Raw genomic sequence first — 72,089 nt, 5'->3', positions numbered from 1 at the left:
TGTGTGTGTGTGTGGGTTGCATCAGTAAGTGCTAGCTCAATCACCTTCACAGTGGTAAAACTCAGTGGGTTGGAATAAGTAGGATGTCCTCTGATCTGTCTAAAACACTTACATTCCAGGTCAGCAGTGAACTGTTAACTGTTTAATCAGCGCTCACCTCCTCCTGATTTGATGTCAAGTGACCAGTTACTCTGGAGTTTAAACACAACTTCCCAGGAGCTGAGCGAGAACACAGGCCTTGCACCAATAAAGACCATTAAAAAACACCACAATTTCACTTTCAACAAAATGACAAAACCTGCAAAGGTAAACCCATTTCCTTCCTCCCTCTTGTTTGTCTCTTTGTCTTTCCCTTCTCTCTCTCTCTCTCTCTCTCTCTCTCTCTCTCTCTCTCTCTCTCTCTCTCTCTCTCTCTCACACACACACACACACACACACACACACACACACGCACACACAAACACCCACATGTGCACGCACATAAACACACACACACACACACCAACACACACACAGTAGAGGATACTGTGGCTTGTTAGTGAACATGAGGAGGAAGTGTAGCAGCGTCCAAAGCTCTGGTGCTGTCTCTAGTGTCTTGGCACAGTTCTGCTCTGTCTCATTTGATAGCCCCATGGAGAAGAGCCAAGAAGAGCCTCCAACCAACCTGCCTCAGACGGAGGGGACGTGTTGTGACTGGTGCACGCAGGCAGGACCCAGGGGGAGCAACATGTCTGGCTGGCTGAAGGATCTTATCTAATAACCAACAGCAATCAGTGGCTTATTTTAGCATGTGAATATGTCACACGTCAAAACTAAAACCGATTCACCGGGGAAGTAGTTTGATCAAGGTCTGCACACCACGCCATGCAAAGGAACAGAGCTGTTCCCTACATAGAGCAGCAGAGAGCTGACTCCACCGCTACTAAAGTCAGCAGGAGGACATATTTACTTTATAATCACACTGATCAATACATTCACCGGATACATTTGTTTATTTGTTTATTCAACACCCAGCTTAGTGAAGCTGTTAGTGGAACAATTTGAATGCAGTGAGAATGTATGAAGTATGAAACTGTTTCTAAATGTACAAATGTATCTTAATTTACTCTTAATTTACTTGCTGGTTAGATATACAAACTTTAGAAAAAAAATTATGAGGCATCTTGTCCACACCTTGAAAACAAACATGTAGCAAGACTCCACAGAGATTTAAAATCATGGTATCACACAGTCTAGGACTTCTGATATAAAATCTCAACACACACTGATTTGGTTAGATTTTGATCTGACCACTAAGGTCAGCAGATGGAGATTAAAGCAGACATGGTTGTGGTTCCCTATTTAAAGTAGCAGGATAGTCATGTGACCAGCAACGGGCCAACACCTGGTTCTGGTATGTGTCAGAGTTTTAAATTGTTACTTTTAAACACATGATACATCTGGCCACAAAGTGAAGCAGATGAGATGTGGATTTGAGCCGCACTCTTTCTCCGTGGATCCAGCGCCAGTCGGGCATACGTTCAGGCTGAGGCTCTTCTGATGGTTCTGCCATTATCTGAAGCACTATGTGAAGTGCGCTTTGTACAAAAAAACACCGCCATTAATATATCCAACCACTTACAAAAACAAACCCTGATCTCAAACTGCACAGCATCAAGCAAAGTTTTCCTCACACGTGAAAAGGCCGTGACAGGCATGTTCGGAGAACAGTTATCTGCTCGTGAGTCCTTGACCTCTTCAAACTGTAAACACATTTCCCCCCCCTCTTTTACACCGGCACTCGGAGGCTGGGAGAGTTTTGTTGACAGTGGGGCCCTGAGATAAGCAGAGAATGAACCTGTTCCAGCCTGTGATGTCCTCAGTAGTCGCCTGCTTCCTCCTCCAGCGCCTTCCTCTCCTCCCCTGCGGCCCCTCACTGGCAGCGCAGAGATATCCGCGGACCCCCTTCGCCTGGCTATTGACAAAGACAGGCCTGGTATCAGTCCAACTCGCACTGGAACTTTTAAAGGCACACTCTGCGATTTTAGCACAACAAAGCAGAGACCTTAAACTTTTACGAATGGGATGGAAACCACCAGGGTTGTGAACGCGAGTGCCAGGAGCGATCTATTTGAAGGTAGATATGCTGCCTCCACAGTCCTGATTAAGAAATAAAATGCAAGCCTTTATATTGACGAACAGTAAAGGGCAGCATCTGCTCAAGACGTTATTTAAAAAAAAGTGATGTATACTTATGTTTAAATAAACACCAGGCTATATTAAAAAGCCATCATGGTCAATCTGCCCGTCTTCCTCCACGTCCCCAACAATGGGCTTCCCAGTGCAGCTGTGTTCTGAGCGCTGAGCGGGCCACGGGAGAGCAGAGACGCCCAGACTGAATGTGAGGAAGCGTGCGGCAGAGCGGTGCGTGGCCCACAAACACGCGCAGACGTGCGTCCACATCCCTTCTTTTTAAGTGCCCGTCCCAATATTTCAGCTTTGAACGAGTCTCCACATCCTCCTTTCCTGCTGCAGCGGTTACGAGCTGAAAAGCCCCGTAATGGCCGTGTGATGTTGCTGTGCGGAGGGGCATTAAGAAAGCAAACAAAAGCCAACGACACGACCACAGCAGCCTTTCCTAAGACACTTTGTTTTAAAGGAAGTGTCCGAAGGAGAAAAAAAAACAACACAGGGCTATTTGCTTTTAGCACGCTACTTTACTGTTATCAACATACCGCAGCTTCGACCGCTTTGAACTGATGCTGGTGAGATTTCCAGACGCTTCAGTTTTACATGGCTGTCCACAGATCTAAAAGACGTGGCAACAAGTGACTGCTGATCTTGCTTGAGTTATTGCAAACTTAAATACTGTATTATGCATGCATTTAAAACTGTTACAATATTGAAAACTAAGATTTAATTAGGACACGGTGGATATGTTTTAAAAGATTGCACAGGAAGTAGTAAAGACACAGATGTTTTCTTTGAGATTGAGACTAGAGATTCAAGAGCTTCAGGCTATGAAATCCAATAAACTGACAAACATCTATGGCATTACATCTGCTGCTCTACATCTCACAGTATAGTCCACAAATCAGCTTCAGACCAAAACTCTTACTTCCTCCTGATGTCTCCACCATGAATCGCACATACACACATCTCAACGATAGTGTGTTTGTTCCAGTTTATAAGGTCAGATCATTCAACGTCGGGCACAGGAAGTTCCTCGTGCAGGTGTATTCATTCCAAGCTATAAATTACAGGCCGTGTTTAAATACGTGTCTTAGAAATACCTTCATTTGGCATGACAAGGTATTGCAGGCTAGGGGAGCCCAGGGTGGAGAACGGTGACACTTCTACACGCATTAGACACAAAAGGAACCAGGCCAGCAGGCTCCACTGGGACAGACGCACCCTTACGGGCCTCCTGGGCTCTTTGATCCTTGCTGTGTGGTGAGGCAAGAACCCAATCATTCTTAATCACATAAAGTTAACAGAGCGTGGCCTGGTATTTAACTTTAGATTTTTTATTTTTTTTGCCACTCCAAACACCAGTGAGGAGAGTGTGGCGGTGGTGGTGGGGTCACACGGGCAGGTGCCACGCTGCTCCAAATCTCCGCCTTCGTTGCATCCACCCAGGTACCCAAAGAGCAAGACAGCCCATTTAACGCAGGTGAGTGCAACTCCGGTGGGAGGAGAGCTACCCAGACTGTCATCTTAACCAAAAAACAAACAAACAAGAAAGAGAGAGAGAGAAAGAAAGCAAGGAAGAAAGTGTGAAAAGATATAGAACTAATTTATCTGTGGTTAATATTGTACTTTGTGCACAAGTTTTCATTATGTCAATAATGAAGACTAAACACCACTTAGGCAGCGTATGAAGCATAATCAGTGTGGTGAGCTTTTAAAAGAAGGTCTTTGATTTGGAGAGCACAGCATGGCTTTTGGGGCAACGATAGCATCTGTGGGTTTGCAGTGAAGGACAGATAAAGTAATGTGAGTGGAGGCCTGTGTTGGGAGGGGGGTGTGGGATGGTGTGGGGGGGTTTGAGCCTCTCCGGCCGCTGGCAGGATGTGGTTAGGATGACACTGGTTTTCAGTGATTACGCGCCGAATGAGTGTAAGTGGACAAATGTCGTCATTGTTACGCAAAGTCAGACTTTGATCATGACCGTGTTGGTCCAGAAGGTTCTGCCACAAGTGCTCATTTTAGTTATCACCACTGGCTATCAGATTGGTACATCAATGTTACAGATTCCAACATGACCCGAAACGCCGTTTGTCTTTTTTACATTTACATTGTTGAGATAATCACTGTATGAGAAACCCTTTGGGGCCTCGGGATTCTCAGATGTTATACATGCTTCACTGTTCACTTTACCATGGATTACATTTTACATTTACATTTACATTTATGGCATTTAGCAGACGCTCTTATCCAGAGCGACTTACAAAAGTGCAAAAAATTTTACGTTCAGTGATGCACAGTGCACAATGCACTGATTCTTGAAGCAGGTTAGGAGTATCAGATCTGTGCTTATAATCAATTAAAGCTATGTTTAAAGTCAGTGTCCCTTTAAGACAAAGTCAATGCAGTGCACATATGTGTTTACATTTATCCATCTTTGATCTCTGAAAGTGAGTTCAGTAAAAGTCTGAAGCTGTGTGTGGTTCCCACCAGCTGCACGCGCCTATATCAAGGACCCTAAAACAGGAATATCTATTTGGAATCAGGTCCCCTTGTCCTCACTATTGTAGTCATTAGGATGTGAAATTCAAAAAAGCTGCATTGGTGCTCTGAGAAGTTTGATGCATATAGGCCACGGACACTAATCTATGGAAATGAAGCTGTACCACGATCCCTCATTGTCTTAAATAGCAGTGAGCTGCGATGGTGGAGTGAGAGTCCCGTTAAGCAGTGCGGCTGCAGCCTACATTCAGCCTCCAACGGGCCTGTGCCATATGCAGCAACCCCCCATGAATATGCAAAGGAGCCAATACGCTGCAGCCTGTGCCATTAATAATCTTGTCATCAGATTTGAGCACTCGCAGTTCCTCTCCTCCCTCCTCATCCTCCTCCTAAACCCCCCCCCCCCCCCACAACCAACATGCCAAACGGCACCCATACATACTCTCCGTTCCTCCACCCGGGCCAGGGTGGGACTGGTGGAGTCTTTAGATGCCCCAGCGGTGGTCAACCCTCAGCCCCAGTGGGAAAACAGCAGAGCAAAGGGGGAATCAGAGGCCCCGCTTTCTTCGTCCTCTCTCACCCCCCCATCACCACCTCACAACCATGGGATTAAACGGGGTGAAATGTGGCAGGGGAACGGTGCGGTAACACCCGCGGAATAAAGACTCCACTCTGCCTCTCTGTCCAGAGGCCTGCTGAGATGCCAATGAGCTTTGGGTGCCAACCTATGTAGACTGACCTTGAATAGGCGAGAAACCATCAGCTGTGGCGGGGGGGGGGGGGGGGGGGGGGTTTGCCTGGACGGCTGACGCAAGGTAGCGTTTGTGATCGGGGGTTTGGGTTTCGGGCCCTCCAGTCATCAATCATGCTGGGCCTATTCTGCTCTCTGACAGCTCACTACAAGGCCTGACATTTAACACTCAGGACCCTGGACCAGACTCAGCCCTCAGCCCAGAGACTTCAAGACCGGCAGAAAATTGAAAAGAATGACACTTTTTTTCCCTCTCTTTCTTTCTCTTTCTCAAAGTGGTACAGCTGAAGCTAAACAGATACAAATTAATAATTCCCATCTGTAATAGTTCAATTTTAGCTAAATAGCTCTCCTTATTCGGGGCTCCCCCTTACAAGTGCGCACACACACACACACACACACACACACACACACACACACACACACACACACACACACACACACACACAAAAGAACCAAAGAAGAAGTCAAGAGGCCTGAAGGCCTATTAAAATACATGAAAGTGTGTTGGCTGGATGCGTGTGTACGGGTGGGTGGCAGACTGCTTCAGTGAGCCCAAAGAAAGAGGCCCAAAGTCACTCTGAAGTCTGAAAAGATCATTTCACAACATCTTAGTCTTCTTGCTTGACAGTTGACTTAATATTATCCAAATACTGGTGATTTCTAGATTTTCAGGTGCTTTTAACTAGCGGGACATCACCTCTCTCACGGCTGAAGGAGCACGAGAGAGGGGCCGGGAACAAACGGGCCTCGTCTAGCCTACAGGATCCGATTTGTCTGAGGGTGACCAAGCAACAGAGTCTTGCCGTATCCCTTGGCGATAATGTGCAGAGCAAATAAAGTCTGTGTTTAGGGTGATATTGTAGCAGCGCAGTGGAATCCTTTGGAAGAGTCCTGAGACTTTGTCAGCCTGTCAGTGCAAAGTTTACTAATCTAATATAGCAAGAGCCTTCATTTAAACCAGTTCTGCCCACCATTATTGAACTGCACCTCTGGTAAACCAAAATATGAAATTCAGAGTGTTTAAGTGTTTTCATAACAATCAACTACAATTAAATTCTGAGATTATCTTTGTTTTTTGTGTTTTTTTTTTACTACATTTATTGTGATTACAGTGTTAAGCTGGTTTTACCCACTCACCAACAAATGGGCTTATGGCCCTGCAGTTTGGCTTTAGTGTTTTATAGGTCACTAGGTCACTCCAAATGGATTACAATCCTGAAAGAAAAAGAAAACAGCATAAAGCCAGACAGACAGCAGGACGCAGACAGTCTGATGCACTGGGAGGACAGGTGTGAAGCGCAGGCGTTCCAACACTTAGCACTCCGCTGGTTTACGGCAGCCTGATAAAGGAAACGTCACCCCTCATCTACTGAGTTAATTGCATTAAATTCTCTCCAGTTGCTGCATATGCCCTATAGTCTTCATAATAAGAGGGTGTTTGTGTTTGTGTGTGTTTGCGGGGGAGGTGTGCTGTATGAGTGTGTGTTTAGCCCCTCCCTACACGGCTCTGAAAACTAGGTCAGAGACACATGACCTATGCTTACGGTGTCACTGCACTGGACAGAGGACTGGCTGTCTAGCGCCGCTGCTGCGAACACGCACGGTCACGCACACACAGGAGCGGGGACATGTATGTCCGCATCACATGCACCAGGCCTGTGGCTAATACATTCTTGCCTTCTTGCTGTTTGGTTATCTGAGGGGGTGGAATTTGCTTGTGGAGGCTGACAGCATCTCGCTCCTGCCAGCGCAGACCATTCAACCCCGTGTGTTCGACGCTTGATGGCTTCTTTTGGGCTGCTCCGAGATCGACGTTTCCTCTTTAATCCGCCCATGCTCCCCCAGCCGAATACTAAACATGCCCGAAGACAAACCCAACGTCTTAGCCAGAGAGCCGGCCGGCAGTGATCATGCACGCCATTGTACAGGCTCGTCAAGATTCTGGGGGCAACCTCACGGCATCTAAAATGCTTCCTGGCCGCACCAGGCCCAGCCGTGACGTGTCTGGACGGCGTCTGTCTCTGTGCCTTCAGTGAGAGGTGATGTGGGAAATCAGAACGGTGCCTTGCTGAAGCCCACAGTGATTGGGCCTAAGGAGCCACAGGTCTATCTCTGCTCTTATCTGTATATCTGTATTCTTCTTTTATGCTGATTCTTATATATTTTCCTTTTATAGCAATATAAGGATGTCTAAAAATTATATACTATATATATATATATATATATATATATATATATATATATATATATATATATATATATATATATATATAATTTGTTCATTCGTTTTGATGTGTGATATCTGTATAAAATAAGAGGAAAAATTTTTTTAGGTCCCCTAGGTGGTGCCACAGAGAGACATCAATGAATCTTTGTCTTGGGGGCATATAACGCCTTGCACACACACACACACACACACACACACACACACACACACACACACACACACACACACACACACACACACACACACTCTCTCTCTCTCTCTCTCTCTCTCTCTCTCTCTCTCGCTCTGAGGTTGGCCTGCTTCAGCAGTGAGGCAAAGTCTCCTTTTCTTTTTTCTGAGAAGGGATCATCAGATCATGGCCGTCCTTGAGTCTCCCTATCCACAGTGTACAAGCACCACCATATGGTAGCGTCTCAAAGCCCTGTGTGTGGACGGTTAACAACCGGCCGGGCGGAGTCAGAGGGCCAGGGGACAGCGTGGGAGGAGGGACAAAAAGGGTAAGAGAGAGAAAAGCCCTCTTCGAGCCTGCGACCAGGGCAGGCACCATTCGGGGTGTTGGGATGTCACCTCGTTACAATGAACCATGGCATTTTAGTTCTTGTGCCCAGATTCCTCCGATTCACAACAAGGGGGCGCTGCACTGAACTGTGCTCACCATAGGACCACGTAGAGGTTTCATTTTCATTAATGAGAAAGCGAATAGCACTGAAACCACAAACTTTCAGACGAGCAGGGAAAAAAAAAGGCACGCGGGGGTTTGTCCGGGATCAGGCGATGCGTTCCTAAGCAAGCGGAGCAGCGGAGACGCACACCTACCCAAGATGCTCCCCCAGTACCCATTCCCCTCAGCAAATACACACAGCTGGCTGCAGGGGATCTGCGGCTGTGTCTACACAGTCGGCCCCACGACCTAATGAATGTTTACACAGGCTGATTCCAAACTGAATGACATTTTCTTGATTTCAACTCTCCCGTAGGCCATCCAGAGGGCCCTTAACAGTGCTGTGCCACTGGTTAACAACTGTTCTTGACGCAATGACCTTTCAGTCTCGAACAAGTTAATCTGGCTACTGTGCTGTGCGTGGATACGAGGGACCCCACTGATGTCCTAGTTTGCATTCTAGCACTAAAATTCTAGCTAGTAACCATGGAATTGCAGTATATCGCGCAATGTACTCTGAGACTACCTAAATGACTTAATCAGACAAAGCTGCTCTAACATGGCTGGAAATTGTCAGTGTGTGTCGGAGTGATTCTTAAGATTTACACCCAAGGGAATAGTGCAACCACAAAGCTAACACTGCTAATAATGAGCCGCGCTAACTGGAGGCTATTCATTTTCATCCACTGTTAACAGCATTAGCATCTTAAGTCAATACGATCATTTCCACGCTGCGTGTGCATGTTTTTATGACAGATGTAGCTGGTACAGTGGGAGGGAATGAACATGAAGGGAGTGAGGTGGTGTTGCTACTTCCTCTCCGGTTTCTCCAGGACTGTACTGTGCCCCGGTGGCTGGGCCGGTGGAGATGAGGGGGACCTGGGGCAGGTGGAGGGCCAGGGAAGCCGGGCTGTGATTGATGGAGTAGGGCTCGGTCCATAAAGGCTTGCAGAGAGTACAGGGAGATAATCAAAGAAAGGGCATACGAACACACGCACGCACGCACACACACACACACACACACACACACACACACACACACACACACACACACACACACACACACACACACAAACAACGGCGCCCCAGAGATGAGTTTGCTGCTGCCTCCGAATCACAACGCAATCGGGAGCCCTTGATGATGAAATTCTGAAGGTCGGCTGTAACAGGAGGCACCTTACGGGGGTCACGACCCCTCCTGTTTTGTGTTTTGTTTCTCGGAGTCCCCACCACCACCCCAGAATTCACTTCCCCACTGTGTTATCAGTGGGTGGAGCATGTGTATTTGTGTGTGTGCGTGGGGGGCGGGGAGGTGGGTGTTACACCACTGTTTATCTGCTCCTGACCTCTAGCCGGCAATTCTGCACTTGATAAGCGAGGGGCCGGTCTCATGATGTGCGCGGAGGCTGATATCAGCCCTGTATCCTTGTGAAATTGATTACTCTGCCCCGGGAAGCGTGTGGAATATAATAAATAGAGAGGAGCTGAGAGCACACATGGTGGTGGCGTCTGATGGGCCACAACGCCTCACCAATTACCTGCTGCCCACTTAAAGCAGGGGTCAGAGAGGGCGCCGAGGGGAGGAAGGAGTTATGGTTACTCCTCGTTTGCTCCTGAGGAGAGACGATGTACGGGCCCTGCAATTCCTGCTGGGCACATGCGCGCGTGTGTGTGTATGTGTGTGGGCGCGTGCATGTACACTCAAACATATGCTGCATAGAAGCGGGAAGCCTCAAATGTCGGACTTCTGTTGCGATCCTGCCGTTGGTAGTATAGAGGGGGTTGATCTATAGGTTTGGGGATAGCTATAGGTGTCTGCTCACAGCTGTGTGGGTGATGTGCCAGTGTGGTGTGTTTTTGATGTAAGTGTATAAACATATACACACACACAAATTATTTGGGAACATTTTTATCAGATCTAATTGTATCTTACAGTTTTTATTTTATTAAATTTTTATTTTTAATGTAAAAAAAAAACAAAATGAGGCTTTTAATTTTGCAATTAATTATTTATTTAATGATTAGTTAATGTTAAATGATTTGATAAAATGACAAATATGATCTGTGGGTCCATACACATTTTTTTTCACAGTTTATGTATTCAAAATTTTCACAAAATTTTCACTTTCACAAGAAAGCCAGTTCAAAATCAAACAATCTTAATTATTATTCCACTGAAGAGCACACACTGAATTTGGCATCAGAGGGTGTTTCCAGGATATTTGCACCTCACTCCCTTTTGGTGAAGGGATTTAACTAGCTAGATTTAATTAGTGTCATTTTATAGAAAATAGAGATATTCTAAATTAAACGTCCATACAAGCAAATGGAACAAAGAATGCACTCTTATTCCAGTAAAATACACTCCTAATTCCAATAAAACACACTCCTTATTCCAATAAAACACACTCTTTATTCCAATGCAGATATCCCCCACAAGAATGAGGTGGTTTTGCTGGCACAGGATCCCTACTTCAGCTCCCCATACATATAGCGAATTTCTGCAGTGCAGTGATCTCTAACACAATGTGACATTAATACCTGACACTCTGGCAATAGCTAGGACAGGCTGTTTATGGATTTGTATCAAAGTACAAAATTAGCTTCTGAAAAATTACAGAGCAACACACCAGCATACATGACATCTGCAATAACTTGCAGATCGATACGTTTTTCCTAGCGGTTAATAGATCTGTTTACTCATATACAAATCAGTGTCACACCTTTAGCCTATAGTGTTTTGCACTGCTGAAAAATCACAGCTCGCACTGTAGTGAGCCTGGGTAATCCCCCTATGACGCACAACACCCAACGTTCAGCCCTGTCTGCTTCCTGTTGTCCTAACCACCAAATGTCAGTGGATTTTCGATCAAGGACGCCACCAGGACACTGACAACGCTGCTGTTCACACACGTTAGCGCACCAGGCGATGGTACGTTGCGTTAGCCGCTCTCAACAGAGGGTTCGCTCTGTGAGAACAAACGCCATCATGGATGCTTCTGTTAGCAAGCAATGCCCAAATGTGTCATTTTCTTCACACTTAAAGTCAGTCTGCAGTTGGTCGCTGGATACATAACCGCGACTTAAGCAGTAGCATGTTAGCTGGCAGCTAATTGTTTTGGCAGCTTTCCAGAGTTTACACGAGACTGTGTGTGTAGCAATTTTACTTCAAGTGCTTAAAAGTGTTGAGTTTTGTCACTTATTCTTTGTCATGATGAGAGATAACTTAGCAGGAGCACACGCAGCTGAAGACTGGATGCTGACCATGGAACTGCAGATCTCCAACTGCTTAAATGCAATTTTACCAGCATTTAAATTTCAGCAGGAGCTGATGAGGTTCATTAAGGGAGGTGTATTTTGTCTAATTTACTTCTAATGGGGTTGTGAAAGTGTCCGACGGCAGCTTTGCACAGGGCTTCTCCCTCAGACGGATTTCTGGAGACGTTCAGTAATTGAGACGATGTCCTCCTCAACTGGCAGCAGGGTCACGACTGTGGCCCACCTCTTGTCTGACCTCAGCATGTCGCCGTGCCGCCTCTCCCGCTCTATCTCACTCTCTCTCTCTCTCTCTCTCTCTCTCTCTCTCTCTCTCTCTCTCTCTCTCTCTCTCTCTCTCTCTCTCCATCTCCCTCTCTTGCTCTCTCTCCCCAGCCCTCTCTCTCTCTCTCTCTCTCTCCCCCCTCCCTCTCTCTCCCCACCTCCCTTTCTCTCTCCCTCCCTCTATCTCTCTCTCCCGGTATGTCTCTCTCTGGCTGCCAAATATCAGACCCACATTCGTCCAGTGTATTATTAAGCAATAATGAATCCAAGTGAAATACAGTATAATACCTTACACTAGTCTGTAAAATGTCCATGTTGATTATAAACCTTACTTTATAATGATTTACCCAATCCAATTACAATTATTAGGATATAATTACTGAACAATATTCATCTGCTAAAGTATATCTAGAGAAACATTTATTTTAATGGTGCTGGGATTTTTAGGGAAGACGTCCTTGCTAATTAACCACACTGGCGCTACGGGTGCGGGCCGTCTCTGTGCAGCGGTACAGTTAAGTGAGCGCAGGACTCTCCTGCAGGACTGTCCTGCAGGGTAATGTTGGTACAGACAGGGCCTTGGAGATCTGGTCCTGGCACTTTCAATGAAGAAACCTGTATTGCTGTTGGCTGGCAGACTGAGCTTTGTATCCATTTGTTCCACTCGTCTGCCTCTCAATGAGTTTAATCAGCTGAGAAAAAATTGTGAAAGGGGTGTCGCCCAACCCGCCCATACCTAAGAACCCTTACATACACACACACACACACACACACACACACACACACACACACACACACACACACACACACACACACACACACACACACAACCCGCCCATACCTAAGAACCCTTACATGCACACACACCATACACGCAAACAGACACACACACACACACACCCACCCACACACACACACACACACACACGTACACACACAGACAATGCAGACAAGCGCACGCACGCGCACATACACATGCACGCATATGCACACACACGCACATACACACATGCATACCCACCATACAAGCATGCACATACACATGCACACAACACACACACGCACGCACACACACACACACACACACACACACACACACACACACACACACACACACACACACACACACACACCATCTCCTGTGCTTCATTGAGGGAGCAGAGGGTCTCCCTCTCCCCTGTTGCCTCTCGGATTATCAAGTACACTTCAATTACAGCGGATCGATACTCTTCTGCCTGCAAAAGGGAGGGCGAGGGAAATTAGACTTTGGGTATGGCTGTGACTACAAAGCAATGGATTAGAGCTGATATGCATCTCTTCATTTACATCAGGAGTGGGCCCCCCACCCCCCAGCTCACACCCCTGTCTCCCTTATAGGACGCACACGTGCAAGCACACTCATGTAGGCTCTAATTGAAAGGTGACTTTTTGAGAGATTGCTTCTTTAAGTGCTTGGCAAGGTGAGGGTAGCCCTGTCATATACTGTATGGGGATTAAGACTGACCGCAGCCCTTCGTGGCGAAAGTGGAGCTTGAGCTCTACACGAATACGTTAAGGACGCATGACTATTCGTTCAGGAACGGCCATGTTTGGCAGGTATAGAACTTGCATTAAAAAGGCTGACCAGAGGCTTAATGCACTTGGCTGGGCAAAATGCATAATGTGAGTGGAATGTCTTTTATGTCGGTTAATGGTTATGTAAACATGCTACTTTTGTTCAAGTACACATGCTAAAGTGAGAGAAGCATGCATTACTATTGCAGGCAGGACAGAAGGAAGGAAAGAGCTCGAGAGACAGAGAGAAAGAAACAGAGAGAGAGAGAGAGAGAGAGAGTAGAGGAAGAGATAAACAGAGTCTGGGTCCCCTGGTGTAGTGTTAAAGTCTCTGGTGCCCAGCCCAAGGTCATGGGGTTCTGCCCTCCGTCTCTTTCTGTCTATCTCCCTCCCTCTTCTTTCCCTCCATCCCTCCATCCAAACACCCTTCCTCTCCACAGAGGCCATGCAAACAGAGCAGCACCTGGGTCTTTTGCTGTCTGCACATCCGGGCTTCTTCCATGGCTTCTTACACACACACACACACACACACACCACACACACACACACACAAACTCACCATGCGGAAACACAATTCTGTCTTATTAGACAAGCATTCAAACATTTTGAATTTGTGCCACAGTCATAGTGGATAATTGATAGAAATGCACAACACACAGTGTACATCTGTTCCTCATGTGAACACCACATAGGACACGTAGGACACAGGACACACAGGCCCACAGCACAAGAGAGCTGAGGTTGTCCTTTTAACACACGTCAGATACTACTGTATTCACTACCCACACTACTGTATTCACTACCCACACTACTGTATTCACTTCCCACATTACCATATTCACTACCCACACTACTGTATTCACTACCCACAGAACTGTATTCACTACCCATTCTACCGTATTCACTACCCACACTACTGTATTCACTACCCACACTACTGTATTCACTACCCATTCTACCGTATTCAAAACCCACACTACTGTATTCACTACCCATTCTACCGTATTCACTACCCACTGCTACTGTAGATTCACTACCCCAGTCTACTGTATTCACTAGCCCACTCTACTGTAGTCAGACTACCCCATTCTACCGGTATTCACTACCCACACTACTGTAGTTCACTACCCACTCGACCGTATTCACTACCACTCTACTGTATTCACTACCCATTCTACTGTTTCACTACCGACTCTACTGTATTCACTACCCACCACTACTATATTCACTACCCATTCTACTGTATTCACTACCCACTCTACTGTATTCACTACCCATTCTACCGTATTCACTACCCACACTACTGTATTCACTACCCACACTACCGTATTCACTACCCACACTACTGTATTCACTACCCACTCTACCGTATTCACTACCCACACTACTGTATTCACTACCCATTCTACCGTATTCACTACCCACACTACTGTATTCACTACCCATTCTACCGTATTCACTACCCACTCTACCATATTCACTACCCACTCTACTGTATTCACTACCCATTCTACCGTATTCACTACCCATACTACTGTATTCACTACCCACACTACCGTATTCACTACCCACTCTACTGTATTCACTACCCATTCTACCGTATTCACTACCCACACTACTGTATTCACTACCCATTCTACCGTATTCACTACCCACACTACTGTATTCACTACCCACACTACCGTATTCACTACCCACTCTACTGTATTCACTACCCACTCTACTGTATTCACTACCCACTCTACCATATTCACTACCCACTCTACTGTATTCACTACCCATTCTACCGTATTCACTACCCACACTAGTGTATTTACTACCCACACTACCGTATTCACTACCCACTCTACTGTATTCACTACCCACACTACTGTATTCACTACCCATTATACCGTATTCACTACCCACACTACTGTATTCACTACCCACTCTACCATATTCACTACCCACTCTACCGTATTCACTACCCACACTACTGTATTCACTACCCACTCTACTGTATTCACTACCCATTCTACCGTATTCACTACCCACACTACTGTATTCACTACCCACTCTACCGTATTCACTACCCACACTACTGTATTTACTACCCACACTGCTGTATTAACTACCCACTCTACTGTATTCACTACCCACATTACCGTATTCACTACCCACACTACTATATGCATTACCCACAGTACTGTATTCACTACCCACTCTACCGTATTCACTACCCACACTACTGTATTCACTACCCACTCTACTGTATTCACTACCCCCATTACCGTATTCACTACCCACACTACTGTATTCACTACCCACAGTACTGTATTCACTACCCACTCTACCGTATTCACTACCCACACTACTGTATTCACTACCCACTCTACCGTATTCACTACCCACTCTACCGTATTCACTACCCACACTACTGTATTCACTACCCACACTACCGTATTCACTACCCACATTACCGTATTTACTACCCACACTACTGTATTCACTACCCACAGTACTGTATTCACTACCCACTCTACCGTATTCACTACCCACACTACTATATGCATTACCCACAGTACTGTATTCACTACCCACATTACCGTATTTACTACCCACACTACTGTATTCACTACCCACAGTACTGTATTCACTACCCACATTACCGTATTCACTACCCACACTACTATATGCATTACCCACAGTACTGTATTCACTACCCACTCTACCGTATTCACTACCCACTCTACTGAATTCACTACCCCCATTACCGTATTCACTACCCACACTACTGTATTCACTACCCACAGTACTGTATTCACTACCCACTCTACCGTATTCACTACCCACACTACTGTATTCACTACCCACTCTACCGTATTCACTACCCACTCTACCGTATTCACTACCCACACTACTGTATTCACTACCCACACTACCGTATTCACTACCCACATTACCGTATTTACTACCCACACTACTGTATTCACTACCCACTCTTCTGTATTCACTACCCACATTACCGTATTCACTACCCACTCTACTGTATTCACTACCCACACTACTGTATTCACTACCCACTCTACCATATTCACTACCCACAGTACTGTATTCACTACCTACTCTACCATATTCACTACCCACAGTACTGTATTCACTACCCATTCTACCGTATTCACTACCCACACTACCATATTCACTACCCACTTTACCGTATTCACTACCCACTCTACTGTATTCACTACCCACACTACTGTATTCACTACCCACTCTACTGTATTCACTACCCACTCTACCGTATTCACTACCCACTCTACTGTATTCACTACCCACTCTACCGTATTCACAACTGCTGTAATTTTCAATTGACTCCCTAATTGTCACTGCACAGTTTAATGTTTATAAGGCCTTGTTAATGCAGCTATAACAAACTTTATTAAAGGTCTAGATGATCAAGTTCTGATGAAGACATCATGCAAATTGCTCTCGTCCTGTCTTATCTAAAATAAAAACCTGACACACTGCTAAAAAGGCCAAGTGGAGGAGGTAATCCCCTGTAGTTTGTGAGAGCTTGTTATGATGGTTTTAATTTCGCCGCCTGGGCTGTGAGAGGCCTGTTCAACCATGTGGCCTCTGTCCTGGTGGGTCAGCGCCGCGTCCGGCCGCCCTACCCTTCTGCTGCGGGAGACGCTTCACAGCCTCGCAAACGCCCCTCTGCCTTTCGAAAATAGAAATGCCTCTCTGAAAGCCTTTCTCTAGACACTCCACCCTCCCCTCCCCTCTCCACATCACCCCAACAGCGTACCCCCCTCCCACACACACACACACACACACACACACACACACACACACACACACACACACACCCTTTCCTGCTGCAATCTGTCCTGCCAGCTCCCACGGTTTGTCTTTGGAAGTGATCCGTCCCCGAGTGTTGGGCAGAGCCACTCCACGTTCACATCCCCCGAGGGGCCTTCCCAGCCTGCTCACTACCCCGCGCCTTCCTTTGTCAGCCAAATGGATACCAATTAAATCAACTGTTCTCCAATTAGGATTTGGAGAGAATCTATCTTGTTCAGTGTTTCGAAAAAATCCCAGGGCCTGGCTCCCCCCGCTCTGTTTTCCCCTCCCTCCTTAGCCCCCTCCCTCCCTATTCTCTGACTAGCCCTTTTCCTGGAATCAGTTCCTGAGAAAGGGAGAGTGCTTATTTCCTGCAATACGACACTCCTTTGCATCTTATTTGTCTCTCTCTGTTTGTACAATGTTAATGGAGTGTTTCGCAAAATAGCAGTAGGATTGTGTCCTCAAGAATGTATTGGTTTTCTGGATGGAACTACTTTTTAGGACACTGTGTATAAGTTAATAATGCATTTAGCCCAGATAGCTGGTTTGTGCTTGCGATCTGACAGTGAGATACCATGAGTGATGGTTTCCACATACAGGCTAAAAGGCTAATATGAATATGAGGAATATTTGTTATGAGATTCCACAACGTTTTCTCACTGAGCGAAGGTCAAACAATATGCGCTGGATAATAAAAACAGAGCATTCAGGGAACGCCAATGACTCTACAGAAAATTAACTCTCGTTACGCATCCATAAATTCTCCCACAACTGCAAGAAAGCGAGACCCTCTGTGATTAATAAAAGCGGGAGTGTGTGTTTCTGTGCATGTCTGTGTGTGTGTGTGTGTGTGTGTGTGTGTGTGTGTGTGTGTGTGTGTGTGTGTGTGTGTGTTCGGGGGTATCTTAATCTGGAACCATGGCCGTGGAGGTGCTTGGATGCCAGCCACATCATTATTGCCTATTAGTCGTGTTGAGAAGTATGCCCCATTGTGTTCCTTCTGATTGGGCAACACCCCCTCCTGCCACTCGAAATCACATCCAGCTAAACAAACCACCCAGCGGAGCTTCCTGCCGTGCTCGGAGACCCAGAGTCCTGCTCTCGGACATCCACTCTCCCGCCCTCCACACCTCTCTCCCACTCCCACGTACACTCCACCAGGCATCTCCAGTTTGCTGAAGATATTATTTTGTATTTGAGCTAAAGCGGAGCATGAGCTGAGCCCCCCGGATTATCCAGCACACACCTTGGTGTGGTTGTTTTTGGCTACTGTGCCACGGTGCAGTGACCTCTCGGTCTTACCAAAGCACCACTGGTGAACATGTACAATGTGCATTAACCAACCTAATAAAAACATTTAAGCAGGAGATGTGTTTGTGAAATATATCCATAAAAATATGCAGTACACAGCCTACAAGAATTATATTAAATATTAAATTTACTAGGCCTATATACTAAATATAGTAAAATAACTCAGCCAAGAGGAATCACAAGGTGACACCGGCAAAGAAAAGACCTTCTGTAACATCCGAGCCTAATCAGTCTACTCTAAAGAGAAGCTTAAATAAAATTCAATATGACTATCATTTTAAGGGGAGCATATCCATTGTATGGCTTCAGTAATTTGGTTGCATGGTTTCTTGACCTTCTCAGCTCACACGCAGACATTAAAGGAAAATTAAAAAAGGGCAGAATAACGGGTCGCTAGCCAAAGACGATACCATTATTTCCCAATCTTGGAGTCTTTGTCGTTACATAATGCTAATTTGCTCAGCTTGGACACTGCCGTGTAACGTCACCTCTAACGTCAGCAACCATTCCTGCTGCGTAGGCCAATTTGAGAACAATCAAAGGAAGATCAATTAAAGCTCCAAAAAAAGTCATTCAGCATTACACTGACTCCAACGTGGTCTCACCACGCCGTCGGGGAGACAGAGTCGTGCACGCCGGCGAGATCTCAATCCCGCTCCGTCCTGGATTAGAAGCGACAGCTGAAAACTGGCAGCCTCTCCGTCTCATTCACAGGACAATGTGTTAATACAGTTGCTTAGGCACTGATCTCCCCTCAGTGTTCCTCGTGGCCCCCCACCTTTGATGAGTCATGTGCCTTTATTATAAGAAAGAAGCGTGATTGTGCGGCCGTAATAAAGGGCCTTTTAAGTCCACTACGGAACAAAGATGGTAAGTGACATTATGCAACAAGAGACTGACCTCTGGTGATCCCTTCTAGGGTTTTGGACTACAGAGACTGTGTGTAGGGTAGTAGAGAGAGGGAAAAAGGAGTGTGTGTGTGTGTGTGTGTGTGTGTGTGTGTGTGTGTGTGACTTGGAGTCTGGCTGAGTGTCTATCTTTCTTCTGGGAACATGGGAAGTCTCTGTACTCCTCTGCCCATAACAGCTGTTATCTCTTTTTCTCTCTTTCTTCTTTTAGCACTACTGTGACAAGGGAGACATATATATCAAATAGCAGGCCATGTGGAATGTCGTCCTATCAAAACTTGAAAACGTGCATAAAGTTCTAATTTGATGTACGACTGAGTAAATAAATACAGTGCATTCTTGTTGAAAGGATTTTCCATGTTTAAGGGTCTGGATGAAACTTTGAATGTTACCGTTAACATTACTAATGAGGGTAATATGCAGAGGTCAAAGAGAAAGCATGAAATGATCCCGATATATGTGATGTCTAGTTACATTACACTCATTCCCTCATTATAAATGTCACTGAGCTGCCCACCAATTCTGTCTATCCATACAGTATATAAATCAATCATAAGATTTCAGCTTGTGGTCTCTTTCAGGACTGTAAACTGGGAAGGATGTCTGGGATATAATCATTACAGATCAGGAGACTCCAGGGCCAACAAAAATAACATCTGTCTCCAGACATCCATGAACTTTCAGAGGCCTCTACCTCATAGCTGAACCCCAAAACTCACCAGTCAGGAAACCATCTGATTGTGCATTTAATGAACCCAAAAGTACAGCCGGTGTTATTCCAGCTGTGTTTGGAGGCAGGTTCTAAAGTGTATAAACACAAAGCGTAAATACTCGCCTGGGCAGTAAATGCGCACTGATTGATCCATGGTGCTATAGTGGGTGGTTATCGGGCTGGCTTATACGTTACCTTTATTTTTAGACTCATTTACACTACCTGGTAGAGTCAGGGACTTGCCCAGCAGCCAACAGCTTATGCGGCTAGAAAAGAAAAGATTCACTTTCACATGTTATATATGAACAAAGAAGAGCAACTAAAATCTCGTGCTATTCTTTCACTGTACTACAGAGATTCTCAGTTTCAACCTTTGCCACCCACAGCTTTGGCCCCTGATTTCTTGGAAGATAAATAAATGAACAATCAGTGCATTTTTCCACTGACTAATTCCAGCAGGGAGAGAGAGAAAAAAGAGAAAAAAACAATTAAAAAGCCGTCTTCCCATCCAGGCGATTCCCACGCGCTTCTTGGCAAGAGGATCTCCTGACAATCTCCAGAGGCCTTGCTTCTTTTCCAGTCTGTGAGGAACTTGTCAGGAAAAGATCTACATTTCCCAGAGAGGAGTGTGGGCGAAAGTGAGAGGAACGCAACGAGAACATGGGGAGCGGGTGAGGGACCGCAGGAGGAATTGTGAGAAAGGCACAAAGAAAGGAAGAGAGAGAGAGAGAGAGAGAGAGAGAGAGAGAGAGAGAGAGAAAACAAAATCGAGGCAGCGCCTTTCTTGGAGAGAGAGAGATGCTGAGAGGCGGCATGAGGAGGTTTTGCAGCTCCTCGGCAATCCAGTGGGGAGCAATAGCCACAGGAAGTGGGAGAGGAGGGGAGGAAGGAGAGACAGTCATAGCCATGGAGGACGAGAGGCGGAAGGGTAGGGCTGAGGAGAACCAGAACATTCATAGGGAAACTCCGCCAAGACCACCTGACTTCCGTCAAGGCGTCCGACCGTCGCACTGCAGGAGGTGAGACAGGAGCAGGAGGTGAGACAGGAGCAGGAGTCAGATTGAGAGGAGGCGCGTTAAGAGCGAGTGAAAGAGACCTAGATTTTATAATCAAACTATTGTTCTTGCAAGCCTGACCCAGGGAGCGCAAGTGCATGGCTAATCAGTTTAACCTTCCGATACCCGACTTGACTTTTGGCAGTTTCACATGATCCGAGGCTGACAGCAGTGCCAGGCCCCCACTCAAGAAAAGCACCATAGCCTGCGGTACAGGAGGGCCAAAGAGCCTCGACCCCAGAGCCATGCTGACCTGGCAGGGCACACCTCTGCCCGAGGGCCTACCACGAAGCCTGCACACAAAGGCCATCTCCTAGACAGCTGCTCCCAACCTCTCCAACTGGCACTTCTCTTTGGGAGATGACATTATCCTTATTCTAATGAGGGGGTTTACAGCCTTTGTTTTTGGATCGGGCCCGAGTGGTTGCTGTTTGACCCTACTAGGATGGCCCAGGTCAGTGGCACACTCTGCAGGGTCAGGGAAACTGACAGAAGTGTCAGGACTGATTTGAAGTGATGGCTGAGCCAACAGGTTGGACTGATTGGCCTATATTTCATTCCCATATCTTTAACAAGGAGGGCAAAACAGGCTTTCGGCCTATTCGATGCTTGGTGACAGCTATCTGAAAAGTGTCACGATTGATTGACATGGAAAAAGAACAGTGATTTTTAGACATGTATGAGACCAACAGTGGGTTTTTTCTTTTTTTGTTTTGGAGTGGGGGTGTTTCAGGCATGTGACTGTGTCTGTCAGAATATAGTACAATGCCATCTTTTCATTATATATATATATATATATATATATATATATATATATATATATATATATATATATATATATATATATATATATATAAAGCTAAAAGCATAATAAACATGTGCTATAACACAAGCTCAGCCCTCCTATATTCCTACTGAAGTACACATTTTCATAGTTTTCATAGACCCGCTGACATTTCAAACACACACACACACACACACACACACACACACATATTTAAATATATATATATATATATATATATATATATATATATATATATATATATATATATATATATATATATATATATATATACACACACACACACACACAAAACACACACCACAACCATTCGTCACGTCAATAAATAGACATTCGTGAAAGTGATAGAGTACAAACGTATATGAGTGAACACCAGACCTTTACCTTGTGTGCTAGCCAGCTGTGACACACGTGCACTCCTCAACCTCTCTAAAGAGCTTCAACCCGATTAGCCCCGATCAACGCTCCCAGACGCCAATCCATGGGCCGCCTGCCTCCCGCCCGTGTCTCCAGCTGCCGGCGGACCAGAGCGCTTCAGTTTGTCTTTATTAAGCAACAAGCAGGTTTAATCAACGCCGAGGGAGAGACCCATGCATTCCAACCTCTAATGTGCCATTAGGCTGCGCTCACAGAGACTGCAGCAGTTGTCACCCAAAGTGGAGAAGCCCAAGGTAATCAATGGTAGTTAAGAACTGTAATTTATCACCGTGCCACGAGGAGTGCTGAGGGGGAGGGGAGGCCGGGATGGGACGTGTGTGTGATGCCGTCACAGCGATGCCGTCCGACGGGTCAGCGCACAATTACTCTTCATCTGCCTCTCGCCTTGACCGCTGCCAAAGGGACGCCTCAACAGTGCCATTATTGGGCTTTACCAATAGCATGGAATTAAAACTCATTGATTTCTGCATAGGTGGGGTTTTTTTGTCTCTATAGGTCTTTGTTAAAAACTAGGAAGAAGTTAAGATGGATCCCCATTGGCTGGAGACTCTGGAGTGGTCTGCTGTGGCCAGGGTTTGTTCTCTGGTGACGGATGAGAGGGAGTGAGGCTGGAATTCTTTCATAGATGCTGTGCTAAACATTTTGGTACAAGGCAGCTTTGTGGTGTCTCGGAGTTCTGAACGGTTTCTGGGAGTAAAACCTCCCTGTTCTGTCACTGACACCAAGTTCTCACAGTGCTGTTTAAGAACAGCAGTCCTGAATGCACACTAGGCTGCCAAAACAGATCTTTTCAAAGTCACCCCTTTAAACACAATCATTGTAAGAGAGAGAGAGAGAGAGAGAGAGAGAGAGAGAGAAAGAAACATGTTTCAGGATATATTTGACTGCAATGCAGTGGCAACAATGATGAATAAAACTTCAACTGTACTGCAGTGGGTTTAATCAGCAATGCGGCTAACAACAAGCACAACGTAGTGATAAAAAGCAAATAATGACTTTTATTGGTATCTTAGGGATATAGGAAAAGTAAATAATAATCTCATTAAATAAATATTCACAAGAGAGCTCACCATTGGAAGCAGCATGACAGAAAGCATTGACTCATCAAAACTCCCTGAAAGGAAGCACGGGGCTGAGTGCCAGGCGTCCACACGGCTGAGGCCCAGGGCTCTGTGTGGTGCAGAACGGGACACAAGTGCGGTCCGAACCCTTTGTGCCAAGAACAAGCCCCGCTCAAGAGAAGAAACAAGAATAAACAGAACCCCTTTAGACAATTTCCATGACAACACCAAAACAGGATTTGAGGGGGAGGGAAAAAAATCTGATCAATCGCAATTCTCACATCTAAATGATTTCTTCATGAATAATAATTTTTAAAAAGTGTGATGAAACATTTTTTTTATAAGGTCTACATTTTTTTGGTATTATTTATTGGTAGAAGAACTACAATTCCTTTTCATTTTACCATAATGTTTGAAGACACAGAAACATGACAATTTATGATGACTCAGTAAATCACCTAGGCTGTTGTGTCTACACTCTGGTCCTAGATAAAGTGCAAAGATAAAGAGCAGAAAGCCAAAGTGTATTTGCACCAGATGTACCGTGTCATAGAGGTATCCCAGAATGCCAGAGATGGGCTGAGCAAGAGATACTTAAGATTGCTACAATGTATTATCAGCATTATCACGCATTATTAGCTATAATAAGAACCAAGAGTGATTTGTTGCGTCCAGCCCTTGATGCTCGTTTGCAGGCACCAAGGTGACCTTTTGTCTCTGTCCTGTGCACAGGCTGCTGGTGTGAAAATTGCTCAAAGTAAAGAGGGGTCACTTTTTGGAGCACACTAGCTAATGGACTTAATTTTAGTTTCATCACAACGTTTCCTGTCATATATGCTGCTTGTCCTGCTTAATTTGCACTGTATAGCAAGACAAGCGTGTCTAATGCGTGGAGGTATTGTGCAAAAATGCCCCTTGTACAGTCCGGCGCAAGAAAAAAGCTGCACCATAGAAAACAAATGATGACCAGCAATTACCCACAAATCACAGTGCACATGAGCGGTCAGAGCCAGAGGTGGAAGAGCAATGATGGGAATAAGGACCCCCCCCCCCCCCCCCCCCAAAAAAAAAAAGAAAAGAAAAAGAAAAATTTCAATTTCAAGACCATTATTATTTTCATTAATCATAAGGCCTACCATCAGGCCTTATCCTTATGCCTTAGCTGGAGATCTATTATACGCTCCATTTAGCCCCAGCCATATTACCTCATATGTTTTCCCGGCCGACCAAATAAGACTTAAGAGATAAAACAATTTACTGTTCATTATGAGCCATGTCATAGGAATCAATCTATTAACCTGCGTTAACTAGACCAGGGTGGTTAGGAACCCACTGCATGCTTGATGGGAGAGAGAAATGGATATTTATATATTGAACGTCCATGATCATAAAGAGATGTGGGCATTTAATAGCCCAAACCCCATCACCCCCACCACCAGTCATACACCCACACAGCCACACAGCCACACACCTCTGTCCCTCCACCACACCCGTCCCTGTCCCACACTCCCAACCTCACTGGATGGCTTTATTTTGCCAGTGGCCATGCCACCCTCCTCTTGCCTCCGTGCAGCCCCTGACCTGTGAAAGATTCTAACAAATTAGCTTCTATTGTGGAGCCAAAGGTGCCATCAATGAGGAGACGCCTGGCTGAGCCTAAAGTATGATGGGAGAGTGTGGGCGGCAGAGCAAAGACCCCTGACGTGATTGAATTAACCCTTTGTGGGAAACGAACTGGTATAAAAAGGAGAAAGGGTTTTTTTTTCTTGGTTAAGATTTAGAACAGGTGCCAGATCCAAGGTTTCGCTAGAGCACAGAAGGCTCGCTCACAAATATAATGCAGACAATTTTGCTGCATGGTTCATGATGGCCAAACTAGAGAAAAGGGAATGAAACAGACCACAATAATTATCTTTCATTCATTGATTCATTGATTGGTCATTCAGGGATTCTGAATGTGTGATTTTGATGGTTATTGACTTGCTGTATTTTGGTGCTAATGCCTCTCCATGGCCATCTCTGAATGCAACAGCAGGATCTTTTAAATTCTTCAATTAAGAATTTCCACTGGGCAACATCATATAATCTTCACATTTCGCTGAAATTTCGCTGAGTTATTCTCCACTCATCAAGTCAATTAGTTGCTGCTCCAGGGTTGAACTTATTGACATATCCATGTATTTATGAGCTTGATGTCAGATGTTTATAAGGAAGTGAATGGAAGAATTGTGCAGGTAAAGGGTCAGCTATCACCTGATACCCTCATTGGATGGGTGATTGTTTTTGTGTGCTGGGTGTTCATCTAACTGCTCACACACTTACATTATTCTCATCAGCTTACCCAGGCTACCCACACTGCCACTATCACTTATCTGCCCCTGTTCAACATTTGCATTAATACTTGCATTGATGCCTTAATACCATTCCAGGAGTCTGGTGGGTTGTTATGTACTTTGTCAATAATAGCGAGTGTTACAGACGAAGCTTCACAAATGCAGAGTATGATTAGACTAAGAAGGTGCAATCAGCTTCTTAAAAGGTGGAGGACAGGAATGAAAGGGGAAGAAATGGAGTCTGCAGCTCACAGCTCCAAGAACAAATGGTTCTTTCACAAATTCATGATTAGTGTAAAAAAAGAAAAAAAAAAACATCAAACTGCGGTTCATTAAAGTAATTTTACAATTGCACCAAGCGAGCTGTGTCAGTGAGCTTGCCTCGGGACATGTCAGCACAGCTCCGATCTGTGAGCCAACCTTGCCTCCCACGCACACACAAACACGCACACACATCAGCGTGGACCTCAGGAGCACATGCGTATCAGCTCTGAACCCAGGGTGCCTCAGGTGCTGGGGGCGTTGTCAGGAGAGAAGACCATCCTCACAAAGATCAATACCAGCTCACATTATTGTATGGATGCTGCTCTGTTCCAGTCTCTTTGGGCAAAATGTCACCCTTGATTAGTATTTAGTTTAGTATTTCTTTAATTTTAGGTATAATACAACAAAGGGGGTTTGACATTAAAACGGTTAGTCTGAAAATTTATCTTTTTTTATGTGTGTGTGTGTGTGTGTGTGTGTGTGTGTGTGTACACCAAGGTATACCTCCTCTCCTAATTCTGTTTTCATTGTTAAATTTTCCTACTACTACAATCTGCATGAAATAATCTGGGAGGTAAACGCAAAGCATCACAACAGCGTGGTCTGTAAATAACTACATGGCGACAAGATGTATTTTTATTGTTTTGGCTTTGAGCTATGGCATGCTGGAGCTGAAATTAAATAATGGCGATGAGGTCAAAGTGCAGATAGTCAGCGTGAGTGTGATGGTGTGTGGTTGCATCATTAGCTCATGCACAAGAGAGCAACTGGAGAACAGTCTAGAGTTTACATTTGCATCCTGGTGTTGTTGCTTCTCAAAATGGAGAGCTGAAGACATGTTGTAAATACTAAAGGTGGTGACCATGACGATCAGCACTTGATGATCTGGTTGATCATCTTGATCAATCAGATATTGCCAATGTAAGAAGCATGTCACAATTACCTGTTTTTGATACACTGTTAGAAAGCAAGATCAAAATGAAAAACTTGGTCAATTCAATGGAACTATGAAAGAGATTATGGTTATTTAGAACTCACAGAAGAGTTATCACAAGATGGAAACCATTACTAACCTCTGAAAGCAGAAAGTGAATATTTCTAAATAAAATAGCTTGCATGTCTTGTAAAATACTGCAGAAATAACTGTGGTGGTTTTGGGGACCAAAAAGTGGAAGATTATTTACTAGCTAAGTTACTCTCCTATCATGAACATGTATTCCACTTACTGAAGACAGGATTTAATAAAATGAAATCCAAAAAAGAACTGTTACGGTTACAATACAACCCTGTCAGAGGATGACCAGGTGCCCAGTGTAAACATACATTTTATGAAAGATCATACTATTCTGTGTCATTAATTAACTTCTGCTCACATGAAATACGGTTAAAATGTAAGAAAGTCTATGAGATCTATATGGTTCATTCAATATGTGAATATACTTAACAGACAGAAATTTAACTTCAAAGTCACTTTTCAATTTCAAATCCAATGTGCTATAATACAGGGCCAAGAACAATAAAACATGTGTCCATTTTCTTATGAACAGCACTGTAATGAAATGTGATATAAGTTAATAGTGACTCATTTCAGAACACTTGGCTTTTTACTATAAAGTCATAATAGGGCATGTGAAAGCACTGCACTTCATAGTTTGCAAAATCTTACATAAATTATTAGCAAATCAAGAAAGGAAAGACTGTAATTATTGTAGCAATCATTTGATTACTCAGTTGGTTAAAATTATGGACTTTTAATGAGCAGTTTATTATGCATTCAAATTTCCATTAAATATAATTAATCCAACACAGAGTTCAGTATGTGTCAATAATGAATGAGGAGTTTTTAATGATGACAAATTTGGTCAATGGTTTCTACATAAACACAACCTATCTTATATTTTCATGTCACGTTAACATGATCATGACCTACAAGACTCTGGTGAAAATAACGTACATAACTTCCATCTCTGGCTCAAGATTATGCACTTTTCCCATTTAATTTTTCAACGGGGTAAAACATTACCCAGTGTGCACTATCCAGGCCTTCATTTATTTTTCATCTTCTCTTCACCAAGAGATAAAACCAGGAGAAGCTAGTTGAAATAAATAATCTTGTTTACTCAAAAAGGTTAAATAAGCAGCCAAGTGCTAATCCAGTTTGCATGGAGGAATGTTGAAAGAAAATAGCAATATTTCTGATGTGACTTCTCACAGCTGAAGGACAGTGAGGCAGACATTTATTTTTGCATGGGGAAGGTCACTCCTTGTGATATTCTTATTTATTAATTTAATGCTGCAATAAATTTGTTCCTCTGGGTGTCTCATTCAGCTTGGGAGGTGAAAATGATCCACAACAGGACAAGAAACACTTTTTTTTTTTCTTAAGGATTCTATTTTCTTAACCTTGAGATATAGCACTTGGACACTTTCACATTTTGAAATGCTCCAATCTGTGTGCATTGCACAAACTTCACCTCTGAATGCAATAATCATGTCTGAAGTTACAATTTACTCTAAAGGAACTGTAGAACTGTATTGTTTAGAAGATTGTATGATGGCTTATTGTGTGCTGAGCACCACTGCTGCAGCAGGAGGTTCTCCACGCCAACTGTGTCAGGTCCTGATGTAAGCATGAGAAGGCAGGAGGTGAAACATCTTCCTGATTCCTCCGGTACTGGCTAAAATAAATTCTTGGTCCTGTTTGACTGTGCGGTTGAGCGACAGAGTGCAGATGTGGAAGAGAGACAGGACCAAATGCAAAGGCGAGCCATCAAACAGATTCAAAGGGCCGAGTGAAGTTGCGGCAACATGAAACGCCGTTTGACGGGGCACTTTCAAGGTGCAGATAAGGCTCCTCTTCCCGTCAAATGTATTCAAAACCATGCAGCCCTGCTTTCTTCTGCTGAAGAGTGACCAGAGGCAGACGGAAATGAGTATGAAATGACCTTTTTGTGTGTCTGTGAATGTGTGCATAGGTTTGAAGATGACACAAGGTGCTTCCCTAATCCCAATCTCCTCTTCTACTTCTTCCTTGCTTTTTTTTTTTTCGATTGCTGTTGCAAATGTCTCCGGCTGGGCTAATCTTCCCCCTTCTCTCAAGCCTCGTGACATTTCCAGAAAATTAGCCTTTCGAGTGACCTAAGTGGCTCTCTGTGCATTTAGAGATAGATAGATCTCCTTGTTTGTTTATTCAGGTTGCTCCTGGAGGACTGGAGGTTTGCTCTCGCCGCTATTACGAGAAAGCCCTCCATGGATTCAGCTAGAGGCCATCCACATCCTTTTGCATTTATGACTGAGAAGTTTTCACACCAAGCACCAAGGCAGAGGCACCGAGATGTGACTAATATTTTGCCAGCTTCAGATAGTATTGAGGTGTTAATTAAACATCACTGCATAGCAAACACAAATGTTACTGGTGATTTATTACACATCTTGCTGTTTTTATGTCTGACTATAAGCTGTGCTTAGACGCGAACATTTGGTGATGTGCCTTTAATGTCTGTAATGCATAAAATATTTGTTAGGCAATGTAAAAATCTCAACAATACCAAACCAGTTCGTTACTGATTTAACTTTTAGTTTGAGCTCTGCATTTAAATTTAAGTTTGAATGTGACATTTATGTGACATTTTTACATCAGTGTATTGCAAAACAGCCTTAATCATTGATTGTTTTGTTCAAGACATATGTATATGTCAGTGTACATGATACACCATGTACTGAACAAACCCTTAACTAAATATGCGAAAGCAATGCCGTGTCTTTCTCCATCCCAAGGAGAAGAACAGGTGACACCTTTGTCCCATAGTGTGAACCATACAGCCAGTAAACAGGCACCATTAGATTCGTAATGGTCATTTATTAATAGAATTTTAAACAGCAGTAATCAGTCTGAAGAAAAGAAAAAAAAAGCAATACACAAAACTCAGCCCAGCTCAAATCCACACTGTAAAAGTCCGAGTCAAGCCTTTCCCTTCGGACATTATTTTATACACCACAGACACTTATCAACATGAATCCAGGGAGAGGGGGTCAGGGAAGCAGCGCATGGAAATGGGTTTGGTTAGAAAATTAAGTTCAAAGGTCACAAGGCCCGGTCTGAAGGGTAACAGCAGATGAAATGTGGCTATTTGTTTTAAGCCAAGACTGATTTCATCTGGGCTGGAAAAGGTCAATGTGACATGAAAAAGAGATTTGGCTGTAGTGGGGGCAGGCGCTGCTGTGCAGATCTCCAGGCGCCTGGGTTTACTCGCGTGTTTACACACAGCATTACCAACCACCTCATTATTCACCCTGCAACAGCTTCTGCTGCCTGCAAGCTCCGCCCACCCATATTTACAAGTAAATAAGCGCTCATTTATTTATTTATTTTTTCAACAATATCTAAGCCCATTGGCCATCCAACCTGAGTGTAAAATTCTTTTTTTGTGTCCTCCTCTGAATAGGTGTACAAAATCATGCTATATAGACACAGATTCGATCTACAACAAACTACCACCGTGGAATTCAATCTCTAACTCAAATGCTCTTTGGCATGATTTCCAGCTATCATTACTGGCAAACACTATTTAAAATGAAGATCGTATTGGAGCCAGGCCCTGAACACGGGTTTAGTTTACCCAAGGAAATGTATGTACCTTCTGCCCTCAGCTGCAGCCACACAAAGGGAAAAATAAATAAGGTTTAGAAAGGATCCTTCACCAGAGTCTAGCCTTTAGGGGCCCGAGAGTGTGGAGAGGACATTGCGGTCAGAGCAGCTTGATTTGTATCTGAGGTCCTGTGGGATGGGAGAATACACCAGGCCAACGCGAGTGATCTGCCCTTTGGCTACCGCCGCCACACCCGGACAATAAGCTGGGACAGTGCTGGGTGTGCCAGACTCCGGATCGGCCCTCAGCTATAACGTGGGGTTGTTGAGGGAGTGCGAGAGTTTCCTTTTGAACGTGGGCACCAAACTGGTTTATGCTGGTTTAAAATCAAAGTTCTAGTTTCAATTGAATTCCCCACAGTTACTGTCTACACGGAATGCATCCCGGGAATTAGGCTGGTGTTTTGTGAACAGAACGGTAGGTTTTGTTTTACTGGCACCTTGTTATCCTCTGTATTATTGAGTTAGTACTCCATTACTGAAATGCAAGACCTTATTTCTCACTTCACCATATTAAATATCAAACTGCAGATAAGGTAGTGCTTAATTTGAGCAAAGATCCCGATGTGGGCAGTAAAAGGGCTGTAGGCCGTTACAGAGCCGTGGTACGAAGGAGTGTAGGCCAGGCTAGGGGAAGAGTAATTTGGCATATTAGACGCCTGGTGTGCTGCCCTCACTGAAATATGCAGCCCCACACCCCTACCCTTTCCTGGACCAGGCAGACATTAGCAAGTACAGTAATCAAAGGCTGTTTAGCATGTTCCAGATCATCCCCTTACCCCAAGCATCCCCCTCCTCAGTGCACACACACACACACACACACACACACACACACACACACACACACACACACACACACACACACACTCTAACCTGATGGCGATAAATTTATTGGACACCCATGTCGTGAAACAGGGGGAGTAATTAACAGCACAGACGGGCAACTTGGTGCAATCACCTTGTAGAGCTCGGCTGTCTGAGTATGTGGTCCCTTTCATTTTAATTAAAAGAACACTGTGAGAACACTTTCTCCAAAAGGAACAAAGAAAGGTCAGTGTCTTAACGTCCAAATATACAGTTTACAAACGTCCACCTGCTGCGATCGAACTCGCTTAGCTACTGTGCTTCCTCTCTAATAAATAACAAGCCATAACAAGCCGACAGGTAGTTAGCTGCAGAAAGCTCGTCGTCCACTGCCTGATACGATGTGGCAGCATTCGCCACAAACGCTCAAGAAACTCAGAAAATGACCACTTATTACAGCAGGAAATTTGTGAACAGAAAACACAAGTTCACGTCCATCATCCGTGAACATCGCCACCGTGGGCGAATGAAAAACGGCCACCGAAAAAGCAAGTGATCAGAGAGTGTGCTTTCACCGGAGCAATGTTTCACTTTAACAAACTGCGATGAAGCTGTGAATTTAGCACTGAGGTTCTGTCACATTATATTCCTTCACCTTACTCTTTGAACAAGGTCACCAGAATCCCAATATAATGGCCGCCGAGGTAATCAGAGAGTGTTGATGAAGGAGGCCACAGTAATGATATTTTATGTTACTCTTTGCTTTAGCGTGCGAGTCATTAGCTTCATGTTGACATCATTTCATCAGGACCTATTGAAGGCCGGCTGGGAAATCAATAGGAATAAGATTAGCTAGTTCGGATGAGGTTGGAAGGTTAGTGGGCAATGTGCAAGGTTCACAGAGCAACACCTTATACCCCCCGGTGAACACCAGGGGAAGACGGAACATTGTAAACAATGATGAGTGGTTGTCGCACATGGTGGATTACACCAGGGAGGTAATGCTACAGTCTGATGGGTATAATACTGGCTGTGCATTAAAGCCTGATCGGTAGAGAGGGGAATGGAGATATTATTTCAATCAAATCTGATTCTGCTTCTGTTACGCTGGTACTTTTTGAGAATTATGTGTCAATGTAAGAAGAATAAGGTTGGGGTCATGATCTTTGGGAGAACACACCAAGATCTTACACTGATTTACCAGTAATTAGAAACTCTAACATATTAGATTTAATATGTAACTGAATCCTACCACCTGTGTACTCCTACCACCTGTGCCCATTATTTTTTAAGTTTACTGAAAGTAAATTTGCAAATGAAGTTATGATAGTAATGACCCAATTAGTTCCATTCTAAATTCAGTTATTATACTGTATAAGCACAAATGTATGCATTACATTCACATACATGTTGACGCATTCACACACACACACATACACACACACCCAGTGGACAAAGCAATCATTTTAAGGGAAGAGATGAGCTTATTCCCCCATCTCTTGGAGTGGCACTTCAAGTTTCTGTTGGCCATAACTGAATTAAGAGCTGGAAGAGGAATGGCTAATGGTGACCTCCTCATCACTTCATCCCATAGCCCAGGGTCTTTTCATTAAGTGTTTTTGGTGGTTAGTAATGACTTTGGAGCAGCAGATAAAATTACTGCGAGAGGTAGAGGGCCATTCCCATGTTCCCCCTCTTGTTTGTTTGGATAACAGTAAATGGATCTTTTCCATCAGATGAGATAAACGTAGAAGAGCTTTGTGGAGTTGAGCAGTGCCACGGTGCAGCTGTGGTGTCAGAAATAACTTACTGCATTTACAGCACATGGCATTCTGCCATTCCTACGATGCAAAAATATTGCATGGATTTTCGATGTTAAGGCATTGTGTTTTCTTCAGACTGAGATCTGATATAAAAAAGAAAACTGACTTGGAACTTGAAACTTGGTGTTCAAATTGTAAAGATATTTCAGATTCATAGACAAAATTTGTTTGGAATGTTTGTCTGGTGTTTTATTTATTTGTCTCAAAACATTTATATACTGCATATATTTGCTATGTCAGGGAAAAGATAAAAATGTTGGATCTGAAACAATGGCAAGCTTACCTATTTTTGTGTTTAATTGGCCATATTGTCTCTGGAGTTAATTGGTTTCTCTGAGTCCAGGTAGTTACTAAATGCTTTGGCTGCATTAGAACCTCAGCACTTTTCCATTAATGGCGCGTGAAATGAAATGTTTGATACTGCAAATAAAATCAGTGATATTCAAGGATGTTATGGTAGGTAATGCGTCGAAGCAGCCATTTAATGGGTCCTGGAAGATTGGGGTAGTGTCAGCCGGAACCGCCCGGGCCGTCTCCTGACATTGCCACTCGCCTCTTCATTCTCTTAACGACTGTCGGTGCTGATTACACAGCCATCGGCAGGCTTAAAAACTACAGAGACATGCTCTATTAGTAGTCCAATTAGAGTCATTAGCATATTCAGCCTCCATTCGGCCCTGATGATTGGGTGACACGAAGTAGAGATTGGTGAGGGACCACTGCAGATGCCTGCGGTAATGGCAAGCTTAAAAGACCGTGGTCACTCCATTATCAAATGCTTGTTTTTATGTCATGGAGTTTTATGGTCAAAGGTTAATGTATTAATCTGCTTAGTCATTGCCATGATGTCACACGGTCATGTTGTTCCTGAATCTGTACCAGTGGCAATGGTTGGCCATTACTGTGTGATCCTTACAGACACTAGTTTTAGATGTCTGATATGTACCTTGCAACAATACAGTTAAACAGCCTTAATCGCTGTGATCCAGTGTGTGATCCTAGCAGGGGCAGAAATATCTGTCATCGTGGACGTCTTCGCATGCATGTCACAAACACAAAGCATTCTGGTCCCTTTTGCTTCTGTACTGAAAAGTGCAGTGTGTAATTTGTCCAATCATGAAACTTTAGACCATATTAGCTTTTGACAGTTTTGACATTGATAAATTGCATTTGGGGGCACTTGTGTGTGTGTGTGTGTGTGTGTGTGTGTGTGGGGGGGGGGGGGGGGGGGGTTGGGGTGACTGACAGGCTTTAATGAGAGCAGCTGTGTGACAGTGTCAGGTGCTGATGGAAATGAGGCCCTCTTTCTACCTTTGCAAAGGTTACGTCCCTTTTTCTTATCAACTCAGTTAACTGTTGATGAGAAAGGCCTGCCTGACAATCATATCAGTCTAATAGATTTTTCTCACTTTCAAATGTGATTTGATTTATATGCCGCATATTTACCGTTCAAGCAAGATTACCACCTCCACTCTGATTGGAACAAGTCTGATCAGTTGATCAGGAAAGTGCTTTTTAAATGTTTTCTACTCAATTGTGCTAACAGAAAAGATAAATAACTACAGGTAACTTCTAAAAGGTAAAAGCAAGCTAATATGTTGATAAATACACATATGTGTAATTATAGATATAAAACAATACCAGTCATGCATCATCACAGCACAAAAAGGCTAAGCTTTTAGCTTGCAGCTTTTCTCAATGATGGTTGTGACTGGACATAAGTATTACCCTTCCCTCAAACGATAATCTAATTATATCAAAGACAAGCACTCAATCAAATTATTGTGTTCTGTGCCTACATAAAGCAGCAACATTAATGTAATTTGTAGGGAGCTTGGATGACTAAAGCAGTATGTGTTAACAATACCTAATGGGGCTCCCGTAGGTAAATGAATATGCTAACAAGCAGTGGGGTTGCTGCTAAATCGAATATCTCTGAGACATTTAATTCCAAACTGTCCTATATATATATATATATATATATATATATATATATATATATATATATATATATATATATATATATATATATATATATACCCAGGTAAAAATTAAGTATACTTTAATGTACTACCAATGTATTTTAATTTCAGCTAATACATTTCAAGTACATTACTTTTTTGTGTGCTTAATATAAGTACAAATAAAATATAATGGAAATGCATTAATTTCAAGTACATTTTTACTTTAGAAGTACTTCAGTGTACTTCATATAAGTACACTAATTCGAACTAATATTTTAATTGATCTTTAGTGTATTCAGAGAAAGTATACTACTTAAAAAATAATGCTGAATTATTTTAAGTGCAAATTCCAATGCAATAATTGCAAGTACATTTTATCTCAGCAGTACTTCAGTGTACTTCATATAAGTACACTAATTTGAATTCATATTTAAATTGATCTTTGGTGTATTCAGATAAATATACTACCCTAGTGCACGTTTGGTACATTATTTTAAAGTGTGCTTTGATGTGTTTACAAATATACAATAAAAGTACATTTCCTTAACTGACCTTTTCTGTTTAATGTTTTGAAATACTCCACCAGTTTATCAGTAAAATAGTAAAGTGCTAAAAGATATAAATGCATTATCCATTTTTATTTTTAAATGTAAATAATCTTTAGTTAGCTACTTTTATTCAAATATACCTTAGGGTTATTTTTTTAAATTGAAGTCACCTATTTTTTTATGTGATACAAAAATGAATTTGGAATAAACAGGATCAATAACAACAACAGCAACATACAGCACTTTTTAATACACTAAAAGCCTGTGTGGTCACCAGCATTTCTAATAATACATAATAATAATAAATAATAAATAATGCATATAACAGGACAATCTTGAAATTTATTTTTTGTAAGGTTTTTCTTATAGTTCTTCAGTTACTATTTAATCTCTCTCTACATTGTTTGGGAGAGGAATAACATACTCGTTGCCTCTTGATTGGACCAAAACAGCTTTCCTGTAGAACAGTTCAGTGGGCACTGCATACACATTCTTGGATTCCAACACTTCAGATACAAAAGTGGAAGCAATGTTCAACTGACCATCCCTGCAGAGCTGTCTACTAGTCTTCATGAGCTCTTTTACCAGTACACAGTGCATTGATAAATGCTGTCTTTTGAATACTACCATGCTAAGAATTCTACATAATCTTCCATCCTGTAATTCCACTGTTGAGTTAATTCTTTTTTTTAGACCTCTGTTACTGCTTGAATGATAGAGTATGCCTTTTATAATGAAACGGTGATAACATTCACAGTGTCTGACGGTAACACCCAGCAAGTTTTTGATAGCAATTGTTTGTAACGCAGACAGTTTGCCATGACAGGGTGTGCCAAAAACCCTGACATTTTCATTTAGGCTAGATGAATTAGAGGTTGATAATTTGTTGTTTATGAGATCAGAAAAAACGTTTTTAACCCCATCATTAGCATCTGCCATTATCTTTCCTGCTTTTTGTGTTAGACTCCTCCAGCAAAGAAATCTTTTAACTATTTGCTCAGGAACATGTGTGGTTCCACTGAAGTAATGTAACAGAGTGCCATTAAACGATTCAAAGGAAAAGGTTGATGTGGCCCACAAAGGCCCCCAATTCCTCACACTTGCTGCAATGTGTGTCAGTAGATGAACATTAAATGTCATATTTGCTGCTCCATATAACTTTTCAAACAGCATAGTGAACTTTTTGAGAGCTCTTTCCGCTAATTCAATGTCACTGTGTTTCACTTTTTGTCCCAAAAGAATGTGCATAGCAAACACTAACAGAAAAAGGTGGTTCCAGAATTTCTTCACTAAAACCCCATTCAATGTTGGCAGAGCATAGAATAAGAGGAATGACCTCCACTCTGATGCTTTCCAATATTTTCTGTCTGCCACAGATCGTGGTACTCTAGTTATTTCAACTGGGGGTTTAATTGCAATGAGCTCTTTGTCAATGTTGTCTGCTTTTGTTCCTATGTACCACTCTTTGTCATGATGTTTTGAGTCAAACCACAGTTTGGCTAGTTGTCTGGTCACACCAAGGCAGACACAGTGCTGATACTCTGGAACAAATCCATTTATCATTTGAAATGTCTTGAGTTTCATTAATAATGAAGGTCCTTTTACTCCCATTACAGGATTCTCGGGTGTTGCAGCCATTGCATCATGAAAGTGCTCAGCTTCATTTCTGAGATGTGGCTTTGGGGCTTTGTTTATGTAAGGACCACCTCCAACATGATAACAGAAATCACATCCATAAAACCCATTAAACTGTTTGGTGTTTCTTAGAAGTGGGCGAGCAACTGAATCTGAACTACATATGAGAGCATACACTTTGGAGACATGCTCTATGTTTGCTGAGTCTTTCCACTTAATGCCATCTCTTTCTAGAACTAACAGCTCATCTACAAATGGCTTCAGAAATGTTAACATGTTGGGCTTCTTCTCCCCAAACCAGAGGCACGGAAGACAGATATTTGCCTTACGTTCTTTAGGTTCAAGTTCTATGACTTGGCATTGAATGGGCCAGATTTGATACTTTGAGCTCTTGAACACTGGTATCCCATCACAGTTCCAAATTAAAGATATGTCATCCTCACCCAATTCACCAGAATCTTTTAGCTTACGGTATTCTTCTCCAAATTGTATATCTGATATCTCATCTGCAGACAGCTGATCTTTGTTTAAACTTGTCTGTTTTTGTTCAAGCAATGTTTTGAGCTGTGAAGCCAATTTAAGCACTAGAAAGAAACACCCACTTTTAAGACAGCTCTCGGAATCAGTTATTGCATGACAAGCACTACATTGTAGTTCACTTGTATTATCCCCTAAGTAGTTTCCACATGCTGGACAATAAAAATGTGGTTGATAATTTCCATACTGTCCATAAGCTTTGTGAAAAAGATATGTGGTCACTGGTGCCATGCCTGGTAAATGCTCATTGAAAATCTTTAATAGATGTTCCAGTGCCACCGATGTCAGATTGTGCCTTAGTACATAAGACATGAGTAAGAGCAAACTTTGTCCTTTTGTCAGTGGTGCTCCAGGATATGCAAGATCATCTCCATCCAAAGGGTCTGTCTGTGAAGATATTACATAGTAATAACTTTAAATAACTCATCTACAGAAAAAGACTGCTTTTGTACTCAAAACATACGATAATAAAAGCTAACAACCTTGCTCTTTGGAATCTCTTGCTGGTCAAATGTTGTGGCAGAGTCTATGTGTTCTGGTTGCGTTTCATATAATTCCTGTAAGAAATATTTATAAATCTGTAATATTTAAACTAGTGTTGATGTTGACAATTAATATATCATTATTATGGGAATATTAATGATAGTAATAATAATAACCTTTATTTCTAGATCAATTTTCATACTAGTGACAGCTTATTATTTTTTTAGAGCTTCAGTTATATTTAAAAATCTTCATTGAGTAACTGTTACCTGTACTTCTGTTTGCATATCCTGTTGATCCCCTCTTGCATAAGTGAAAGTGCTGTCTGGGTATGCTGTCTGTGGCAATTCCAGCACTGAGTGGGACTGTCTGCATTCTTCGTCTCTGGCTAGCTGCATAATATGTGCAATCAACATAATAGAACATTGTCAAATGAAATAGAAACAGCAATTTTACATGATTATATCATATTTTAAGAAAAGACACACAGCTTTAAAATACAAGGACCGTACTTATCAGTGTTCTGACACATGACAGGGAAAATTAATGCACAAATATTCCCATTTCATATAATCTTACTGGAATGACAATAATGCAACAACAATTCAACACAGTCCCATGAATGAATCTACATATTTCCAAATTCTGACATTTTAGTACCTCTGATGAACTTTTGTTTGGTGTTTCCTGCTGCTGCTCTTCTCCTGCTGAATTGACATGATGCTTTCTTATTATGCTTTCATCATATGGCTGACTGCTTGCTCCCTCTTCTGTAAAAGGTTCTTCATCTGGAACATTCTGATCATGGGACAGTTCATGGATGTATTAAGCAATCTTTATATAATAACAAACGAATACAATTCTGAATGAATGAAAACTTAAGAGTAAAGTATTTTGCAGATTCTCTGTACTAATAAAATTAAGAAACAGCACACAGATACTGACAATTAAATCTCCTGCTATTGAATTTTATCTTATTGATTTTACCTGCATGTCACATGTGGGAATGAGTTTTGAGTATGCCTCCAAAGAAGATTTTTCTTCTCCATTAAATGAAAGTGGAATCTAAGGAATGCAGTTACAATGTCAATGTGTAATACGTTAATTAAAACATCCATAATTTGTATTCTTGTAAATGGAAACATAACATACCTCTTCTAAGACCTTTCTTTTTGTGTTTGTGTCTGAGGTTGCACAATACAGGTATTTCTTGTAATTTTCTCTACTGTATGAAGTATTCTGCAATGAACAAAACATTCCCTTGTGGTCAAAATTAACGATTCATATTACAATATAATACAAATATTATTTTCATAATTATTGTTGTTGTTAATAAGAGAAGATATATAAAACATGAAATACCTCTTTCTCTTTTGCAATCCGTCTGTGTTTGGTAGCTCTTGAAGGTTGTTTCGACTCATCCAGTAGATATTCTTTGTATTGTCTTTTAGATGCCATGTCTGCTGCAAAGCGTTGTATTTTTCTCATAAAAACGCGCGCATAGTATCTTAAACGTCCTCGTTTGATTTCAACCAATCACTTTAAAGATACAGAGAGCCAATTACAGCAGACTATGTGTTCATGGGTACTTAGGATTTATTTGTTAACTCAGTCACAGCTGTAAGTGTATCATAAGGTCGGGTACAGTTCGGGGAATATTTCCAGTAGAAAACGGCACCGTTTAAGTTCGGAATATTTGATTTCAGGGACAAATCAGTTCATGTCGAAAGTACTGACATTGTGACACTCCAGTACACAAAGCAGCTAGTTCAGGTATTAGCAGGCCGGATCTTTGGATCGACGACGGGTGGATTGACGTGTACCAGGCTAACAGGAAAGACCCACAAAAGAAGGTGGCCGCAAAACTGCTATTACTAGGAGGTATGTATTCTCATAAGTGCATTCCTGTAGGCTTCTAGTCTTCATACCTAACATACCTATTCTGAGACTAAAATAGCGAGCGAGGTAAACTATCTAGTATGAGTGAGCGGTTTTCCTTGCGCGAAGTGATTTTCCTCGCTCGCGATTTTTGTCTTGGAATTGACACACGCCATAAAATAGTTGAATGGATATGCTTTCTACAATAACCAAACGTGAGAACATGTCACCCCCGCCATGAAATGTACTCCCGTTGGAAGTTGCGTTTGGTCGGCCAAAGCCTCCGTGTTTTCCAGTAAAGATACATGCAATGTTTTACAATTGCTTCAAGTAAACGTTCGTTTATAATTGTGTGCACAGCTTAGAAAACACGAAGGATGTTTTTATGGCAGACAAAAAATCCACCCGTTCTTAAAACTAAGAACGGTGCTTCTCGTGGTTGGGTACACATGAGAAGCACTATAAACTCCATTTTACTTGAAGTAATTGTAAAGATAACCCCCACCTCCAACCAATGAATTAACTGTGATTAATAGACTATTACATTATATACTGTGTGTGTGTGTGTGTGTGTATATATATATATATATATATATATATATATATATATATATATATATATATATATATATATATATATATATATATATACTGTTAAAAAAAATAAAGGGAACACTAAAATAACACATCCTAGATCTCAATGAATAAAAATCTTTGAAATCAGTTGAAAATCTCTCATTTCTACCTGTTGTCTGTTCCATTTGCACAAGAGCAGTTGAAATTGATTCACAATCAGTGTTGCTTCCTATCTGAACACGAAGTGTTTATATATATATATATATATATATATATATATATATATATATATATATATATATATATATATATATATATATTATGGTAGAAAGGAATAGGTTTGTTACTAAGACTTTACTTTATGGCTACCTGTAAATACCTTGCTTTATATGTAATTACGTTTTTATGGAATCTTGACAAAGTTACTGAAAAGACATGCTGTAGATATTTTGTCTTACCTTTTATGTTTGATATTCACAGACAACTATAAGGTCTTGATAGAGAAAAAAGGCCTTTCTTAGGAATGAGGACATGTGGATGATGGCAGCTGAGAAGAGAGGGGTTGCACAGTGTACCACCTCAGTGGATGGAAGCAAACCAAAGGTTGATATTATATAAATAAATTGATAAGTAGCTAAATATGTTTTTTTTTCTACTGTGGGAGCTTTTAGCTACTCTGCCCCGTTTCTTTGGAATGCCCTTCCTACTCAAATCCGCAATATTGACTGTCTATCTACCTTCAAATCTCTGCTTAAAACCCACCTATTCACATTAGCATACTTCTGACTCCTCATTTTCACTTCTCCCTGTGTGTCTTATATTTTATCTGGCTGAAAGTATTTGAATATATGTAGATCTGTTTGTCTGATTTTAATTTATTAACTGTTGTAAGGTGTCCTTGAGTGCCATGAAAGGCGCCATCATTAAATAAAATGTATTATTATTATAATTATTAATATCTGGTCCATAGGTGATAAAATTAGGAAAATAAAATCTCAGATGATCAATAACATGACAAATTACAATAAGTTATTATTTACAAAAAACTGCAAAAGGGCAGAAGCCATGTGTGTAAATGAAGTACACCACATGAATCAATGAGCATTTAACAACCTGAAGAAATCTTTTTTGAATGATTTTAGAAGTCTCACATCATTCAGAAGGAATTTTGGGACACTGTTCTTTGCACGTTTACGTAGCTTTAGTTCATTGAGGTTTGTGGGCATTTGTTTATGCACAGCTCTCTTAAAGTCCTGCCATTTTAATTGGGTTGAGGTCTGTAGTTTGAGTGGCTATTGCAACATCTTGGTTCTTCTCTTTTTTTTAGCCATTCTATTGTAGATTTGCTGGTGTGCTTGAGATCATTGTCCTGTTGCATGACGTAGTTTTGGCCAAACTTAATTCCTAAATGAAAAAGGTAAAGGTGCACTTAATTTTTCATGTACCGATTTAGCAGTTTTGCATATTTTAAATGAATCATGACACAGTAATTTGTGATAAGGTGTTGTTCATCATAGGTTGTGTTTTTTAAAATGTGATGACTTTCTAAGCAGATGTTTTATGTCCTGTTACATAAATCCATAGAAAATTAAAGAGGATGTAAATATATTTTCTGGACACAGATTTTCCTGGGCAACACAAGGGTGCAGGTCAGCAAAAGCTGCTTCCGAAGATTAAACCGGACACTGTTCACCCAAGAATTAGCCATGCTTCTTTTTGGGAGGGATGTGTTGGCTTCCTCAAGTCTAACTGGAAATTCAGCACTTGGAACACCAAAGGATCAGTTAGACCCGGAAAAGCTGAGTGCCCTTGTTAGTATGTATTTTTGATTTTTCTTCATTTTGGTGTTTTTATAATGACCAACTATGGTTCTAGAGAGCTACCTCCCTCAGAGCCTAGTTACAACCACAATTTGCTACACAGTTTTGGTTTAAGTAAGGAGCAGGATAGCCTATTGGATACAGGACGGAACTAAACTCTGCAAGAAGGTAGCTCTCCAGAACCAGTGTTTTTAGACCATTTGAGATAACCAGTGAACTGAATAAATCTACAATAAATCTACAAAAAAGGTAATACTATGCCTATGAATTAGCACAAACCATTTTGAGAAGGACTGTTGGCTGTTTTACCATTCTGCAAACAAATCTTTAAAAAAATGCTAACACAACAGAACTGCCTGCTACAGGACATGCAATTGGGATACCTCTAACCTTAACCCTAACCCTAGCCTGTTCCAATGCCTGAGCTATTGTCAAAGCAGTTTTAGTCATTTGAATGCATTGTATTAATACTCATCACTTGTCACTTGTTTATTTAGGTTTTATAATGTGTAATTTGTGGTATATGCCTTACAAAGTTCACAAGCATTATTTATCATTTTGTTATTTTCTTTTTGTACTGATGCTGTACTTTTGGAGTTTCCTGGTACAAGTGTGTCAGAAGTGAGAGCAGCCATTAGAAGAAAATGCAATAATGAGAGTTTTGTGTACAAAAACAAACAGTATAAAATGTAGTGTAGTTATGTAGTTATTAAGTTATGTTTTGTTTATGTAAATTTTGTGAATTTGACACAGAACTGTTCTGAATACAAGAGCAACTGTTTAGGTTTCTGTTTGGATCTAATATACAGCACTACAAGCTACACTTCACAACACTTGTCTGTGCTGTATTTCAGTGTATCTAAAAGGTTTGGTTATTGTGGAAATACACAAAGCATTTTATAAGTCAATAAAAACACTTTAAAATATATATATGGGCATTGTGTTGATGTAATTAGTTAAATTCAATACCTAACACACAGTAGAGCTGTCCCGCAGGTGAAAAAAGTACACCAAAGTACACTTACATTTATATTTTGTAATGCATTTATGATAAATGTGCTATTGTGTAATAAATATGTTCTTAGTATGCTATAGTGCCATTACAAAGACCAATGGTGCTTAATAAAACATTTATTATGTTTTATTAATATACTAATAGTAATCTTAAAGGTGGATTTAAACATACTCCAAGTTCACACAAAGTATGTTTTTAAAATAAAGATTTGGTGGGAGAAAGTATACTATAGATGCACTTAAATAGACTTAGTGGTGTCTAAAAATAGTACAGTTGAGTATATTTAGTTATGTTTAGTACAATTTTAGTAGTAATAAAACATGCATACAGCACACTTAAGTACAAAGTTAGTGTGTGAAAATAGCACATTTTTAGTATATTTATCATGATGCACTGAAAGTGCACTTAAATTAAGTATATTTCAGTACACTTTTTTTGCCTGGGAGAAAGTATACTATAGGTGCACTTAAATAGACTTAATGGTGTCTCAAAATAGTACAGTTGAGTATATTTAATTATGTTTAAGTACAATTTTAGTAGTAATAAAACATGCATACAGCACACTTAAGTACAAAGTTAGTGTGTGAAAATAGCACATTTTTAGTATATTTATCATGATGCACTGAAGTATATTAAGTGCACTTAAATTAAGTATATTTCAGTACACTTTTTTTTTGCCTGGGTATATATCACATCACTCTCTTCTGATAGCCAATCTATCTGTCAATCACAGATTTAGAATTTAATATTACTAGCATTTCTGATATATTCAAAGGGTATGCCCAAACAACTTTTACAATAGACGATCTACACTCTGTGACTACTGCACATGGCCTTAAATAGAGCTCAGTATGTGTGTGAGTCTATTAACATAACCCTGAAAAATAATGATTCCAGTACATACCAGGTAAGGAAAATAATGCATTTTCCCATTAGGCCATTTTAGCTGATTTAGAGGTGAAAATAATGCTCAGCATATGACATGCTTATTGAAACAAATGGATATCTCCAAGGATACATATATCTCCAATAAAAAGAGCAGCAATCTTGTACATATTCTCTGTAAATTATGCTTTTAAGCTAACACATATTTCACCCTATCACAGCCTTCCACAAGGGGTACGAACTGGTGAACTCAGAACATAAACGATAGAGCAAATTATTATAAAGCACTAATATCAAAGAATGGCCCCGTGGGCCAAGGTTACCTCTCTGTATTGCTGCAATGGATCACACAGAAGATGTTCTCCCGGTCTGACGTGATGGCCTGATGAAGGTTTAGAATAATACAATATGTCAAGTGGGTTGAAGTATGCAATGCTTTGAAATTGGATGTCCGGACATGTTCTACCGCTATCCCTGTTTCATCCGTGGATTTGTAATATCAAAAGCACTGTATTTGTCTTCAGCAAGAGAGGAAAAAGATGCTGGCTTGCAGAAACTTCCCCCTAAATTGGCCATAGACGTCCATTCAGAAGTCAGGCTCACAGTCAAGTCTCAAGGGCACAAGCATGCGTCTGTGGCACATTATCATTCTCTTCCATGTTTTATGCTCCTGTGCACCTTCACAGGTGCTTCTTCCACTACTTACTAATGCATATAACTGCACACAGCACAACAGCAGTGTGTACGTCTGGTGAAACATATGGTCTTTGGCGTGCACTGGCATTAGATTTCATCCAATGTGCTCATGCAGTGCAGCTTTCGCAACTTCACGGCGTGTGTCTTTCTCGTCCTGAGATGCCTGGTTCTGTCCTGAAGGCTGAGATGTTTGACCATATGTGCAGCAAACTTGTCATTCTGCGGCATGCAGTTTTTTCAGTGTCGTAACGCAATCACACATATGTCATTTGTTATGGATACTATGTCATCACTAGTTTAAGAAAGAGCCACGTCGTTTAACCTCTGGCAATAGCCACCCACACTACTGCCCTCCCATTCTATGCTTATATGGTGCCGTCATATTAAAGCTATTGTATGGTCCAACATTAATTTGGTTTATGTTTGACAAGAGATATCTCTCTTGCCTATGAGGGCACACTTTGAGACCTTTTCATTTCCAGAACACGTCAGTCATTTTAGATTGAACTACTCCTGTGCCTAGCCAGAGAAAAAAAAGAATAATATATTACATATAATGTATGTATGTTTATACATATACACATCATTCTACATTATTTACATCATCTGCATGATATGCATGACGATAAACAGGTCTTGCACATTACCTGATCTCTAGCTACATATGCCTATATAATTCCATCAGAGAATAAGCTTTCTTATTTAAAGTAACAAAGTATTCAAAAAAGATACAACAAAATCGGGAGATACAGTCTATATAGGTTATGTTATTCCTTGCTTCTGTTTGGATAGGTAAGCTTTGTAATACTCCCTTAAAGAGCTGAAGCAGGAATCGGTCCAGAAAGATTACATGTCTTACACCCTTGTATTACCTAGTAAACATGCAGGAAGTGAGGCCACAATGAGCCTGCTCGTTGTGATAAATATTCACTCACTGATGACTGCCTCTGATAACCAATGTGTCTTCAGAGGTTATCTCTGGGCATTCGCATTTGGATACTTTTATCACATTTGATCTTTTATCATTCTGGCTTGTGGCTACCCACAGAAATCGTGGTAAGAGCAAAGATTGTTTCCCCTTGTCATAAAAAAGAGGAGTTAAGCTCGAGTTAAGAGAATCAATACAACCTGGCATAACCTTTGCATATCTAGGTTAAGGTGAAATTATTTTGTGTTGTTTTTCCTGAAGTTGTATCTTTAGTAAATGTTAATAGTAAATTCTGAGAGCAATGCAAATCTAGCAATGAGAACTCTCCATCTAAACATGTCTATTATGATTGTTAGATTAGGAAAATGTCAATGTAACCCAGCTAAAGCCTTTTAATAACATCAGTATTTGCCACTATAGTCCATTACTCTTTGACAATTACAATTAATTATTTTGTTTGTATGGATTTTATTTCCTTTGGGGTTAAAAGATAGTTGTTCTTATACTGAAAACTGCTTGCGAATGTTATGCTTTCCAAGGAAATAGGTGGATTAAGTTATACAGAAGCAAAATAAAGTTCTTTGTCATCAGCAATACCAGAGTTACACAGTAGCACCCTAATGAATGACATCCTCTGTCTGAATTTAGAGCATCTCATCTGATGGCTTTGTACGCACCCCTGTAGATTTATTCCCTCTGCCCCATTCCTCTATGGCAATTAGACCTGTGAAGGTGGCACCCCCTTTGAAAGAGGCTTTTAGATTAATCATATTATCTGTAGCTTCTGAAACACGAAGCCTTCTTGACCTCCCCCTTCCATAAGAATCCATTATCTTAAACTATCACAGTAATCCTGGCTTTGGGAGGGGGAGAGCGGAAAGGCTGAATCAAGCCTAATAGATGGCAAATAAGATTAATCTATGATCTAAGTGCCGATTACACTTGGACCTGCCCTTGAACTCTCAGGTGTAACCTTGAGATCTGCATCCACTCTGGGCCAGCAATTGGACTGAAAGCCCCTGGAGGGCTGGTGGGTAGCGCAGAGACCCTTTGCCAAGACCTCACCCCTTGAGAGATCAAAGGCCAAGATGCTTAACCTTTACAAAACCCCAAAAGGTGTTAAATATCTCTGGCTAATAGCAAAACACACAGCTGTCTAAGACAAGTTCAAACTCCTCCTTCTAATGCCTTTTCCTGACAAATATATATATCATATTATGATCAGAGCTGGTGATGGCCTTGCACATCTTCTGTTTAGCGTACTGCATGCTATCTTGATGTTGGCATATACAGATCTGAGGACAGGTGCAACTTATCTAATGCAGCGATAATAAAACGCACTAGTGCTTGATAGATGCTACTGTCTTGAATTGTTTACAGAGTCACCAGATTAAACATGAATGTCCACAAAAAAGCAAGTGTGTACAGCATGAAATTACCACCTTGTTCCAACCAGTTATGTTCCTACCAGTTGCTCACTCAATTGCAGGGTTCAATGTCTTTGACTGGGTAATAAAGATTCAAATTCAGAGCCCTTGTGTTTCTAAAATTTGGACTCTCTATCTGACGTGAAGTAATTGCCCTGCAATGGTGTGTGCATTTAACATATTACAATCGATAGTTAGTGGGTGTCTCTCACTCAAAGTTCACATCTACCCCCCTCTTCCTAGCCCTCCAGATCACCAGAGGCATCCGGACGGGTGGATCGATGCTCTCTCCAGTTTGACTCTGAAGCAGAGTATGTGATTAATCTGCCTGGGCAGTGGGTAAGGGGCCCTCTGCACAACAGCAGACACCTTCATGCCATTAGGATGGCTAGAGTAATGAAATTTCATTTAATTTGTCAAGAAGAAAAGTGCTAATGTTAAAAAGCTTTTGGATAATAAAAAAGAAAAAAGTCAAGGGAGATCTGAGGGAAAGCTTTAAGTAATTACTCTGAGTGTCTCAGGTCCGGGCGCTAGAATATTTACATTACTGTCAAGGAGGTCTTACGAGTAATTAAATTAGTGCAGTGCTTAAGTTCTTTATTTCAGAGGTTTTCTCCTCTGCCTTGAATGTATATTAAGCACGCTCACTTTGAGTAAAGAGGCTAACAGACAGAGACAAAGGCTCTGTCCCCTGTGATAAATTTAGTGCAGTAGCATAGCCACAGCATGCTACTTTAATGGAGGCACTGTTCTCTGGCATCTCAGTCATTTATCTCTTACACCAAAAAACAAACAAACAAAAAAATCAAACTGATAGTCCATTCACTTTAGAAAACATGAACAATCCCTAATTAATAAGATGTGATACTGCAATGTGCTGTTCTGAATCGTTACAAGTATGTGACAGCATTTACCATAACTTATGAATAAGTTTAAGGGATGTAATTTTTTTTTTTTGTTTTTTTTTTGGTTGCTTGTTGGTAATGAGATGCCCACATTATGTACGATGTTCAGCATAACCAAATCTATGTTATCCACCTTTTGAGTAAGAGGTCTATGAAGTGTGTAGCCACAGAAAATCACCACCATCACCTTTTGATTGTGATCAAACATTCTGAAAGACAGTGTAGCCAAGGCTTCAATCCTATTTTTAAGTTTATGTTTCATGCGAAGTGTACAAGGGCTGTTAAAAAAAAGGTCTTAAGAACAAAATAACGATAAATCTGAAGGTGGCGGCGTAAAACCTGACATCTCTATCAGGGCAAATCAGCATCCTTCCCCACTCCACACAGGCCTCTCTAAGATAGATGAGTGAAATGGCCTGGAAATGTATCTGACCGCTGGCTTACTCTAATGAATAACCTCCACTTTGGGTCCTGCAATGTAAGCAGAATGTCCAGCTCGCAGGCGAACTGAGGCCCCGTCATGAATCTAACCCGACAGCCGACATAATATCGGGGCGACAACACTTGTATGACTTCCATTTTCTTTGCTTTCTATTGATTTTCACTTAATAACTGGGGGGGAAAATACTAAACGTCTGTGCTGAGTACCTAATAAATCCTGTCTGAGCTTTTTTATTGAGGAGAATTTAATAAAAGCAACGGACCAGGCATGGGGATTTGTCTCTGGCTTGAGAGGACAGAAAAAAGAGAAGAGAAGAGTAGTGGTGGGAGAGATGTGCAGAAACCATGAGCCCACATCCTCATTAAGTTGGCTGATATCGCAAAAGGATCTGAAGAAGTGTATGGTGCAATTTGCCCAAAGGTTAAACCACATCTTATGTGGCAAATGCTTGATGTTATCTAAATGATGTACACATGCTCTGTGCGGTTAGTGGTAAATATTGGACTAACCTTTTCGGGGAAACAGTAAAGGAACGCTTCCAAAGGTAATAATTATCCATTAGTCCTCTTACCAAAGAGAGACTAGGGGTGAGAGGAAGACATAAAAAACTATTATCAGGGCAATTTGATGACTCAAGCGTAATACTTCAGAAGTTTCTGGTCTTAGTGTTCTATTATAGGTCTTAGACCAAGCATCATGTGAACGCAATCAAACATCTCTGTACCAGCAGCAAACAGATCTAATGCAGCAAACTGCTAAAGCAGAGCTTAAGCATTCATTTGGCTTCATGCACAATGTAAACTATAGCCTGTCATTTACATTACTTACATTCACTCATCCTCCAACAGTGAAGCATCAGAAGTCTCAATTTAGCTCAAAATGAAAAACATTCATGGAATGTGGGACTAGTGAGATGTCCACATTTGTAATGTCATCATTTGGGATTAGTTGCCTCATTAACTATGTGGAGTGAATTTTAATTAGTGGTGCCTTTGAGGTGTATTCAACCCTAACTGTGCAGTCTGATAGAATGAAGGGAAAGAGCACCATTCGTAAAAAATGCTAAAAGTTTCAAAACCCAAATATAAAGGTGTACAAAGGTGCATTAGCCCAGAGAAGATACAGCTTGGAGTGACGACTTCTTAAACTGAATGTTTCTGAGTTAGTGATTGAATTGCCAACCCTCTGCAAAAGTGATTAAGGTCAAGGAGATTAAGGAGTATTCTGTTTTAGTTCGTTCTCTATTACTCAGGGCCTGGAATTGAGTATTAATAAAGTAAATATCACACACAGAGCTTTTTGCATTTTTATAGTACGTCAGTCCACAGTATGTGTAACTCTAAACAGACTGAGGAAAAGGAAGTTTATCTAAAATCATTGTCTCATGAGGAAGAATAATACTTGGTATTGTGGTAGGTGACAACTTAGTACTGTCACAACTTGTCTGTGACCCCACAGTACTGAGTGAGAATCCAAGAAAGAAAAGCAAACCAAGTTAACTAATGAAGCACCTAAGTGGCTTTTCGAGCCTTTTCCAGAATGGGTTGTGTCAGCCTGCCCAAAGACAGCAAGCAGTTAACACAACTGTAACTGGAAGCCAGCATGAATTAAAGTGTGTACAACTGTTGTATAAAAAAGGTGTCTTACTGATAACATTTGCCCAGTCTGTCCTCTCTCTGTCAGAAGGTTTTAAAGGGTCACACCCCTCCTTAAACATGCACCTGGTGTCTCTAATAATAGGGAAAACTAAACAAGACTCTACGGTGGGCAAGTTACTGTTTACCATCAACGACTCCTACTACTATTAGAACTATTACTGCTACTAACAATAATGTTTAAACCATTTTGATTGTACAAATATTTACGATGATACTATAGCATATAGCATATTTCAAATGTGTACTTCTGGAGATATTATCCAACTCCTTCCACTAGGGTTCTTGGTCTTTGAAAAAACACAATGTATTTGTACATGTGCACAGTGTATTATGGGAAACTAAAGATGACACTTGGTTGTGTCCTTAAAAGATTGAAAATCTCAGCTGCATTTCCAGACACCTCCAAACTAGCCCGCTATGTATGATGTAAGTAGTTGATGATAGAAGCCTATATAGCCAGTAGCACATTAAATGAGACCCACTTCTACCAGCTGTCAGCAGCTACTCACACCATTAAGAAGAAGCAGCACCCTACAAAGACTCCATAAGAATTTATACGTCAACAATGACTCTCAGTCCTCAACGGCTAACAGGCTAAGATGACACGGACATTAATATAGAGATGAACGCTGCTCTTCTTGGTCGACCAATATTGTGGGAAATGCCTATATTTGAAGAGAAAGGTCAGCTCTCGTAATTTCTACCAGAAACTCCTCCTCCTTAGCATTTCCAGATATTGTTTGTTTGACTCTACTAGAACAGAGATCAATAGCAATAATTCGTCTAGCAATTAGCGGCTTGTCTGTTCTACCAGCACAGTGTGCGTGCTTAAGAGACCTTTGGAATAGATTTACCAGTGCTAAAAAAGGGATTTGCACTCTGAGTTCACTGTCCCCTGGTAACTGACAACCACAGTTCAGGATATATGATCTGCACCCTGCTGATATCACTGCCTTGATTTGATAATCCAAAGCCGAATTGAGGTTAAACATATTTTGTTTCAGACAGTTTCACTGAACAACTGAACGGAACTCATACGTGCCTTACTGGTAAGATATCTGAATTGGTCTTTAATTAACTAATTGGATATTTGGGTTTGTATTCTCATTAACTCACTATGTATATGCAAGTGAAACAAGGTGTGGTGGCTTTGGGAAAACAATCAATGCAGAGAAATTACTTGACTGGCTTACCTGAGGAACCAGTCATACAGTTTGATAACATTCAGGAGATAAGTGTTCAATAATCATCTTATCTGTCTCTGTTGCATGGCCAGTTGTCCAAGCACACTTCCCTCTACAGAGCTTAACCCAAGGCCAAACTGTGCCCAAGACCGCTTGCCATTAATCCAGACAAGTAGGTGCAGCATTGTGTACAAGCACTTAAATTACAGATTTCCAACACTTTTTGCTCAAGAGGATAATGCCAGTGATGTGCAGTTCTGCAGGGTATGTTGAATGTCCTATAGTGTTAACACTACCAGAGGCTTAAGTCAGTTTCAGCTAGCTCAAGAACAAGTAGTCCAACAGGCTTAAATGTCTTTGACCTAGATTTTTAAATTGTGCCAATAATTGATTTTCAAGAAAAGTCAGCTCTTACATAATTTGGGGTGTTCAGAATGTATTTTGCTGAAGGCCCAGAAAGGAGTTTTACAAGGAATTTGAGTAAAATAAAACACTTCATAGGTCTAGATGTGTACTTAAGAGATTGTCAAAGAAGGAATATTATTCCAAAATGTATAAAATAATATATAATGATAAACTGATATACATGTGTGTGTTAGTGTGGCTGTGTGGGTAGGTTTGGTTCTATGTGTGTGTTTATATGGCAACAACTGCATAGACACAATATTTGAAGATGTTTACAACTAAACCAAACTGAAATGTCTTTATCTTTTAAATGTTACTTTAAATGCATTTGAACATTCATCTCTACATTTTCATCTCTATATACCAAAACACTCAACATACTGCATGGAGATTTAAAAGTAATAAATAATTCAGAATTGTCAGATTTCCAGTATTAGTACTACCGGCTATCCTGAAAATGCCAGCCTAGGTTCTAATTTTGAAAGATTTAACCCTTTGTAGAACCATACATACAGAACCCTATAATCAAGTAAGACCATCAATTTAAAAGATGTAACAGCTGTCATCCCTTGTTGTGAGGGAACGTATCCCCCGTATCTATATTGTTATCATGCAACAACTGAGATCACCCACGTATTGCTGGTTTGTAAGCAATTCAAGCAATATAGCATTTACCATAGTATCGGCATACTTAAAACCATTTGTAATGTGCTGATTGTCTACAATTGCCAAATGTAAAGAGAGGAAACAGAGCTTGAATTTAACACACAAGCTAAAGAAGCAATGTAATATTCACAATTTCTTAATCCATTTTCTGTCTAGCTAAAACCAATACTGAAAGTATGGAATATACTGTACATTGCAGTCAAATATCTCTGTTTTATGTTTACAGTCTTCTGTATTCTCATATATAGATATTTTATGCACATAACTCAAATGAATTTCCAGTGTGTTCTAAAGCCACACTACTGAGAGTACAATGCAACTTGGTTTTAGGAAGTATCACAGGAAGCCCTCTCCTAGATATGAACCAAAAAGTTTTATGTGACAGTTTTGATGTTTACTCCTCATTTACAAGTTAGTAAATAATTCCTGTATGCTTTCTTGATGTCAGTACACTAGAACTGTGTTTCACCTTGCCTGGCTTATTAAGAGTGTGTTGTCTGATTGGTTTCCAACAGCTGAATGTGCTGCAATCATCAATCTTCTGCATGGCTTTCATTTGCATAAAATATACATTTATTCATTAGGCAAATCAAGTCTCAAGTCTTCAAAGATGAACAGTATTTTGCATACAACATTCACAGTGAGGTAATACTAACCCATACATATTACATTTTGAAATGTTTTTATTTATTTATTTTTATTAATATGCTTTGAGTAAACAGTGAGATATTACCAAAAGCTTTAAGTAGGATATCATTTCCAGGTGATGACACATTATGATTTACTCTATCAAGGTGAAAAGTTCATGCATTTTGTCTACTGAACAGTGTTTCAGAGATCCTTAAAACACTGTGAAATTGTTATAAAAATATGCCTCCCTAATAAAAGCATGCACTTAAAAACTCTGAATTTGATAATAATCACTTGAGAGTGTCCTGTGAGATATATATGTCATTATTTTTTATGTATCTATTACACACACACACACACACACACACACACACACACTTGATTTAGTCTAAAACAAACCAAAACTAGGTTATAATTTCCATATTATTATAGGACATGTCACTAAATTAGTGTTGGGTAAACTAATGTTAGCTGGCACCTTTCAAAGTGTTACATGTTCAAATGAGAATGTTAGATACATCAAAAATATAAAAATAAGCATTTTCTTATATTTATAACTGAAATACATCCAAAGACGATCTAAATATCTTTTTGTAGGAGGTTTTGGTCACCAGTAGTCCCACCTTTTCTTTTTATGGTGCAGAGTAGACTTGAAATAGAATCAAAAACATCTGCTACATGGTAGATACACAGCAGATCAACTTACATATTTATCAGTATGTCAGTACATACACTCCCTGGGAACTGAACCCATGACCTCAGTGTCATGAGCATCAGACGCTAGCTGCACATTCAGGTGAGCTACAGGAAGACCACCAGCTTCTTTGGAGAAAAAAGCAGATAGATCATATGGAGTCTGCACATATTCATCACTGTGTCATAGTGTGGAACTATATGATTTCAGGAACAGCAAACGACCTCTAGAATGAATAATATATTTAAAGGCATATCCACATAACAGAAAGTTTAAAGCTGCAGGTAATAGCAGTGGAACAACAATTGCAACTTAATTTTTTTTTTTTTACTTTTTTTTTTACTTTTGTTTGAATTAGGTGCACAGAATGATCAGTGTCCCACATAAATCAACTTTTTTTCCCCTTTGATGGAACAAAGAGATTTTTTTAATGAGAAGAAGCATAACGCAACACTTCCTCCAGAAGACGATGATGGCACCATATAGCACACTGAACGTAGGGCTAGCCCTGATTGATTTGTGGTTCATTTGTGGTGTGTGTGTTTTTTTTTTTTTACAGATCCTGGGGCTCCTCCAACCCCAGGGCCCATCCTGCAGTCCCCCTCGTGTGGTCCGTCAGGTGCAGATGACCACCCGTTAGCTGACGTCCCTACCCACCCCCTGAGTGTGTGAGTCCCCTGGTGTATGTCTGTAATGATCTTTTACATGTAACTGTAAAACAGGTTGTGTGTAGTTGTAAAATAGTTTGGAAGCAAGAAGTGTGAAAACATTTCACATTTGTCTCCTTTATATTTCTCCTTTTTTTTCTCCGTTTTAATTGCTTACATATCTGAGCAAGAAGCAAGTATGTTTCTCTCTTTGTTTTGTTTTGGTAGGAAAGGTAACTCTTTTTGTTGATGTGGATTTTGTTTATTGTATTGTCCCAGTCGAGTCCTCAACCTCACTCCCTGTGCTCCAGATGAATAAATAACCCCCATTTCCCACTCTAACTGACACAGTATTAGACTCTCATTGCTGTTATGTCTGGAGCCTGCACCAGGTCATAACTATCTGCACCCTGTCTTCCCTCCACCAATGAGCTCGCAGTGAGACCCGGACACAAGGTTTGTGTAGAATCCTCACTGCACCAAGGCTCAGTTCATCAAGTGGGCAACTTCCTGTTCTACAGAAATATGCTTCACCATGCCACAAACTGCTCCATCTTTCTAGATAAAGAGACTGGTGGGCACTATCTTACACAAGGGTTGACCCATTAAAATTACCCAGGACAAAACCATTTTTGCTACACCAAGCTCAAGCTGACTGATATAAAGAACAGTGATTTATCTTTAAAATGCTCTAGCACAGAGCAGATCAAAATGGTTTACTGTAATAATAGTTTAGTATCTCATATACACCTGAACTAACCAAAAGGTTCACAATTGTTCATGTTAGATCACTGAGATTTTTTTTTCCACACATGACAGGTGCTTTGACCTGCCTGAAGTAGAAAATATTATTTTGCTTACTGTCTCATAGAGGGAAAAGCCAGTTTAACCTTGACAGGATGTTTGCATCACCCTGCATAATTGTAATCTCAATGTCTTGTCCACAAATAGTTGTCTTTATGAGAGGGCACGATGTAATATCTCCAGCACCACATGTTGCATGCATCAAATGTTGACAGTGTTGGGTCAATGTATTTTAGCAAGGCGTACTCTGTTTAAACAAACATCACTGTGGTCACACTATTTACAAGTCCTAGCTTCAGCTACTGAATTGAAAAAATGACTTGTGAAGCTCACAGTATTTATACTTTAAAAACTGAGTTTAATCAGTTTTATTTAAAGCTAAAACTAGTGACAAAACAATAAATGCTCACATTGGCTTGTTTCTGTAGCACCATTTTGAATGTAGCACCATCAAATCACTCTTTTCTGGTTCACAGCAATGCCACATCTCAAGCAATAACCAAACGCTGCAAGACTGACTTTCTGAGGTCTGGAACTTCTTGAGAACTTTAAACTGCACACAGGGCTGAGTGTGAATGAAGCCATCTAGGAATTGTTCTGCCCACAATGCTCTGGCCATTCTTCAAATAATGCTCTCCACATTTGTGTATGAAATATTTTCTGCAGTTGCCATTGGCTTAGAAAATATGGGTCAGCTACTACATCCCATGTACGTTTTGGCACTGGACTTATCTGGTTGTATGTGGGGTAAAGTAAATAACTGTCTAATAAATGTTAGTGGTTCTTGGTTTCACTCAGAGTACATTAGTGGAGTTACTGATGCTGATACTGAAAAAAGTTTGGTGAAGATCACACGGTTGTCTCTCAAACTGACTGATTTGACCAAGATTTTGTCAACAAAACTTTGAGCCCCCCGCCCCAATTGTTCAGGTATAAACAAATTGCTCCCAAAGTAACTGACTTCTTAAAATTCCTTCTACACCATTGTTTAAGAGTCAGTCATCAATGTCAAACATGGCCAGCTGTAGCACTGATAGCTGCATACTGAACGGATGACTGAATAGCACAGCAGTTACATTCTAAAATTTAGATAAACATAAACAATGATATTCCTTATACTATTATATATTACTATGGAAATCAAATTTCTTTTCAAATTACAGACAAAATTCAGAGTTTTTGACATACCTGTTTATTGAACTATTGACTAAGATCACCTGTAAAAAAATACAAATGTGTAGTTAAAACAGAAACAGGTGTTTCATAATTTTTGTTCTTTAAAGTACAAGGTTCATTTGAGTGTCATGAAAGGCTTAGCTATCATGTGTTTTCATGAAGCACATCTAAATCAATTGTTTCCATTTAATGTCTATGTATATTAATTTAATGCCTATGTATATTTGATCAATGTCAAAGGTCAAGCTGCACATTTCCAAAGTTCCAGATCAGCTTTTGGCACCACTGTGACAAAAAACACAACATTTTTGTCCTATCCCTTTGTAATTGACCTATTTTCAAAATTGTTGCGCAGGGTAATTGGGTTGCCAGATATGAAAGGCTGATTTCAAGCCATTTGTCTGTGTTTTAATACTTATCACCATGTGCCTGCATTTTTAATAGAAATATTGGTGGCTGAATTTTAACACTGAATTGGCTGTGTGCCCTTCAGTAACAGTCAAGGTGGTTAAAAGTGAGTCAAAAAAAAAAAAAAAAAACTGGCGACCTGAGGTTATGTCCTACTATAATTTGATTAATTTGATTAAGCTCGGAAAAAGTCTTCCAGAATAATAATAAAGGATAGACGGGTAGACAGACAGACAGATGGTTGGACAGAATGATTACTAATGGGTTCCCACTCTCCATACAGGGAACCAATTATGTCATTTTTCTGGACTTGTCTGACCAGCAAGGCTAGCCTTAAAGGGCAGAATAAATATGTACATCCTGACCAAACTGTGGTCATTGGCATCCCTCTGTTAATGGACCATATTAGGCTTTCAGTGATCCTCTGAACCAAGTTCTCGGCTCATGGTTCTTGTATATACATGAAGGACAGTGTGTGGTTTGTGTAATCTGTTAAGATACTAAACGACAGTGACAAGCAACTATAAGACCCATAATTTATGTATGCCCTACATAAACTGTAATACGGGAGATATATGGACCAAAAAATTTTTTTAACTTGATCTTAAATAATATGACCTAAGCATATTGGGTGATTCTTAAATGGCAAGGTCATAGAAATACGTGCAAAATCTGAATATACAAGTCAAGATGTATATTCATGGTGGGATTACAGCATGCCTAACAGTACAATGTGGATAGTATTCCAGCAATTAGTGCTGCACAAAGCACTGTGATTGCTTCCCCATTTGGTCTGCCCTGAGTTACAATGTTGCCACTGTGTAGTACCCTTATTTCACATAACAGGCAGTGATATCTGACACCGCACTGCAAGCCCCAGTCTGGTGTACAACTGATACAGTGATTATGCTGTTCCCGACACGACACGAATCCAGCACAGTGCTTACCCAGATTTTTTTTTTTTTCTTGTGAACTGTTCGCATGTTAAACTTTGCTCTCCTCTAATGTTCAGAAACAAAAGACAGGTCAGTCATTTCACCAAGAGGGTTGTAAACACTGAAAATGTCCTTGCATTTATAACCGATGTAGCTTCATTTTGCCTTTTGCCCATTAGTAACAGGGTGGCAATGGTGATGGTGCAGTTTCCCCATCACTGAAACTAAACAGATTTAAACTTTTGCATTCTTAAACAATTCACCTGAGCCAAAGAGCAGAATAAATGCGTCAACTTCCTTCCTATTAGAATGGCCCCTCTGTCTCCTAACCTTTCTTTTCTTCTTATGAGAATGAGCTCCACTGGGTCAAGCCATTAAAGGAGCTATATTGTAATGGATACGTTTTCTCACAATTGAAGCCTGGGATAGAAGATTACCAGACAATTGATTCACTGGAAGGGGGGAACTGTGTATAGGAAGACGATAACCCACACACGTCAGGCATCAACCTTTGCGTCCATAAACACGATCAACAATTAAACCTCCCAAGTAAAGCCCTGCAAAAAGAATAAACAGTCAAGGGAATGGACTGATAGAGAGGCTAAAATAATTCACCTTGCTCCCCTCTTATTGTGTAACATTTGAGGTGCTGGAAAGATTACCAGGAGCGGTGTGACTACACACAAGACTCTAAATGACTTTTGGCAGGAGAGGTAAACACTGCACTTTCTTATCCTTTTTCCCACGAGTACAAATGTTGCATTGTTATCAATACAAGAGACATTTCTGATTGTTTCATCATATATTTTCATGATGAATTGATCATTTGGAAAGACATGGTGCTTCGACAGCTACATGAAATATATAATATAAAAATTTCTTTATGCACTTTTGTACTTGTGTATATGATGCAAGTTCTTTAAAAAAGGGCATCGTAGTTGTAGATTGTTAAGTCAGAAGCAAAAGTCTTGATTTAAGGGCATAATTAGCTCTAGTGTTGAAAATCGAGTCTGCTATAATCGAGTCAGGACATTTTAATAATCCCAGTTATAAACATTAAATACATCATCTTACGGGACTCACAAACATATGGTAATTAACTTTTACAACACTGATAAATCAGGCCTGCATTAACATATTGCAAGAGAGGGATCATTTGCTTGATTGAAAACAGCTTTTAAAGATTATACCCAAAGAGAAAACAGAACAGCACTACACCTTGTATGCACACACACACACACACAAACACAAACACACACACACACACACACACACACACACACACACACACACACACAGAATAAAACTACAATTATCAAAATGTCAAACTTGAAAACACTTCTAAGGAAAATGTTTAAAAAGTATAAAATGATCAGTGAGTTAATGAATTCATGCAGAAGGCCTTTACAAATAGTTCAATGTACATTATTTTCACAATCAATAAACTAATTGAACAATTTTGCTGCTTTAATTGTACATATTGTACATATCACAGAGTGAATTAATTTAAATCTTAAAGTTAAACAAGTTTTTGCCTTTGAACTGACCGTGGAATCAAAACATCATGATTTTTTAAACAATCAATGATAACTTAATTGAAAAGGATTACTACAGATACAGAAGAGAGTATTTACAAAACACAAAATTGCATACTTCTGCTTTCAGAAAAAAATGCTAAATTTATATCTAAAACTTTATATTAAAAATGAAAAAACTTTTAAAATACTTTATTTCAACAGGCTAAACAATGTCAATCAAGATCAACATCTTTAAACAACAGCATAATGAAAACTTAAAAAATGAATCTAATATTTTGTAGTTACATGTTATACACATGTATTGCAATAGCCACTGTGTGAATACAAGATATTTTATTCCCGATTTTCTGTACAGGTTTTATGGTTTAATATCACCAAGGCTGTAGAAATGAGAAGAAATTACCCTGGTGAAATATTAGGTGAGATTCGCATCTTGGTTAACCTGTCTTAATTAACAGTACTCAGCTCAGGAGTCCTCATTAAAGATGTGCCAAAGATTCATCAGGCCTTATTTGCCTAATAGGGACCTGACGCATAAGGTCAAAGCCCTGGTCAAGAGAAGACTGGAAAAAAAGTAGCCCAGTGAATGTAAGACACAGAAGAATAATGTGTCTATTTATGTAAATGGGAAACACTCAAACATACACACATCCAAATGCATGCATACATAACACATACATGCACACACACAAAAGATACACACATCCAAATGTATGCATAACACATACTTACACATACACAAAAGATACACACATCCAAATGTGTGCATACATAACACATACATGCACACACACACAAGAGCCCAATGTGACGCTTTTGAGATTTGCTGTAACAGTAAACATACAATTAATTAATTAATTAATTAATTAATTCTCCCAATTTACTTTTAAAACATGCCTAACCAATTTACTCACTAGGTTCACAAAGTTTATGATTTAATTTAAGAAAACCATATACCAAATAGATAGATAGATAGATACATACATAGATAGAAATAGTATATATATAAATATATATATAAATATAAATATATATATATATATATAAATATATATATATATATATATATATATATATTATGGCAAGCCGTTCAGGAAAAAACTATATATATAGAATGACTGCTAAGTCTGAATATATGGAATGAAGTCTGAATATATGGAATGAAAGTCTGAATATATGGAATGAAGTCTGAATATATGGAATGAAGTCTGAATATATGGAATGAAGTCTGAATATATGGAATGAAAGTCTGAATATATGGAATGAAACCTGAGAATATGGAACGAAAGTCTGAATATATGGAATGAAAGTCTGAATATATGGAATGAAAACCTGAATATATGGAATGAAAGTCTGAATATATGGAACGAAAATCTGAATATATGGAACGAAAGTCTGAATATATGGAACGAAAGTCTGAATATATGGAACGAAAGTCTGAATATATGGAATGAAAACCTGAATATATGGAATGAAAGTCTGAATATATGGAATGAAACCTGACGTCACTTGCGCCATTTTGTGCTTTCAGTTTGTGGTACCAGGTATGGTGGCAGGCTCGTTTGTTTGGCAGCATTTTGGGTACCCGGCAGAAATGATAAATGGCAAGAGAGTGACTGATAAGACACTGACCATATACAAACATTGTATGAAAATAATGCTGTACACCGCGGCCAATACGAGCACGATACAGAGACATTTACAGCAGCACCACAGCTCAGTACTCAGATCAACATATCTCACTTGGTAGCAGGGACAGAACGGCGCTTTGGCAAGTTGAGACAGCAGGATATCGGGAGCAGTGTGGCGATGTTAATATTCTTAAAAATGAACATGGCAGTGTAGTTGCAGCAAATTCAGTGACATACTTGGTCAGGCTCTGTTTGCACTATTTGCACTCTGTAGCCTATTGACAGAGAAAAACGTTTTGTTTTGCACATAATAAAGTGAGTCCCCGCTTAACGACGGGTCTGGTTGACGACCGGAGTTACGACCAACTTTTTATGTTATTTTGTGCGGTGCGGGGAGGAGCAGTGGCAGCACAGTGGAGTGTTGTGCACGAGAACATTGTTCGTTTTTGTATTTACGATCAAAGCGTATCTAAATCTGGGGTCGCGATTAACGACACTTTTCGGTCTAACACCGTCGTTAAGCGGGGACTCGCTGTATTGTTTGCGCTTGAAAAAAGGAGAAATATTTTTATTTTAACTTTTATGAAATTTTATTTTAATTTCAATTTGTAGGACAAGTTTATTAAGTTCATGCTTGCATCATGCATGTTAAGAGTTCTAATAAAACATTTCAAAATGCATGTGTAACTCAGTTAAATAAAAGTATGTTGTCCAGTCATATAATTTGTCATTTTAGTTTCCTTAAAATCTCGTCACGTCTCGTTCTCGTGAACCCAATATCGTGTATCGTCACACCCCTAGCAGTAATCCTCAGTATGGAGGAGATGATAAACACCCTGACCAGTCCACGAGCTATGGTGGCGTACTGCTTACAAGCAGAATAAATAGAACATTTCTCCATAGTACTGCTGGCTAGCATGCTATCAGCAGTGATTCGCTTGATTCGGAGCTGCGGTTTGCAGGGTTGCCACACACGCCATAGATTTCTCACGCTGAAAAAAAATCTAGTTTATTTATCTCTGATCTACATCTATGATTCAATGAGTTACTAGTTCGCTCTGGCGCCAACACTGGTGATCGATCGATTTAAGCCTGGTTTATACTTGACGCGTCGCGAGCGTCGAGGGTCCGCGGCGAAAATGATGTAATCGCAGTGGCTCCGTCCATGCGCGAGGGTCTCGCACGTTGTCGATTCGCGAGGTCGTACACCTCTCGAATTTTGTAACTTAGCGCGTGCCGCGCCTCAGCGCAATGAACAAAGTCTTGTTTGCAGGGTTCATACACCTTTATAAGGTGGAATTAAAGCACTTGTACGTCACTTTCAAGGTCCAGTTCAATATTTCCCAGCACGTTAAACTTAATTAAGTTAAATATTTATACATATACTCAAAATGATTCGAAATAATTCGCTTTTAATCACATTATTTAATGGTTGTTTATTTTCAAAACGCCCAATCTTAACGTCTTCACGTTCTCTCATGTTTTGTCCTGGAATTACAAGAGGCTCATATTTGTTAATTTAATACAAGAGAACTGTTCAGTCAGACAGATATATGTTGTGAAACGAAGTAGTTACAATTTCCTATAATTACCACAAACTGAAAACACAAAACGGCGCGAGTGCGTCAAAGACGTCAGTTTTCATTCCATATATTCAGGTTTTCATTCCATATATTCAGACTTTCATTCCATATATTCAGACTTTCATTCCATATATTCAGGTTTTCATTCTATATATTCAGGTTTTCATTCCATATATTCAGACTTTCATTCCATATATTCAGACTTTCATTCCATATATTCAGACTTTCATTCCATATATTCACACTTTCATTCAATATATTCAGATTTCATTCCATATATTCAGACTTTCATTCCATATATTCAGACTTTCATTTCATATATTCAGACTTTCATTCCATATATTCAGGCTTTCATTCCATATATTCAGACTTTCATTCCATATATTCAGACTTTCATTCAATATATTCAGACTTTCATTCAATATATTCAGACTTTTATTCAATATATTCAGACTTTCATTCCATATATTCAGACTTTCATTCCATATATTCAGGTTTTCATTCCATATATTCAGACTTTCAAGTGGTGAAAGTCTGAATATATGGAATGAAATCTGACGTCATCGACGCACTCGCGCCATTTTGTGCTTTCAGTTTGTGAACCGGGTATGGCGGCAGGCTGCTCGTTATGAGTGAGGCATCTCGTAATTCAGGGAAAATTTCTCCATAGTAGTTGGCTAGCGTGCTATCAGCTGTGACTGGCCTGATTCGGAGGTGCAGTTTGTATGTGTAATCATACTTCATGTTCAGATTCACACTGAAATCGTCAGAACAATACACCAGAACACGGTAACCGCATCGCATGATGCGGCACAAAGGGCTTCCATACGGGAAGATAAACCTCTCAGTCCTCCTCAAACTGAACAGTGTGCAGATCCGCGCAGCACGGACGGGTTACCTGCGCAGTACACTGTGTCTGGACATACATACTGACTGACAACACGGCGCACATCAGCTGATCAGTGGGCCGCGCAGAGCGGGTCCATAGTTTACATCAGTGACTGTGTTTCAGCCATTCACACAGATATATATGCACTATTACAATACTACTGAATGAATGGCACTGTATGAATGTTCTGTAGGTCCAGTCGTATTGCACAAGTCACCGTCCGCGCTGCGCGGACATGCACACTGGTTCGGTTTGAGGAGGACTGTGAGAGTTGTATCTTCCCATATGGAAGCCCTTTGAACATGAGTAAATTTACACAAACACCGCAGCTCCGAATCAAGCTAATCACCGCTGATAGCATGCTAGCCAGCAGTACTATAGAGAAATGTTCTATTTATTCTGCTTGTAAGCAGTACGCCACCATAGCTCGTGCACTGGTCAGGGTGTTTATCATCTCCTCCATACTGAGGATTACTGCTAGGGGTGTGACGATACACGATATTGGGTTCACGAGAACGAGACGTGACGAGATTTTAAGGAAACTAAAATGACAAATTATATGACTGGACAACATACTTTTATTTAACTGAGTTACACATGCATTTTGAAATGTTTTATTAGAACTCTTAACATGCATGATGCAAGCATGAACTTAATAAACTTGTCCTACAAATTGAAATTAAAATAAAATTTCATAAAAGTTAAAATAAAATAAATAAAAATATTTCTCCTTTTTTCAAGCGCAAACAATACAGCGAGTCCCCGCTTAACGACGGTGTTAGACCGAAAAGTGTCGTTAATCGCGACCCCAGATTTAGATACGCTTTGATCGTAAATACAAAAACGAACAATGTTCTCGTGCACAACACTCCACTGTGCTGCCACTGCTCCTCCGCGCACCGCACAAAATAACATAAAAAGTTGGTCGTAACTCCGGTCGTCAACCAGACCCGTCGTTAAGCGGGGACTCACTTTATTATGTGCAAAACAAAACGTTTTTCTCTGTCAATAGGCTACAGAGTGCAAATAGTGCAAACAGAGCCTGACCAAGTATGTCACTGAATTTGCTGCAACTACACTGCCATGTTCATTTTTAAGAATATTAACATCGCCACACTGCTCCCGATATCCTGCTGTCTCAACTTGCCAAAGCGCCGTTCTGTCCCTGCTACCAAGTGAGATATGTTGATCTGAGTACTGAGCTGTGGTGCTGCTGTAAATGTCTCTGTATCGTGCTCGTATTGGCCGCGGTGTACGGCATTATTTTCATACAATGTTTGTATATGGTCAGTGTCTTATCAGTCACTCTCTTGCCATTTATCATTTCTGCCGGGTACCCAAAATGCTGCCAAACAAACGAGCCTGCCACCATACCTGGTACCACAAACTGAAAGCACAAAATGGCGCAAGTGACGTCAGGTTTCATTCCATATATTCAGACTTTCATTCCATATATTCAGGTTTTCATTCCATATATTCAGACTTTCGTTCCATATATTCAGACTTTCATTCCATATATTCAGGTTTTCATTCCATATATTCAGACTTTCATTCCATATATTCAGACTTTCGTTCCATATTCTCAGGTTTCATTCCATATATTCAGACTTTCATTCCATATATTCAGACTTCATTCCATATATTCAGACTTCATTCCATATATTCAGACTTTCATTCCATATATTCAGACTTCATTCCATATATTCAGACTTCATTCCATATATTCAGACTTAGCAGTCATTCTATATATATAGTTTTTTCCTGAACGGCTTGCCATAATATATATATATATATATATATATATATATATATATATATATATATATATATATATATATATATATATATATAAAATAGAAAATTAACAATTTCTCTTTTCACTGTGAATATTTATGAAGGTCAGAGATGAATTGTTTATCATTGACTTAAAAGTAAATGTCTTGCCATTCCAAGGATTTTCACCACACTTCTGTGTGCACGTGTGTGTGTGTGTGTGTGGTGTTAGAAGGGGATGTGGCACCATGTCTGATATGCTGCGAGTCACAGTCTCCCTGTGTTTGTCCAGCGCGAGTGTTTGTGCGTGTTAGGGAGTGTGTGTGTTTGTGTGTGTGAGTGTGAGTGTGTTTGGGAGTGTGCCGGTGTGCTTTTAACAGCTCGCGCAGGCGGCTGGACAGTTTCCTGTGTTTGTGGGCTAATGTTGCCGGCCTCTCTAGCTCAACTCCAGCTCTATTATTCTGTCAGGAGCTGCAGTGTTTTCCTGAGGAAAGGAAGTTATTTCATTTCCAGCTTTTGTCTGGGCCTGAATGCGAGCGCCACTCTTTCAGCAATATTCGCTCGTTTCGACTCCCTTCTCCATCCGAACAAAAATACACACCCCTGTCTTGGCCCTATAACTCACATTAGGCCCTGAAAAATAGCAGCTTCCTCAATTGGTTTAATTTCCCTCACCAGATTTCTGGAACGGCCGTTTCTCCTGGCCTCAGCGGATCCTTATCTTGCTCTTTCCATCGGTTCCATAGGTTCTTGCCAGTGGATTCACCCGGGAGAGGAGGGCCCGGATGGGCGAGTCCCAGCTTGGGTAGTGTGGGCCAAACGCAAGGCTGGAGCCACACACAGAAGTCTCTGATAATGACTTGTGTACAGAAGGGTTTTATCTCCTCCCCTGTGATTACACCAGCTAAGCTCGCGGATGCTAACGTTAGCTGGAGCATCTCGACATTGTGTGCAGCAATCCAGGTAGCAACCATTGAGCCAGTTCAGGTTTTCTGATCACCGTCCCTGGCCTTGTGGCCTTTCTGATACCACGTCGTTGGGGGGGGGTTAAACAGCCAACGGACATCTTGCGAGCTGGACAGAGATGAGTATTTTCAAACATCACTACACTGGTTTGATGAGTGAGCAGAGCATTTGTGTAGCCGTTAAGAAGCCTGTACTGCACTGACACACATCGAGGCCGGACTCATTTAGCATGGCTCATTACACAACGAGTACTTGACCCATTTCATGCAGCTATGCACCCCAAGCCATCATGTCCCAACGTCCTGCGCTCACAAGTCATTCTCCCTCGACTGAACACTGAGACCATCCCGAGCTCCAAACTGCCCACACCAAACCAGGACAATAAGTTATGCAGGTACAGTGGAATCTTCTCTAGTGAGTTCAGTATACAGACAGCAGCGTGGCCTTGAAACTACTTTCCTGGAATGACTGTATTTCAACATCTGACCTGATCAATTTTCCCCTATTCAAAATAGAAGAGAGCTTTAAAAATCCGATAGCTTATAACAGATTGAGCTTATACATACAAACATACATGCATACATGCATATGGTCACATTTTATTATGAAGGCAATATATCGGCAACTCTGATACTTTTCCCATTTTCCGACCTTATGGCTTTTAAAGAAGAGAACTGTGCTTACCGGCACTGCGGACACAGATGAAAATTGTAGATTGCAAGACAGCCTGTAAATGAGAATCATTATAATGATTCTTCTCCGACAGTATTTGAGAGAGGAAGATTTCATTGGGCCGGGTTGCAGAGCCATGCCCTCTGGTCACTGGGCTGTCTAACTGTTATTATGCCTTGTTCTGCCTGACTGTCAAAGTGGGGACAATACGTGTTGGCACAGGCAGTGCAATATGCCATTAGACCTTAGATCTGCAGCAGGGCCAGTGGTGAAAACGTAGGTTGATGCTAATGTGGAAGCATGAAGTAACGGAAGGTCACAGGCTTGCTTTTGACAAGAGCTCACTCTGACAGCTGTCCTAACCGCTGGCAGCTAAGTGGCTAAAGGTCAAGACTGTTAACCTGTTGTTGTCCTCAAGAAATCAGGCTGCACATTAACATTTTACTTAAAGGCACGAGGAAGAGAGAGATAGACAGAGAGAAAAAACTGAACGGCTGAACGTTTGTTGAAGTCAAAATGTCAAAATAGGTTCTGCCCCTCGCACAGGGACACGTGCAGAAACAAACCAGTCAGCCTTGCTTGTCCCCGGCAACAGGGCTTCTGTCCACCTATTTGCACAATATATGACCTGTCTGCTGTGGAGGAGAGCACACACATTAGAAGCAATGAAGCTAATGATATCAGAGCACTCTCCGGAGCACGTCAGCGCGCAGGGATGACAAACCTGTCAAGTGGCATAATCTAAGAGGCAATCGTAACATCCTCAGAAAACCATAGCACTCTGTCCCTCTTTTCTCCTGCCCCTCCTTGCAATCCTCTAATAATGGAGCATCTATAAATTCCAGGCCTACTGGGGGACAGCAAGTTCACCCATAATAGCCAGTGGCACAGAGGGATGATAAATACAAAAGAAAATGGTTGTCAGACTCAGAGCTCGGGACCTTGTTACAGAGTCTTAATTTTGGCCCATGCTCAGGAACTCTTCATCACCAGCTTGTTGCAAGGTGATGTCTTTTTTATTCTCTCTGTGATGGAGTTTGGGTGTCATCCGATGTCCTTTCGGTGGAGCCTGGTGCCATGCTCCCATTGGACGCTGAGTATCTTCTTTAGATTTATGGCCCCCCACACTGGTAGGTTTGGTGTGGTTGCTGCTTTTAGCTTGTCAGGAGCCAGCCTCAGGTTCCTGTGGTGTGAGCTGAGGCCCCCCACACTAGCACCTGTATCAGTACATGAACAAGAAGAAGTGATCACCACTGTTTTAGCTCTGGTGCACTGCATGGCTCTAAATTCCAGCCTGATTTCATATACACAAATTTACACAAATGATTCATAGTTGCTAATTTAAGTTTTTTGAATCTTTTAGATAATGAAAAAAAAAATGAAATTAAGACTGCATTGGGTTAAGGATTGTGCTTCAAATAAGGTAATTAATCCCTATTTTAGACAGCATTTCCTTTCCTTTGAAGAAATGTACCAAACAAGCTTGATAATAATACACTAGGCCAGCCTTAAAAACAGACACAGCTGAGCCCGCAGAGAGACAAAAAAAAAAAAGAAAATTCAAGAGGAGCGTGAAGGTTATAATGTCACTAGATGTCAGGACTTTGGTCCATGAAGCACATCACACTGGACCTCACAGTGTGGGGGGAGAGAGAGAGAGAGAGAGAGAGAGAGAGAGAGAGAGAGAGAGAGAGAGAGAGAGAGAGAGAGAGAGCAAGCGTCAGCCGGCGCGAGAGCAAGAGAGAAACTGCTATTGACCTTTGTGGAAGAAAGCTGACATCATAAAGTGCAGTCTGCTGGCTACCAAATGGGAATGCCATCGCAGATTAAGGACTTTTTAAATTATGCATTTGGTTCAGGCTCCCAGGGTGAGAGCGGGTGCATGAGAGATGGAGCTGTGAGGGTATAATGCATTTAGTGGCACAATGCTAAAGTGGGGGATACTCCAGAGAGCCTCTAACTAACTGAGATTTGCAAAGGCAGGGCGAGTTAAGTGAGGTTGGTAATCAATAATAGTGTGTTAAACTATATGGGGTGTATCACTAATTAATACTAAATTGTCAAATTAGGAAGAAGTGGTGATTTAGAAGCACTGAAAGGTTGTTCGTGTGAGAGTGTGTTTACAGACATCAGAAGACAGGTGCAGTGCTAAAATAATAAAGTAATTAAGATCCCAGTATGCATACACACATAGCTGCTGTTCATGTGGGCTTAGCATTTTAAAGTGGATATTCATGAGAATATTTTTTTAAGTATATGTTTTGGGTTATTGTTTGAAAGACTAGTGCAAAAATAATAAAAGTAGGTTATCTTGGCAGAAGTTTGTTAAGCCTACATTACAGAAATAAGGTTAATATATAACAACTATATGAGCGAGCACAGAATATTGCTCATATATGTTTCTGTTATATTAATAACCAAGTATTACTCTGAATAAAAACATTTAAATGCAACATTCAGTTGTACTATTCATATAACAGTATACAAGGTTACACCTTTCTCTCTACCTTTGACAGATTTTTTTTACTTTTATTGAACAAATTTATCAGCATAGTCTCAGATATATATATATATATATATATATATATATATATATATATATATATATATATATATAAATGGGAAAAAAAGTAAAAACAACAGTTTACCAGCTGCATGAAACACTGAAACACTGCCTAGTGGTTAATGACCTTGGGGAACATGGGTGAGCTTAATTGATATCATAAAGAAAATGAAATTCACACATAGTAATTTATTGTCCTACAACTGCAAGTAACACTGAATTGGAGGTCTAAAACTACAAGATCATCTGGGCCAGTCAGATGAGGAGCCTCCACACTGTGCCAGACAGAGGGAGGAGCCTCCGCACTGTGCCAGACAGAGGGAGGAGCCTCCGCACTGTGCCAGACAGAGGGAGGAGCCTCCGCACTGTGCCAGACAGTGGGAGGAGCATCCGCACTGTGCCAGACAGAGGGAGGAGCCTCCGCACTGTGCCAGACAGAGGGAGGAGTCTGCACACAGTGCCAGACAGAGAGAGGAGCCTCCGCACTGTGCCAGACAGAGGGAGGAGTCTGCACACTGTGCCAGACAGAGGGAGGAGTCTGCACACTGTGCCAGACAGAGGGAGGAGTCTTGGCACTCAGCCAGACAGAGGCAGGAGTGTCCACGCTGGACCAGACAGAGGCAGGAGTGTCCACGCTGGGCCAAACAGAGGCAGGACTGTCCACGCTGGGCCAGACAGAGGCAGTGTGCATGGTGCACCAATTATGATGTCAAAGATTTCTAAAGCTAAAGTATAATAATTCACATATCTGCTATTTACATATAGGATGGAAGAAAATGATTCAATCCACCAATCCCAACAATGTTGGATTAGAGATGTAGAATCAATCAGTCAGGACTGAAATTGTATTTCTTTCTATATTTCTCTTAGTTCCTACACTACTGATTGACTGTGCAGAGAGAAACCACCAAGCCATATTTCCTTCTGTCAACAGTGTGAAGTTTTACAGACATTAGCAGCTAGGATGTTCAACACATGTCTGACCTTTCCAAATGCCACAGAGAACTATAGATTCCAGTAAGAAAGGAAAAGAGGAAAGAATAAAAACACAAAAAACGGAAAAGTGATAATATGATATCTCTTACTTCTGGGGGCAACTTGGTTTTCAGAGGGATTTCTAAAGGTCACAGAGTGAGGGAGAAGTATATTCCTCTCATGAAAGTGTTACAGAATTTTACATCCTTGAGTTTCAGACACAGAAAAAAGCATCAGGTCAAAATTATCCCCGTGTACAATCAATACTGTAAACGGTGAAAAGTGCACCGCCCGATTAAGAAGTCTCTCTTGCTCTGTAGTTCAAGTGGGTCTTGAAGATGAATCTCCTTTGGTGATACACACACTTAACTGTAGTTTTGTGACATTTGGGCAAAATGAATAATTGTTATAGTGATGTGGACCCTGGGGACACATGTAAGAGAAATGAATGGGCTATTAAGGGAATGCAGAAATCCCTTCATTCTTGCTTAAGGAAGAGGTGGATCCGTACACAAAGAGCAGGTTAAGAGGGGACCAGAAACAGTTAGGATTAATTTATTGACTGCAACTCTGCTGTATTCTCCCTTCATCACTTACAACCCTAATTAGAGTTATGAATAACAATTCATAATCCCTCAGTCTTTCTATTTTTTCATTCCAGCACAAAGGTGTTATCATGAAATTCAAATTAGGACATACAACAATTAGAAATGTCCCCGGAGAGTCTTAAATTCAGTCGAAAGTCTGAGGAGAAAAATCTCACTACCCTAGACAGGTATGTTTTACTATTATATGCACAGATATTTAGACAGAGGGTGGCCTTTAGACAATGTAAATACATACTGATCAGTGCCAATCAGAATGTACCTTTCGGGGATGACCAAGGTAAAGAGTTGGCTATTCTGGTTGACCTTGTTTGAACGTCCTAACCTCTGTCTCCTTTTGAATACTAGATCCTGTCTGAGCATCTGTGATATGGGCGTGGAGCACGGGGATTGTGTTAAAGTGATTACGGTTTTATTCCAGCACAGTGGACCAAGCAGGATCCACAGCAACATTTAGATCATAGCATGTGTCAGTATATCTCGCTCTTTCACAGCGACAGAAATGTAGAGGGAGGAGAGATTCTATTAATACCCTGTAGAGTATTTAAACTCTATTT

At 40.9% G+C, this 72,089-nt stretch overlaps 2 long non-coding RNA genes across 3 annotated transcripts; one reads left to right on the top strand and one right to left on the bottom strand.

Moving 5' to 3' along the window:
• Positions 1–36,134: 36,134 nt before the first annotated feature.
• Positions 36,135–40,079, bottom strand: LOC143493156 (uncharacterized). Its single transcript, XR_013125355.1, has 7 exons — positions 39,921–40,079; positions 39,711–39,797; positions 39,546–39,623; positions 39,219–39,356; positions 38,828–38,950; positions 38,558–38,632; positions 36,135–38,462 (listed from the first exon to the last, which is right to left on the bottom strand). It is a non-coding gene; the product is annotated as an uncharacterized LOC143493156 (long non-coding RNA).
• An 80-nt stretch (positions 40,080–40,159) lies between these two features.
• LOC143493149 (uncharacterized) lies at positions 40,160–43,760 on the top strand. 2 transcript variants are annotated; one of them, XR_013125353.1, is made up of 4 exons: positions 40,160–40,439; positions 41,493–41,615; positions 42,340–42,429; positions 42,635–43,760. It is a non-coding gene; the product is annotated as an uncharacterized LOC143493149 (long non-coding RNA). The 2 variants fall into 2 exon arrangements; XR_013125352.1 differs by lacking the exon at positions 42,340–42,429 and having other exon boundaries at positions 40,175–40,439.
• Positions 43,761–72,089: the final 28,329 nt, after the last annotated feature.

This window comes from Brachyhypopomus gauderio, chromosome 2 (genome assembly GCF_052324685.1).
Source record: "Brachyhypopomus gauderio isolate BG-103 chromosome 2, BGAUD_0.2, whole genome shotgun sequence".
Lineage (NCBI taxonomy): Eukaryota > Metazoa > Chordata > Actinopteri > Gymnotiformes > Hypopomidae > Brachyhypopomus > Brachyhypopomus gauderio.
The sequence above is the reverse complement of the archived record's forward strand: the minus strand, read 5'-3'. Positions and strand labels throughout refer to the sequence as shown.